This window comes from Puma concolor, chromosome D4 (assembly GCF_028749965.1).
Source record: "Puma concolor isolate L17-30 chromosome D4, mPumCon1.1.hap2, whole genome shotgun sequence".
NCBI classification, from domain to species: domain Eukaryota; kingdom Metazoa; phylum Chordata; class Mammalia; order Carnivora; family Felidae; genus Puma; species Puma concolor.
Genome location: NC_141679.1, coordinates 15204392 through 15276480, shown reverse-complemented (window position 1 = coordinate 15276480; position 72089 = coordinate 15204392). Strand labels below are relative to the sequence as shown.

At 38.9% G+C, this 72089-nt stretch overlaps 1 protein-coding gene across 1 annotated transcript; it reads left to right on the top strand.

Moving 5' to 3' along the window:
* Positions 1-11883: 11883 nt before the first annotated feature.
* ALDH1A1 (aldehyde dehydrogenase 1 family member A1) lies at positions 11884-71300 on the top strand. The gene is made up of 13 exons (XM_025931486.2): positions 11884-12018; positions 26032-26136; positions 34270-34410; positions 36600-36729; positions 38860-38921; positions 40690-40818; positions 42250-42363; positions 47038-47140; positions 48701-48885; positions 53462-53626; positions 58639-58796; positions 65623-65697; positions 70684-71300. The coding sequence occupies exons 1-13, from the start codon at positions 11953-11955 to the stop codon at positions 70754-70756; spliced, it is 1506 nt and encodes a 501-aa protein (XP_025787271.1). The 5' UTR covers positions 11884-11952; the 3' UTR covers positions 70757-71300.
* Positions 71301-72089: the final 789 nt, after the last annotated feature.

Below are 72089 nucleotides of genomic sequence, written 5' to 3'. Positions count from 1 at the left end.
AGTGTTATTTCTACACATGAGCCTTCAATGACATTGAGACTTTGGAGATTGGTGCTGTGTTTTGTGAAATATAACCTCAGTGGACTTATATGTGTTTTACCCAAGTAATTCTATTTGCACTGACAAATATTCTGAGGTTTCACTATTAGCCCAGAAGTACATTAGGCTTTTGTTTTGTTATCATTTCTGTGTAAAGATATAATACATCTGTGATTCTGTTGAATTCTTTAGTTAAATGATGATTTCAGACTCTTCATCTTATTTAAATCAACACAAGACAACACCAAAAAGAATACGATGGTTTTTAAAATAATCAAATGAAATTCCAGAAAGAAAAAACAAAACAAAACATAGTCACTGAAATGAAAAGCTTAACGGATGCCCTAAATAGCAGATTAAAAACAGCTGAATAGAGATTAAGTAAACTCGAGTATAGATTTGAGGAAAAGGTTTAATACACCACACAGAGAAAGCAAGATGTGGGAAACAGAAAACAGGTATTCAATAATACAGAAGTTAAAATCAGAAGATACAACATACGCGTAACAGGAAGAAAGACTGAGAAATCGCCAAAACTAACAAAGGCCATAAAACTCAGATTTAGGTATCAAAATAAACCCTAAAAAGGATAAAAATAAAGCATACATTTAGACATATCATAGTAAAAATGAGAATACCATGAAAAAAACAGTACTGATAAATGACTGACAGAAAAACAAAGCTGCCAACCTAGAATTATCATTTAACCTAACTTTCATTTTAAAAATTGAGAAAATTTTCTCAATAACTGACTCTGATAATGTCAGAACAAATAATTTGGACTGAACCCTCCACTGAAGAGCAATGAGAATCTCTGGACAAAATATTTATTTAAACAAGTGTCTTGTAACAAAAATTGCTAACCAGATAGTGAAATGCTCTCAGGCCAGATTCCAGGGCAGGATGGAAGTCCTGAAAAGGAAGCCCACTGTTTGGACAATCTTCACATTGGGGACATTTCCTCATTGCGATATATAACATCTGAGTAAGGCCGTGCTGCCCATTTGACAATCTGGTGGTGCTTAGCCCAGAGCATGCAGAGACGGGAAGGGTAGCCTTGATGAAACCCTTCTACTTTGATTCTAGAATACTAAGGCCCAGAGTTGTTTGGAGAGACCTAGAGATACCAGGAGTCTAGCAGTAGCAAATACACACATTCTTTGGGAGAAGATAACATCATTGTAGTTCTCTGATTATTTCTAGAAACAAATTTTTCAATCGAATGCTTCATGCCAAAGAGTGAGCAGAGCCAGAAGAGGGGAAGACAATATGAAAAAAAGCCATAAAGAACAAAGGACAAGATGTATTTCTCAGTGCAGAGGCTTAGGATATTGGGATTATCAGACATAGACTTCAAAAGATCTGGATTTAAAAGACAAAATTGAAAATTTCATGAGACCTGGAAACCAAAAAAAAAAAAGGATAATAAAGGAAGATGTCTTGAACTAAAAATGGCCATTATCAAAAGCTGCCTGGGTGAATTATTTAATAAAAATTGGACGCAGATTGGGGCACCTGGGTGGCTCAGTCGGTTAAATGTCTGACTCTTGATTTTGGCTCAAGGCGTGGTCACGTGGTTCATGAGCTTGAGCCCTACATCGGGCTCTGCCCTGAAAGCATGGAGCCTGCTTGGGATTCTCTGTCTCTGCCCCTCCTCTGCTTGTGTTCTACCCTCCTCTCTCTCAAAATAAATGAATGAACATTAAAAAATATTGGATATAGATAAAGGAAGAATTAGTAAATCCATCTGGATAGAAGAAATTTTCCATAATGAAGCCTGGACAGACAAAATAAGGAAAAATGGAGAAGAGAAGGTACATGAGTAAAGGATACAGTGATATGATCTATAAAATGTGGCTGGAGTCCCAGGAGAAGGGAGAAGTTTCAGTGGAATCCCAATTGAAATCCCAGAAGCCTTTTAGGGAAATTGACAGACTGATTGTAAGATTTATAAAGAAATAAATAGGATCAAAAAAAACACAAACAACTTTGCAAAAGAACAATGTTGGAGGGACAACACTGCCTGATTTTAAGACTCATGATAAAGTGATAGTTATTACAACAGTGTGGTACTGGTCTAAAGACAGAGAAAGAGATTAATGGAACGCAACAGAGAATCCATAAATAAACCTACATAGAGGTGGACAGTTGATTTTCTACGGAGGTACAAAGGTAACCTCATGGAAAAGAAATAGTTTTTTCAATAAATGGTGCAGGAACAATTGCCTAATTCATATGTAGTTGTTGATACTCTTTTCCTTTTTTTAAAAAAAATCATTATTTTATCTGCAAGCATGTCCCATTTTAATCAAAATATTTTTGTACCTTTTTTCTCTTCTATTGGTCAGTCTTGCAAAGGATTCCATCTTATTATTTTGTCCAAAATGTCAACCCTTTGGCTTTGTTGACTTTCTCTATTTTCTCTCTCTCTTTTTTTTCCCCCATTTAATTAATACCTGTCTTTACTTTTATTATCTCCTTCTTTCTACTTCCTTTAGGTACATACTGCTATGGATTTCTTAGCTATTTAAAATGAATATTCAATTTGAAAAATTCTTCTTTAACCTAAGTTTTCAGGAACAAAAATTTCCTTTGAAGTGTTTCTCTTTTTTGCTGGGCCTCGCAGATTTTAATACATGGCAATTTTATTATTGTACATTTCTAGATATACTGATATTTTCATTCCAGTGTAAGTCATCAAATGTAAATCCAATTTAGCTTTATCTCCTGCATGCAGGGATTTTTTAATATTAGCAAAATCCATAAATGTAACTGACAACATACAGAATTTAAAAAGAAAAAAGAAACATGAAAAGCTAAGGTGATATGAAAGAAAATAAGTTTACAACATTCAACATATTCATAATAAAGCAAAAGCTGTGACTAAAGTAAAAATAAAACAGAACCTTCTTTAAACTAACAGTGGGTTTTTACATATAAACAAACAAAACCCATTATAAAAATCTATCCAAATGAGAAAACACTAGCAAATGCCGGAGAATATAGATCCCCAGGGTCCTTTTTCCATTGAAGGCGGAAGCCTAAATTGATAGAGACGCTTTGGCATTATATCCCAAAGTGTAACACTCATGTTTCTTAAGAACCAGAAAATTTGATTTCAGATATATACAGTCAAGAGAAATATACACAAAAATATTTTTTATAGAAGCACTATTCACAATAGCAATCCCCAAAAACCCATTATCAAAAGACTGGATGAATAAACTATTATCAGAAAGGTATAATATCCAGCAGTCAAAATAAAGAACCTCCAGTGATATTCAATAATATGGATGACTCTTATTGGTATAATATTTAAGGAAAAAATAAGTTCATTTTTATAAAGTTGGAAATAACTTTGTGGAGCACCTAGAAACACAATGGAAGTCAGTCAAGAGAATAATGAATACAGGTTTCATAATTCTCCCATTTGGGTGAGAATGAGGGGACAGAGCAATCAGATGAAGGACCACAAGTATATGTGTAGGTTATCTTCCCAGTACTTTGTTTTGCATAATGGCTTGTTGGTACTTATTGTTATTATACATAACTAATTATAGAACCTTCCTCCCACCCAACCCCACCCTCAAAAAAAGAGGCCTCTGAAGTTCTAAAAATCCTTTCAGGGTCACTGCAAAAAAACAGAAGGCACACCTGGCTGGAGTTTTGAAGATGATTTAATGAAGGGACCCTTTACAGAACGTGGGCAGTCCACGAAGGGTACTGAAGACCTCAGCACCTGAAGATATAGACGTGGAAATGGTGTTCTCAGAGCCCAGTAAATAAGGGAGTTGTAGAAGCCAACGCTCCACAGGGAGGGACACTCAGCAGGGCCTCGGTCTTGGGAGGAAGATGCCGCCCTGCCAGAACATGCCAGAACGTGCCAGAATGTGCCAGAAAGCACCAGAGTGTCGCTCAGACAAAAAAGAAGCAAGGGAGGAAGCACTCGGGCTTTCCTCTCTTCCTACACGTCATTCTCTGGTCAGCACCTCCTCCCCCACCCCCACCCCTCATTTCTACTGGTTAAACTAAATCAGAAACCAGGGAGCAAGAGAGGTAAGATTTGAGGCAGTGAGGAAATGGAAGTGGAGTGGAAAAAAGTAAGATTGCCATGCACACAAACATGTAAATAAACATCTATCAGCAATCACATGGATATTGGGAGGGATGTAAATAAAGTGTTTCAAGTATTTGGATGAACCGAAGAAAAAAGTAAAAGCACCAATTAATTTTAGACTTTGATAAGTGACAAAATACCCTTAGTATCTCAAAGAGACATTAAAATAACAATAAAGACAATATGTAATCCCTAAGCTGATAGAGCGAATGAGGAATTAATTTTTAAATTAATTAAAATGAATGTACACTAAATGTAAAATTAAAATTAGTTTGGTTTAATTTAAAAAATTTTCAATGTTTATTTATTTTTGAGAGAGAGAGAGAGACAGAGTGCGAGCAGGTGAGATGCAGAAAGAAAGGGAGAGACAGAGAACCCGAAGCAGGCTCCAGGCTCCGAGCTGTCAGCACAGAGCCTGACGCGGGGCTCGAACTCCAGAACTGTGAGATCATGACCTGAGCCAAAGTCCGACACTCAACCCACTGAGCCACCCTGGCGCCCCTAATTTTAAGACTAACATCTTAAGTTAATTTAAAATAATTTTTAGAAACAAGGTAAGAAAAGAGAGAAAAAGAACATAGAGTAAGGAAGACCAAAGTATTTCATAAGATGGTAGAATTTTTAAACATAAATTTGTCTGTATATTGTATTACATATCAATAAAGGAAATGATCCAATTAAAAAAGAATGTTTATAAAATTGCACAGGTAAATAAAACCCAACTATGGGCCATTTAAAGAACCATATGCAAGACATAAAGGTACAGACTTTTTTTTTTTGCTTTATTTATTTATTTATTTATTTATTTTTAATTTTGTTTAAATCCAAGTTAGTTAACATGCAGTGTAATAATGGTTTCAGGAGTAGGATCCAGCAATTCAACACCTACACACAAAACCCACTGTTCATCCCAACAAGTGCCCTCCGCAAAGCCCATCACCCACTCACCCCATCCCCCCACCCCACACCCCTCCAGCAACCCTCAGTTTGTTCTCTGTGTTTACAAGCCTCATATGGCTTGCCTCCCTCTCTGTTTGTATCTTATTTTTCCTTCTCTTCCCCTAGGTTCCTCTGTTTTGTTTCTTAAAGTCCACATATGCATGAAATCATATGGTATTTGTCTTTCTCTGACTTATTTTGCCTAGCATGGTACACTCCAGTTCCATCCACGTTGTTGCAAATGGCAAGATTTCATTCTTTTTGATTGCCGAGTAACACTCCATTGCATATATAAACCACATCTTCTTTATCCATTTGTCAGTCGATGGACACTTGGGCTCTTGCCTTAATTTGGCTGCTGTTGGTAATGCTGCTATGAACACTGGGAATATGCAGAGATTAAGTAAGGAGATAGAAGATGACATATTATGCAAACCCTAACTGGAGGAAAAGCTACTATAGGGATAATCTCTCCAAGGAAACTCTAGGGCAAAATCATAAAGAGGAGCAGAGAGAGCTTATAATGATAAAAAAGTTCAATTTCCTAGGAAGACGTAGAGATGCTAACTTTATAAGCAGATAAAAATATAGCCTTACTAATGTGAACTGCAATGATTGAGGGATTGTTTATTGCCAGCCAACAGAGAAACGAAGAAATGCACTTCCAAATAAATCATGAGTCAGGGAAGAAATCACAATGGAAATTTGAAAGTATCTTTAATTGAGCAAAAATGAAAATACTATATTCAACTTGTAGTGTCACTAAAGACACTCATAGAGGGAAATATAGAACTTTAGAGGGAAGAAGGATGAAAATAAAATGATGTAAGTATCGAGAAGTTAGAAAAAAGGGACACCTGGGTGGCTCAGTCAGTTAAACGTCTGACTTCCGTTCAGGTCAAGGTCTCACAGTTCATGAGTTCGAGCCCCACATGGGGCTCTGTGCCTATAACTCAGAGCCTGGAGCCTGCTTCAGATTCTGGGTCTCCCTCTCTCTCTGCCCCTCCCCTGCTCATGCTCTCTCTCTCAAAAATAAAACATTAAACATTAAAAAAAGAAGAAGAAGTTAGAAAAGGGACAACAAAAACAAATGTCGAGAGAAGAGAATGAAAGAAAGTGAGGTTATGAACAGAAATTAGTCAAACAAGTGAACATACAGTAGAGAAAACCAACAGAGCCAAAAGTTCTTTGAAATACTACCAACATTGACAATCTCCCGACAAGAAGACAAGAATGTGAGCCTCTACGAGACTCTCAAAGAAGAAAACTATAGCAGAAGAAAGCACTAAGGTAAAAGAATGAGCAATGGCCAAAGAAATTTTTATATAATTAAGTAAAGCAAAATAGGAATTGATTGAATAGGGCAATAATTATATAATTATGATTCCTTTGGGGCAGTGGAACAAAAATTTGTAACAGGCATATAACATGTAGAACAGGAATAGAGAATCAATAGGTAAAATTTTCAGAGTCCTTAAATTTTGTGTGAGATGGTGATTAAATGTATACATATGCTTCTAAGTGTGTTAAAATTTTTAGGTTAACCAATAAAAATAGATGCCTGAAGTTTGGTGGTACCGTTTTTGCATGATCAGAAACAGGAAATTCAAGAAAGAGATTCGATTTTGGGAAATGATACCAGGTTCGGTTAGGGTTCTTAAAATATAAACGAAAGGACTAGGTTAACTTAATTGAGTGCAACATCCTGTTTATAACAGAGATAGGTCGGGTCTATGTCAGAGCGCAGCGGTTCTCAAACCTAAGCTTGACTCAGAATCACCTGAAGGGCTCATTAAAGTACAGACTGCTGGGCTCTGTGTCCAAAGATTCTGATTCAGTAGGTCTGAGATGAGGTCTGAGACTTTGCATTTTGTAGAAGTCTTCCGTGAGAAGTGGATGTTGCTGCAACTTCGGACCTTGACAAAGTGGAGCCAGAACTGCGTCAGTGGTTCTGATAGCTGACTACACTTCAGAACTACCACAGGACCTTTGCATGCATACTGATATCTGGGCTCAAACCACTCCCAGGGAATAGGAATCTCTGCCTTGTTTTGTTTTGCCTTGTTTTGTGTTGTTTTGAATTCCCTGGGTGATTTCAGTGGGCCAGCAGGCTAACACCACTCCTTGGGTCTTCTCCTTTAGGAAGTTAAAATCTAGGTCTTAATTTTTTAAACTAAAAGAAGAAACATTTCACATGTTTCTAGTTTTCTTGTTGTTATACACTGCATGGGTTCACATGAAACAAATATGTAGGCTCTTGAGTTTGGAAACCCAGGTATATGACTATGTGACATGCAGCTCAGGTGCCCAACAGGCAGCTGACATGTAAAGCCAGGAAAGTTCAGGAAAAAAGAAAAAAAGAATGCATGGCATTATAAGTTAGGCTATTGGTGATATCCTAATGTAGGGTGAGAGAAAAGGGGATAGAGATGGGAGGATATACAAGGTGGGCTTTGAGGTACTGATATTGCTCTGTTCTCTGACTTAAATAGTGATTTTGTTTTGTTCATTTTATGAGTATTTATTGAAACGTACGCTTATGATTTTTACAGTTTTCTATATATGTATGGTATGTTTGACTTTAAATGTTTTTTTTTAAAGTGTTGAAAAAGCTGGGGCGCTTGGGTGGCTGAGTTGGTTAAGCATCTGGCTCTTGATTTCGGCTCCGGTCATGATCTCATGGTTTGTGAGTTCAAGCCCCTCATTCGGCTCTACCTTGACAGTGTGGAGCCTTGCTTGGGATTCTGTCTCTCTCTCCCTGTCTCTGCCCCTCCCCAGCTCACAGGCATGCGTGTGCATGTATGTGCATGCTCTTTCTCTGTGTCTCAAAATAAATAAGCTTTTCTAATATATGTTGAAAAAGTAAAAAGCAAAACCACAGCATTGACACTCGTGTTTGTATTCACCCAGTTTAAGGCACAGTTTCCTCTGCTTACCAATAGTCACATCTCTGCTCCAAAACCTGATCATTCACATGAGCCCTAGTGTTTCAACTGCATGACTGAATTAAATGTAATTTAAATTGGAGATTAATCTGGAGGAAAAGGAGTGTTGCATTTATGAAAACTATGTGTAAAACTGAGTGTTATACAAACACCTAACCTTGTCAAGTTGTTCAGCATGTTCCTGTGTAATCTACGCACAAGACCATGGTAAAACAATATGGGAAATGTCATAAAAATCTCAAAGTAGTCTACATTCACATTGCCTCAAAAATGCCGTTAGTGTCTTTAATTTCTCTCTCCACTTGGAGGAAACAAGTGCACTGTGAAGGCCATGCAAGATTATTTCAAACTCTGGCAGCTGACCCAGTTCTAAGAAATGTCTTTGGCCCGTAAAATTTAGCAAACACCTATATAAGCTAAACTCAGGATCTGAGGGAGGCTTTAGCCTACTGTTTGTTTCGGTGACTTTACTAGTTGATCAGTGTCCTGATTGTGTCAGATAAGAGGGGCATCTGCCAAAACAAAGAGAGAACAATGGAAGGGTGTGTGAAGGGCAGGAGAAATCAGAGGTGAGGAGATATTGCTAATTGGAGAAGAACGGCGGAGGAACAGAAGTTAGCCCTCAAATACTGCCTTCCACCTCCATTTTTAACACCAGCACGCCAACCAAGCACAGATCCTGTCGCCACATACAAGACCCACTTTTTCCAAATTATTAAAGCCCCAATAGGCATAAGAAAAATGTCGTGTCTGCAGAAATTGCAGCGATCCAAAGCAGAGGGATATATCCATTTCTGGATTAACCAACCGGCAGACTCATCCAGCCATGCTTAGGGCAGCACTGAGGAGCCAGGGAGGGAGATGTCACCCAGCATAAAAATTTAGCTCCGACAAATCGACCCTGGATTTTGAGAGCAGAAAATGTAAAAAGAAGCTATTTTTTATTTGACCAAATAATTATGTTTGTTTCACAAATTTGAGTGGTTTCTATTTCAACTAGTCATGTGGGTGGGAGAAGGTAAGGTTCCATTATCTTTCCAGCAACTAAGTCTTGAATGGAGCTCTGGAGGGATTCCTTATAAAATAAGACAGTAGTTTCAGCAGTAGCTGGAGTCATAGTTTGTATGTTTCTTGGTATAATGACAGCTTTCTCAAAGGGCTGGAAGAAGTTATTAGATTCAAGAAAAGAATAAATTATGTTTCTCTTTCTGCCCCATCCCTCTGCCCCATCTGTGTGTGTGTGTGTGTGTGTGTGTGTGTGTGTGTGTGTGTGTGTAATTTAGCTTGTCCATACGAAGGTAAGGAAGATTAAACATCTTTTGTTTATTACTCCCAACTTCAAGTCCCATACATATAAAACTGCAACAGGGGTGCCTGGATGGCTCAATTGGTTGAGCGTTCAACTTCGACTCAGGTCATGATCTCACAGTTCCTGAGTTTGAGCCCCACATCGGGCTCTGTGCTGACAGCCTGGAAGCTGTTTCGGATTCTGTCAACCTCTCTCTGTCCCTCCCCTGCTTGCACTCTGCCTGTCTCTCTCAGAAATAAATGTTTAAAAAAGCAATAAAAATAAAATAAAAATGCACACCCCTGAGTTCAGTCTTAAAGTGGGTCTCCCCTGTGCTCTCACCAAAGCCGTGTGCGGTGTGTGAAGGAGGGAAGTGGTCTGATAAAGCCTTCCATCCGTGCAACCATTCCCAGGAATACACTATTCCACAAGGCAAGTTCTCGGGACAGGACGATGCTTCCTTCAAAAGTAGAGATCGCAGGCCCTGTGGTTTCTGGGCAGAAAAACAAAATTTGCTCTTCAAGTAAGATTAAAGTTGGAGAGTTCCTGATACTATAATCACGGTGCTTCACCCATGAAAAGATACTTGGTAAATATTTGTTGAAATTAAATGGGCAGGTGTGGTAACCTGTTTCCAAAGCTGTTCTTTTTACCTACCTTCAGTAATGTCTGCTGTGAAGGGAAATCTTCTTATGTAATTATTCAGTGAAATAAAATCAAGGGTGAGCATGGAACTAGTGAGCTGACACGACCCGTGTGTTGGACAGCAGGTGAACCAGTGTTTGCATCCACAGACCACTGCAAAGCTGGAAACAGAAAGACAGCAGCAAAACACAGCTGTCTGGGCATGGCTGGAGCACCGCTCTGCAAGTTATATAATAGCTGTTGTATAATTGTGCATTTAACTCAAAACACATTTTTAAAAGACAAAACCATTAGATTTTCCAAAAAGAGAGCAAGAGAAAGAGGCAGGGACAGAGACAAAGAGAAAAATAGTGAAATAACACAGAAGTTTCTATCTGGCCTTCAAGCACGTGGTGCGACAGGCATGGTCCTTGGAGATGGTGGTTTTAGAAATTGAGGGCTGGCCCATGAGCCCGATCTGGCCTGCCTCCTGTTTTTGTAAATAAAATTTTATTGGAAAACACCTATACCCATTAATGTATCTATTGTCTATAGTTTCTTGCATGTAGAGTCGAGTAAGTTACAACAGAAACCATCTGGGCCAGAGAAGCAGAAAACATTTTCTGTCTCTTTAAGAGAAAATGTTTGCTAACCCTATCTTAGATGAGTAAAAGGGCTAATAACTGTAAGTGTGTGTGACGGTGACTATTCACTTAGGGAACCCAACTGGGAAATGAAATTCTGGTCTTGCACTTGTTGGATCTGTGATCTTAAGCAAGCTACTTGCTCTCTCCCTATCTGTAAAATGGGGAACCAAGCAAGAATGGAAAGAGAAAGTAAGGCTCCTGTGCCTGATTTGGAGCAACTATTTAATAAGCCTACGTTTCCCTACCTAAATCCCATATTTGGGAGAGCTGGCAATTTTTCCTGGAAAAAGAAATTGTCATTCTCAACTCTCAATAATCAGAATTAAGAGTATCCGTGGTTTTCCATCGTGTTCCTATTGTAACTTTTGCTTGAGCTTCAATACAATAAAGTCTTGTGTTTAAAATGGGACGAGTGCAGTTAATTTTTTTTTTTAATGTTCCCAGACTGAAACATTCATTCTAAGAAATTGAACGACTTAGGGTCCTGTTTGAGTCCACTTTTTTGTACAACTGCCTGTATCAATCACTGATAAACACAGCCAACTTCCAAAACCAAGGGTTACTTTCATTTTAGATGGTTGTAACAGACGCTATTGCCATCTTGCTATACGGGTGACTGTGTGTGACAGTGTACTCGGAGATCTGTAAAAATCCTGCTGACCTTTCTGTTCTCCTATATAACAAAGATAACTCGGAGCTCCTGCAATCACAGTAGGTCTGCTTACCCAGCACCAAGAATACACTCGATTGGTAGGATCTTTTAAACCTGACTCGAGGTAGGGTCTGTATGGAGGGACTTTCTTCCCACTCTGCTTTTCTGGCGCATGGACTGATTGGCTGACAGCATTGTCCTGAGGCCACCTGGCCAGGGACCTCCCCTCACCAGCTTCTTCTGAGAACAAGTGCCCTCTGAGACGCTTTTTCAATCCTCAAATTCTCTGATTCCAAGTCTGTCAGAGAACGGAAAGTTTCACAGTAGCATAAAAAAGCATGAAAAGCCAAAAAAATAATAACTGGCCTCAGTGGCCAGAGCAGCTGCACCGCATATCCTTATCACAGGTTTCGGCTTTGTCAATTAATTCGTCTGCAAATAGTGCCCTGTCTCCAGATGTAGTTTCAATGCTGGAGCACTGGTTTCTTAAGGATTTAAGTTTAAAGTCAAGGGCTTCCTGCCCTAGGTGTTACAAATAAGTAGTGTCGTTTTCTTTTTGCTCCGAGTTTGTTCATCCAATCATATTCCAGTATGCAAATAAACCTTAGCCCGTGCAGATAAAAAGGAACAAATAAAGCCAAGGGCTCTATCAGAACCAAATCGCTGAGCCTGTCACCTGTGTTCCAGCTGCCGAACCAGAAATGTCGTCTTCAGGCACGCCAGACTTACCTGTACCACTCACCAATTTGACATATAAATATACTAAGGTTAGTACAATTTATATTTGCTGCTTTGCTTCAGGTTGCTAAAAACTACATGTGTGGAAAGCATAAAAGGTCAATGTAAGTAAACCTTGTGTAAAGAGCCCTTTGCAAATACAAAAATAAAAGGCTTGCAAAATGCAGGTTTGGGTTTGGTATCTTGATCAAATAATGACTTCTAGATCGTACCAGGCAACTTTTCCTAAATTTATTTCTTAAAATATTTCTAAGTGAAAGGAATTCTCTTCTGTGTGAAAGGTTCTTGCACCAGGGTTCAGTAGACTTTACTAAGCAGTTCTATGAACTTCAGTGTAACCCAGCATGCATGATAAGAGAGGCCAATACTTACTGGAGAAACTTACTGGAAAGAGCCAAACAAATAGGAAATGATCTTTTTTTTTTTTTTTTTTTTTTTTTTTTTTTTTAGGAAATGATCCTTTTTTTTTTTAAGGAGAAACCGCACGCTGAAGTAAATGGTTTTTCTATATGTTTAATGAGTGTCAAAATCAAAGGACCCACGACTGATAATTGGAGGAAAGCTCCTGTTTCAAAAACTCCAAATAGACTTGCATTATTTAGCATATCTAGGGAAAGAAAGCGTTCTTATTTCTTTCTTCGGCCAAGTTTGTTGCCATTGGAGCAGATGCATAATTGTTAACTGATAAATATTTAGAGAAACCAGAGCAGGAGCCAGACCTGGACTTAAAAATCCACAGCTAGGAAGAACGAGAAAATGGATCCTGTTTGAGTTGTTCAAAAGTATCTCTGAACTTTGCCTGTTTCACCCTGTTATATGCCTGCTTTCCTGTGAGAGTCTAGAACTCCCAAGCGAACAGATAAAACGGGCAAACCAATCTGAACAAAATCACTTAAAATTGGCTTTATAGTACACTACGCACAGCAAGCGAAGAGAGGCACCGTTCCAACTTAGGGAGAGCCATTTTGCTTTCTGAATTAGCCAATGAAAAATCAAGAGCAATATAACTTAATGATAAAGCAAAAGCCCCACTATTATTTATTTCTTCCCTTACTTGTAACCAGGGATGGTTTTGAAATCCTAAGGTCGGTTACATTTTCATTTTCATAAGCACAACAGTCAGTTGCTCAGCTGACTGATTCTTTTCCTTAGGAAAGTATCTGCCGAGATCAGATTGTGCCTTTAACATGGTGATCGGCAGCTAGAAAATGTGTTGAGGTGTTATTTTTTATGATGTTTTATTCAAAAGGAAAACATGTTTTGAATTTAATTTTATTCCAAATGCGAACATGGAAAAAGGGGGTGAGTCCATACCCTCTAACAATTTGCACTTGGGAAAGGTGTGCCCAAACGATGACAAGACTTCAGTCTTCCGAGCTTCCTTACTCCAAATTGGTCATTCACAAAACATCCAATCTAAAGCAGGCACATTAAGAAATGCATTTCATAAATGTCAAAATCATTGGCAATGACTAAAAATTATCTTACTACTATTATTACAGGGTCTTTTTTCCCCCTATGATATACTTGGGAAGATATTTTCATAGTTCCAGAATGTCACATTTTAAAAAAATGGTGGAGCGCCTGGGTGGCTCAGTCGGTTGGGCATCCAACTTCAGCTCAGGTCATGATCTCACAGTCTGTGAGTTCGAGCCCCACATCAGGCTCTGTGCTGGCAGCTCGGAGCCTGGAGCCTGCTTCAGACTCTGTGTCTCCTCTCTCTGCCCCTCCCCCTGCTCGTGCTCTGTCTCTCTCTCTCTCAAAAATAAATAAACATTTAAAAAAAATTAAAAAACTGCTTTGCAGAAGTTTGCGATCTTCTTTGTTATGTGTATCTTGAGGAAGCTCTAAAGTGAAATATTCTTTCCACTGCATTAAGCTTCATTTAGTAGCTGTGAACTGAGCATGTAAAAAAACAGTAGTGGATAAATGAAATGGACCTTAAAAATCTAGCATGCAAACACAGATCTGGCGATCCTTTAACACAGAGAGATGTTTTTTAAGATTGGAATCTCCTGTTCACTTCAAAGCCAGTAGAGGAGAACACCCCTCCAAGGAAAATGAGAGCCCTGAGTGTTCAAAAGAAGGTACAATTCAAAGAGCAGCCATTTGTTCTTGTTTTTAAGAACTTTTCTGGGTAGAAATACCCAATGCAAGGGAGTGAATTTTGATTGCTCACACATCTTCTCTATAAATCTGTTCTGCTCAGATAGCATTTTATTGTCTGATTTATTAGTTACAGCGTTTTTACACTTGGGAGGACACCAGTTATGTATGTAATTAAATCTAAATGGGTGAGCTTTTCAAATGCCTATGCATTCGCTTTTTACTGTGCCCCACTGAAGAATCGTATTGAATTTGCACTTGCAGGAGGAGTTGGAAAAATGATGGTTATTCACTAAGTTGCCTGATTGCAAAGCATGGAAGGAGACATTTTATAGTGTGTGTGGAATTACCTTCAATGGGCAGCCCTTAAACTCTGTTATCTGTCTCTTACTATGTTAATGTCTTTCTCTATTGTCACCAGAAATATCTCAATCACTGGGGCAAGGTGGAGAGGAGGGACAGACAGCTGGGTTGAGTAACAAAAAAGTGATCGCAGCTCCCCATTCTCAAGTTTGAGACTGCTTTTCACCCAAACCAAAGAAGTCAGTGTTGCATATCTTTTATGACTTATTCTCTAGTACAGTCTGATTATGTTTTTATTGTTGTTGGGGTGGGTAAAACAGAGGTCAGCATTAAGAAGTTGTTTTAAAAAGATACAAACATTTTTAGAATTTAAACCCTTAATAACATCATTGTGAATCCACATAAACTCGGATTCCATTCTTAACCTGATTTTTCCCCTTTGCAATTGTAAATGAATCCCATATCTACCAGCTCATCCGTTTTACTGAGGCTTTATTTAAATGAAGATCTTCTTCGACACTTATGTGATTGTTGGGCAAACTACATTGCTTCCCTCTGCCTCGGTTTCCTTCTGTGTAAAATGGTAATAATAAAGGTCCCAATTTCCTAAGGGGGATAAAAGCATTAAATGAGTTGAAAGCATATAAAGCGTTTGAAATAGTGCCTGGCACATGGGAAGTGATTGATTAACATTGGCTATCCCAGTCCTATTTATTTTTCTGCATTCTTTCCAATTTTCCAGAATCTTCTTTTACTCAGCCTTTCCAAGACCTCAGCCTTTCCAAGCCTTTCCAAGACCTATCACATTGGTGCGAAGTTCCCAGGGTTTATCCACTATTTCAGGGATCAAAACTTTTCTCTTACAGGATTCAGTACCTTTGTTTTCCATTCTCACTTTGCAACATTGTTGTTTTACCTTAAAAAAAAGAGAGAGAGGGAGAGAAAGACAGAGAGACAGAGAGAAATAGAAAATTCAAGAAGATAAGCTTTCTCGGATGGGATTCAAACCCCAAAATGTTTACCTTAACTCACTGAACAATAAGATGTTCATACCAGAAAATATGTTCATCTGCTAATGACATTTCATACACTTACAGACACAGGCACTTACACGCAGAAAATAGTTGTAGCTAAAATTAATTGTGTTTACTCTGTACTAATGACTGACTAAGTTATTTGCATTGATTCTATTTACTTCTTAGGATAACCCTAGGAGGAGGTTCTTTTTCTTGTTTTTTAGATGAGGAGACTGAGGACCAGAGTGGCCAAGAAACTTGCCTTAAATCATACAGCTAGAGGGGCGCCTGGGTGGGTCGGTCAGTTAAGCGTCCAACTCTTGATTTTCACTCAGGTCATGATTCACTCAGGTCCTGCGATGGAGCCTCATGTCGGGCTCTGCTGACAGAGAGGAGCCTGCTTGGGATTCTCTCTTTCTGTCTTTCTCTGCCCCTCCCCCGCTCATTCTCTCTCTCTCTCTCTCTCTCTCTCTCTCTCTCTCTTTCTTTCTTTCACAAAATAAATAAACATTAAAAAAAAAAAACATACAGCTGGAAAGTGACACAGCTAGACTTTGAATGGGACAAGCCCTCACACCAAGTGTCTTGTCTAAGATCCAGACCATTACTTGGGAACATGGAGTTGCTGGATTATTCTGCCCTTTATTCTGACTCTCATTTGTCCATTCCTGATTACTGGAGGGGACTTGACCATGAGCCTTTCCAGCTGCTGCTCAGCTGTTCCCAGGCCAACAGGAGGAAGTTGGCGGCCAACTGAGGAAAAAAAAAAAAGAAGGAGAACAATAGGGAAGCTTGGAAGCAAACAGACATTCTGCTTTGATTGAAAAGGTGGGGTTTGGGCTGGGAGAGGCTGTGATGCAGAGGATTTAGAAAGAGGTGTGCAATGTCCATGGGAACTATGTGTCTTCAACTCCTATGGAATCACTTTTGTTTGGAGTAAGAGATGACCTTCTTAGATTTCTGGTATCATCGCATAACACATCGGAGTTACAGATACTTTTTGGTAGAGAAGAGTTGTGAATCACTGCACACTAGGGGCCACGGGCCAGTATCTCCTCTTTAAATTCTTATGGCAAACAAATTCAGGCTGCGTGCATTTCCAGCTACCCCATTCTCTTCCCTCCTCCCATTTTCCCTTCCGTTTATTTAACAAGTCACTGAATTACCACTCTGTGCTTGGTCGGATGTATAAGGAGGCTAATAGGGTTCTTGCCTTAGGGAGCTTATGTTCTTGGAGGGTGTGGGGAAGAAAACAAGCCAGTCAGTGAATAGTTTCATCATAAATTTTGATAAATGCTAAAGAGGACAACTGACGGGAAGAGCTTGCTTTTGATGAGCTGTTCGGGAAGGTCTCTTTAAGAAAGGGACATTTAAGGTGAGCCTGATTGATGCAGAGCATAAAGTGTCCTTGGAGACCTGGGGGTGGGGGTGGGGGTAGGGGGTGGGGGGGAGAACAAGGAACCGGAGGTGAGGGCAGGTGCAAAGTCCTTTACAGGGAAGAGCCTGCTGTGTTCAAAGATCTATCAAAAAGCTAACAGGGCTATAGTAAAGGGAGGCAGAGAATAGAGCAGGTGAGGCTGGAGGAGGAGGCTGTGGCCAGACCTCCTGACGGATTTTGTAGGAGGGAGACCACGGAGGGCTGCTTCAAACAGAACGGGACTCAAGTTCAAGACAAAGCTGATTGTGCAGAGGCACTGCTTTCACTTGGGAAATGTTGCTAACTCCCTTCTGATTGAGGCAATATTCTGTTTGCTTTTGGCTTGCAAGCAGTTGAACAAATAGCTGGGTGGCTGCAAGGGACGGTGGCTTAACAAGATAAACGCGGCTTCGATTTCCAGCTCTTCTACTTATTTCATGCTATGACCTTGGCCAGGCTTCTAATCTCCTTGAGTTTCAGTTACCCTGTCTGTAAATTGGGAATAATAATAACTACCTTGGAAAGTGGCCGTGAGAATTAAGTGAGGGAATTTGTGGAAAACGCCTGGCACTTATTAGCTGCTTGGTCCAGGCTCTGTTTAACCCTCTCCTTTCCAAGATGACTCTTGCAATTCTCTAGGGATTCTATTCCTGATGGACATGGAATGAATTCTTGCAACGCCTGCCATAGTTTAAAAATGCTTACATCTACTGCTCTCATTTGAGGCTCCTAAGTAACCCGTGGGAGGGAGTTAGAACATGTTACTAGTGTCCCATTTTAAAGCTGAGGGAACCAGAGTGCAGACATCTTCAGTGATTTGTCAAGGTCACACAGCCCTCAGGAGGCACGGACGGAATGAACTGGATTTCGAAGCTTCTCATTTCAGATCTGATACTTTTCCACACGATACCATTTCCCCCTACATGCTAGCCGCGGTCCCACTCGCATCCTTCTGGATGGTCTCTAACAAGTGCTTTCAGACCCATTGCTTCATTTGTATTGTGCCTTCCTCACTCTGATTGAGAGAGTGGACATTTGGATGATGAAAGTAGAGGTATGATTTGGGCACTAGATCCCCAGACAGGTGGACCAACAAGAGAGAAGGCACTCTAGGGTAGTGCTTCTCGAATTTGACTATGCAGGTGATTCAGGGAGGATTCTTGCTGAAATGTAACTTCTGATTCTGCAGTGAGGTCTGAGATTATGCATTTCTTTTTTTTTTTAATTTATTTTTGAGAAAAAGAGAGACAGAGCACGAGTGGGGGAGGGTCTGAGACAGAGGCAGACACAGAATCCGAAGCAGGCTCCAGGCTCTACACTATCAAAATGGAGCCCGACGCGGGACTCAAACTCACAAACCGTGAGATGGTGACCTGAGCCAAAGTCAGATGCTTAACCAACCGAGCCCCCCAGACGCCCTTCAGATTCTGCATGTCTAACAGACTTCCTCGTTTTGCTGATGCCACTCAAAGTGTGGCCACTTGACGAACAGTAATGGCCTAATAGTTTTGGGTCAACCTCATAATTTTACCTGTAATGACCATCACCTAGTTGCTTAGGGACCTGACTTTCTCTTTCTCTCAGAAACTTACATGCAGCCAGCTCAGAATCACTGACCTTCCCCCTTCAGAAAGTGCCTGAGTCCAACAGGAGCCAGGTGGTGGCCACGAACCCATGGTGGAACCAACATTGATTTTGCTCCCGGGAGGTAACCATTCAGTACAAATGCAATGTTTTAGCTCATCTCTGAGGACTACTGTCTTGGCAAATCATTTCATTCTCTGGCACCTGCCTGCTTCAAGAAACCTAATCAGCAGCAATCCTAAAGTGAATAACGCATGCTCTAAGGGATAGTTTGAGCCCAGTTCCACGAGGAGTCTCGCTACTTCAAGTGTTCACGTGACTTCTTTAAACTGGACTTCACCTACTAGATTTGTCAATACCTTCTTGCCAGAATGAGAGGGCTGTGTGAGAAGACTCTTAGGGATTATGGGAAAAAGCTCCTTTGCAGAGGAACCCAAAGTTAAGGTCATGCCTCCGATGTGGCATGAGTAATCTGTGGGCTGATGTAATACAGATACATATCTGAAACCTCATGGGAAAACAGGCATTGATAAAGTGGTGATACCTTTCTCTCAAAGCAGCAGTCACCTGGCTTGTGGTGGTGTTACTGATGGTGGCAGTTTGGGTTTTCATGATGCTGGTATAATTATGGCCAAATCCCTCACCCATTTACCAGGTTTAAGTAGCAACATACAGCCATGTTCAAAAGAACACGGGCAATGGTTGCTTCATAACTCAAGCCACTGCTAAAATATCAGAGGAGCAGATATTTGTGTGAACCCTGATGCCATAAACCGATATATTTTGAGCACGTCTGTGTATCAAAATCTCCCCCACACAGACACTGTTTGCAAGGGATGTAAATTGTTGCTAATATTTGGTTTTCTGATCACATGCTGTAATATCTCTACCTGATGACTGTATTGTAATGCTGAAATCGTTAATGAAAATTTGTTTCCTGGGAATCTATCTGCGCAAATATCACAGATGTCAAAACTTTGCCTGAACAACTACCAACTTCCCCCTCCATCCGGGTCCTATCACGGGACTATTTCCGCTGCTCTCCGGATCCTTACTACGAAATTGAAACAAGGCAAACAACACATAACCAAACTGCGCTCTGTATCTGGCACTCTCTTTGGAAGGGAGAAGGCTCCCATGCAAGCAATTGTATTGTTGAACCTTAATATCGTGAAATATACAGAGAAAAAAAGGACGAACTTTCTGGTGCTTCTGCATCTTACCTCTTTGATACGGTGTATGCGTGATGTGCAGAGGTCATTGATGAGTACTTTTGTCACCTGTGGGACGTAGGGAAGTTGTGCTTCGAAACAGACATGCCTTCTCATCTTTTCCTTTCCTGAGTCGAAAAAGCTGAAGGGCTTTTTCAAACAAGAGTAAAAGAGTATACATTCGTGTTACTGAAGTCAGACTATAATATAAAGCAGAAACGAAAGGAAAATTTTCTTTCTCCTACAATTGTTTTGGTCACTCCCATTGTTTTCATTCCTCTGACTACAGTTAAATATTTTCTTCCCTTCTGTTATTTCCTCCTTAATTTCCTTTTAGATTTTTTTTTCTTTTTTTTTTTTTCTTTTTTTTTTTACTTTCAGTCTCAACATTTTGCTTTGCTGCCTCAGGGTTTGGGGTGAAAGGAGTTGCCGGAGATGTAGCTTTGATTCTTTTAAATGTTTAACACCTCCGCCTGACTTTTGTTCAGCCTCTCCTATTATTCGTGCCCCATCTTAATATCCCCCCTCCCCCTCCAAAGTCTTTGGTACTTTTGTAGGTGCTTAATGCTGAGAAGAGTTTGCACATTTACAGCATATACCCCTTCCTGTACATTTACCCATCACTCCACATGCTGTGACCCAGGTTCTCAGTTTTGGAAATGCACACAGGGGACATAAGACGGGGAATTCCGTTACCCTCCCTCACCCTTGGTGTATCGCAAAAGAAATTCTCTGTGCATTGAAAATGTGAGCTATTGGGGCGCCTGGGTGGCGCAGTCGGTTAAGCGTCCGACTTCAGCCAGGTCACGATCTCGCGGTCCGTGAGTTCGAGCCCCGCGTCAGGCTCTGGGCTGATGGCTCGGAGCCTGGAGCCTGTTTCTGATTCTGTGTCTCCCTCTCTCTCTGCCCCTCCCCCGTTCATGCTCTGTCTCTCTCTGTCCCAAAAATAAATAAACATTGAAAAAAAAAAAATTAAAAAAAAAAAAAAAAAAAAAAAGAAAATGTGAGCTATTAACATCCCTCTGCCACTGAGAAAGCGCTGGCTTCCCTTAGAGGATCTAAAGCCACTGCTGTAGCCCCAAAGAGGTGATGTGACCTTAGGGCACCTTGGATATCTATTGGAGGGAGTCAGGGCCTCTCTCCCCTTTAAGCCAACAGGTTCCAAAACGTTCTATCAACAGGAAAGGCTAATAGGTTTTATTTTGCCTATTAGTCAAATTCGGCTTGATCCAAGCCAGAAATATTTTGAGGAAAGGGCTTATTTATTTAGAATTGTAACTTTATGCCAAACACATTAAGACATAATTTTTACCCTGGAAAGCCCTTTTTTTTTTCCTCAAAATTATGATGTATTCTTGGGCACTAAACTGCATTCAGGAAACGGCCACTTCTTTTTAAAATCAAAGGTCACGAGGCATCCCTTAAAGGCTGACATATCTAAAATTTAAAAAGTAAAAATCAATTTTTAAGTTTCCTCCACATTCCCATTGATTGTTTCCCCAAATGAGAAGCACTTGATGTCTAACAGCATGCATAGGAGTCTCTAATTCCCAATCAATACTGTGAACTTTAAGCTGAGGTCTAGTTACATATATTATTCACAAGTATCCTGCGTCCCAAACTCATAATTAGCATGTAGTTAATACAACAGTTAAATAGAACCCAAGATTTTTTTCTTTTATACGATGATCCCTTTCCCCCCAAAACTTGCTGAAGGCAAACAGCAAATGGAAAATGAGGTGGTCACCATGATAGATCATTTCCACGGGCCTGAAATAGGTTTCATGATTATTATACCAAACATCCGTTAGCCTACACGGCTTCACATAACCATTTTATACAACAGAAAAGATGATTATTCACAAACATTTGGTCACACAGTTAGCTGGAAGGCAGATGTCAAATGTAAAACCCACAAAATTAAAGCAGAAAGAAAAAGGTCATTAAGGTAGTTCTTGCCCAAAAACTTTTCCACGGCTGAGGAGAAGAAAAGGAAGGGAGGGTACCTGGCCTTTACAGCCACCTTGGTCATCTCATTATGTATGCTGGGCTCTGTTTGCCGAAAGGCCCCTGTTTGGGGGAAAACGCATATATCTCGTAATCCGAAGACTGTATTGCTATCTCAGTATACTCTCCAGCCTTATGGACGCATGCCTGGAATGTTAAAAATTGTCTCCCAGCTAATCTGCTGGGACTCTGGCTGCTCTGCTTCAATCCATGTTGGGTACATTAACATCAGCATTCCTAAAACACCCATTTGATCCTGTCATGCCCTTATTACATCCGGAACAGAGTCCAACCTTCTCACTCTACAGACCAGATCAAGATTCGCTACAATCTGGCGTCCTTTTCATCATCGAAATTTATCTATGACTTGTTTCCACAAATTCTCTGCCTGTGTCCCGTGACCTCTTCCCTGTGTTACACGTGTCCAGAGGCTGGTTCCTTCCTTGGCTCTTGTTCCCCTTCTTTCCACCAATCCGATCCCATCCTTCAGGGATGCATTCTTCTGGTCCGTTTCCTACCCTTTCGTGAGTTCCACTTTGCAATTCACTGACTGAAGCACTGCTCTGGTCTTTACCCTACAACCTTCCATTTTTTACTGGCTGATCCTGATGTGAATACATGCTCTTCTTTGATTGCAAGCCCCTTGAAGGCAGGGGCTCACTCTCTCATGCTTTCCCATGGTACCTTCCAGGTGCCTCAGGTATTTACTCACTATTTGGAAGAACATAAGTAATTTAATAGCAGGATATGAAAGGCTAGTTGAGGAAAGAGGGGAAAAGAATGTTAAGTCCAATTGGACCAACTAGTGAAATCATCACGAGGAGATGATACTTTAAGTGAGACTTGAAGTATGAGTAGAAGAAAACAGTGAAACTTCAGCCTGAGGAACAGCATGAATAAATAAAGGAACAGCATGCAGCAGAAGGGCATGGTGTTTGAGACAGTAGAATGAAACTAAAATACAGGGTAAACTGAGGAAAAAAATAAAAAGTTGGAAAAGCATATTGGGGCTATTTATGGTTAGGAGAAGCATATCTGGAAAACCTAGAAGAACCACCTAAGTGTCCCAAGGAGTGGCCAAAATGTGAATTGGGTTGGTTTAGGAAGATTATGATGGGGGGGGGAGATTATATTCTAATGAAGCAGAGGTGGGGGGCAGGAAGAACAAGCCATCTTTTTATGATAGTATAAGACAAAGTGATACCAAAGGATGACTAGGAATTGTGTGTGTCATTAACAGGAGAGGGAAAATGTGTGTGTGTGTGTGTGTGTGTGTGTGTGCGCCTGTGAGAGAGAGAGAGAGAGAGAAGAAGAGAGAGAGAGAGAGAGAATGTGTAAGCAGCATAAAGCTAGGGATGACAGTGAGACGAATCTGGGACACATTGTTTAAGATGTTTCACAGCCATCTCTTGGGAAGAAAAATACAAGAAAGTAAGGACTAGGGATGCATAAAGGAAAATACTCTTTAAAAGTAATTACAAGATTCTCTAAAATGTGTTCATGAGGGCTAGAATGCTGATGCACTCATTGGGCAAGTCAGTAACTTTTTAATTCTTTTTTTAAATGTTTATTTATATTTGAGAGAGAGATAGCATGTGTGTGTGAGCAGGGGAGGGGCAGAGAGGGAGAGGGGACAGAGGATCCCAGGGGGGCTCTGCGCTGACAACAGAGAACCAGATGCAGGGCTTGAATCACGAGGGGCTCAAACTCACAAACCGGGAGATCATGACTTGAGACAAAGTCAGAGGCTTAACTGATTGAGCCACCCAGGTGCCCCAGGGCAAGTCAGTATTGAATTTTTCCTTCTTCGAGGTGAACTCAGATGACATCATGTTTTTCATGAAGGACATTATCTGCGTGCCATTACCCTTTCCCATACCTCCATGGCTCTGTCCTTGAATCTCTAGTCTCATCAGAACTGCTATGCACCCCCTCCCCCTTTATTTATTCATGCACATTTTTTCCCTGTCAATTCCAGGCTAGCACTACAGTTTTTCGAGCTCCTCTAAACACCTGGGCTGATGCTGTTTTGACATACAAATAATTGTGTTGGTGTGAATAGGCAGATAAGAAAGATCATCCTTCCCTTTGTTTTTTTTTTTTTTTTCCAGCAAATCACAAATATCATAGTGTGCTCATGTGCAGAATATTATTGGTCTTACCCATGTGTAGCTACTGGATTGTTGGTCTTTTGATTCAATTTTAAGTTATTTATTCAAGAATCTTTGATGGACCTTAAAAATCACCTGAAGGCTGAGATTGTATTGGACTGTGTGGATAAACCAGAAAACCAGACCAACATAGTTCTCGACCTTATCTTACAAAGCTTACAGCCTAGGAGAGAGGGGAGACATTTAAAAATGACTTTTCAAAAAAGTGACAAGTTTTACGATGGAAGTTTAGGAGACCAGGGAAACAGTTTTGAGATCAGGCTGTCTAAGTAATCTTGTCAATTACAGAATATAGAATTAATTGTACTTAAGCATTTAGGGATACATGATAATATACATTTTACTAATTTGACAGAATATTAAGCTATGATATAGACATGACTTCATAGAATAGCTAAGTTAGTGTAAATTCACAGGTTATTTGAAATATATACAATATGAGTAACTAAACTGAAAATGTATAATCTTGATAGCTGCCACTGGGGAATTTTTAATAGCCAACTGATTTGTATTTAGTATAGCAACAAAATTAAACCTCGGTTTGGGGGAGGGGGGCAGTGTTTCAATACTTTCTTCCTGTGGGTTGCACTGTTTTTTTTAAATTTTTTTTTTTCAACGTTTATTTATTTTTGGGACAGAGAGAGACAGAGCATGAACGGGGGAGGAGCAGAGAGAGAGGGAGACACAGAATCGGAAACAGGCTCCAGGCTCTGAGCCATCAGCCCAGAGCCCGATGCGGGGCTCGAACTCACGGACCGCGAGATCGTGACCTGGCTGAAGTCGGACGCTTAACCGACTGCGCCACCCAGGCGCCCCTGGGTTGCACTGTTAATAATTTATCTTTAAATATCAAGTAAGGGGCGGTGTCTGAACTAAGATATATGTTAAAAATATAGTGCGTATGTCACCCTTCATTTAAAACTGCATGTATCACAGTGATTCTGTGATTCACAATTAAGTACAATAATTCATGTTGTAATAATAAATCTAATGGAAGGTTGTAATACATAATGTTCAATAGCATGCTTTTGGTGACTTTTATGTTTCAAAACTAAATAAGAAAAAGGAGAATAAACAAGAAATAATGAAATGAGAGAAGGGACAAGAAATTCTAGCTTTTTCCAGAAACAAAACATAACTTTATTTACCACAAAAGGAGGACTTCTTAATTAGGCTTTGCAAAATATTTTTACTCTGTAAAATGACACATCAAGACGCTATTAGGCTCCATAATGAAGCAAAGGTTGAAACTCATACTTTTTAAATGACATACTAACATTTTTAAATATTACTATTCTTTCATACGCAGAACAAAATCCCATGTTTTCTAGACCCCTCTGTCTATTTAGATGCAAGTCTCTTCGATATCACTAAGAAATCTAGTGCCTGATTTTATCTGAGGGCAAATAAATGATTAGATAATCTCTTTAAAAGAATACAACCCTTATGCCTTGAAAAAGCCAGTGAAAACATGTCACTCACCAATTTTTTTTTCTATGCAAACTTCTTTTAAAACCTACCTTTAAAATAGTAAAATAAAGGATCAGAAAATAGTCACTTATGTTACCAAATCTCCAGCAGCCCAACATGAGAAACTTCAGAATCTGAAGTGAAGAATTGAGATGATTAATCGAAATTAAAGCCACCAAAGCCTCTGCCCTTACCTCAAACTCAGATACAAGCACTATTTCTAGATTTTTTTCTCTGGTCTGTATTTTCTAGGGTTCAAACGACCTCATACCTCAGTGTAATTTCAAAGTATTGCTTTGTTTAAAAAAATTTTTTTTAATGTTTTTATTTATTTTTGCGACAGAGAGAGACAGAACATGAGCAGGGGAGGGCCAGAGAGAGAGGGAGACACAGAATCGGAAGCAGGCTCCAGGCTCTGAGCTGTCAGCACAGAGCCCGATGCGGGGCTCAAACCCGCAGACTGTGAGATCATGACCTGAGCCGAAGTCGGACGCTCAACCAACAAGCCACCCAGGCGCCCCATTATTGCTTTGTTTTAATAAGTGTGTGTACACACACATGCACACGCGTGTGTGTCCGTGTGTATAAATGTTTTGAACGGCCCAAAATGCCTTGTAGGGTGGGGCAGGTGAGGTAGGTGAAGGAGGTAAGGTTTTAACATTGGCCTCACTTAGGCCTATTGAAATGCTGTAAGTCTGTAAAAGAACTTCTGAAATTTGCTGCATATTTAAACGCTCCTTTCTTTTCCTCTCTATAGATTTTCATAAACAACGAGTGGCATAATTCAGTGAGTGGCAAGAAATTTCCTGTCTTTAATCCTGCAACCGAAGAGAAACTCTGTGAAGTAGAAGAAGGAGATAAGGTGGGTTTCGCAGCACATAGGCCGGGTTTCTTTGTTGGTCAACATCCTGAGCTCCCAAACAGGCCACAACTTGTAACATGTCATGAAAATACCATTTCTGGGGCCCTGTGGGAAAATTTTCTTGGTACATAAAGGGCACCCAGTAGCCTTGTGATAATGATGAGCCTAGGTTTCTGGGTGTTGTGCTGGGTTTTTTTTACACTATTTCTCCTTGCTTGCTCTTCAATTTAAATAATATTGGGGCTTATTGTACAAACAGACTATATGTAAAGTGATTGGTCATAGACGGATAGAGTAGAGAAATCCCTTATTCTTATAAAATGGTTTTTTTTTGTTTTTTGTTTTTTTTTTTGGACCGCCTGGGTGCCTCAGTCGGTTAAGCGTCCGACTCTTGATTTTGGCTGAAGTCACGACCTCATGGTTTGTGGGTTTAAGCCCTGCATCGGGCTCTGTGCTGACAACGCGAAGCCTGTTTGGGATTCTGTCTTCTTCTCTCTCTGCCCCTCCCTCACTTGCTCTCTATCTCTCTCTCAAAATAAATACAAATAAACTTCAAAAAAAAAAGATTTAAAATTGTTCTTTTTTAAGTTGCAAAATGAAACTAAGCAAACAATGTAGGACGTTTGAAATGGTATATTGCCAAGTTAGTTGATTAAAAATCATGAAAGAGGGGCGCCTGGGTGGCGTCGTCGGTTAGGCGTCCGACTTCAGCCAGGTCACGATCTCGCAGTCCGTGAGTTCCAGCCCCGGGTCGGGCTCTGGGCTGATGGCTCAGAGCCTGGAGCCTGTTTCTGATTCTGTGTCTCCCTCTCTCTCTGCCCCTCCCCCGTTCATGCTCTGTCTCTCTCTGTCCCAAAAATAAATAAACGTTGAAAAAAAAAATTTAAAAAAAAAATCATTGAAAGAACATTGATTAGTACCTTTAAAAATTGAACTTTTAAATCCTGAAACTGAACCATTAAAGGTATTGTTGCTTTCTAGCTAATCACGCTAACAACAACAAAATCCAACTTTTATCATTTTTTTAAAAATTCTAAATATTAATTTAAGCCTCAAGCATCCCAGTGGGAAACCTATCATTTGCGACCACTTTCACAAATGATAATGAAATAGCAGAACGGACAAGTTGGCTAATTTACTTTAGGTGATGTTGCTAATAAATAACAAAATCAGTATTCAAATGCTGTCCTTCTGACCCCAGAGCCTGAGACTGGCAGGGCAACCTTACTTTGTGATTATTATAAAAGTAAGATAGGGTAATATTAAATAGCCTGGGGCATGAGGAGAGTAAAAGCCTTCAAAATTTTTATATGAATATATACCTTAAAATGTATATGTGTTTCTCAGTCTTTTTTTAAATTTTAATTTAATAATTTAATTTAATTTAATTTTATAGAAAGAGAGAAAGAGTGTGAGCGGCGAAGAGGCAGAGAAAGGGAGAGAGAATCCCAAAAAGGCTTTGCACTCAGCATGCAGACTGTTACGGGGCTCTATCCCAAGACCCTGGTATCATGACCTGAGCTGAAATGAAGAGTCAGATGCTCAACTGACTGAGCCACCCAGGCGCCCCTGTTTCTCAGTCGTTAGTAGTCCAAATGTTATCAAGCTTTAAATCTCTGTCTCGTAAGGTATCAAAAGGTAAATTATTTCGCTACGTAAAAAGACCACTGAAAGATGAAGTCAGGATAACAATCCAAAGTGCATACCATTTGTGGCACAATGTTCGGTTCGCTGGGTCAGTGCCATGTTCCTACCCAGCTCCCACTCTTTCATTACCTTCTACCCACTTGGTGACATCACCGAGGTGAGATTAAGCCTTGCAGATCTATTTTAAGATAGCCATAGACCTGAGAGGCTCGTTTGGGTTTAGAGAAGCGCCTGGATTCAGGTGGCAGTATTATCAGAAGACATAAGATCCGTGCCTCAAGGGGCAAGAATGCAGAGTTTAGCCAGAAGGGTCGACAGCTTGAGAAGTAGAAGCCTAATAGAAGGGAGACAAATGTCACCTGCTTTCAGATTTCACTTTGTGTATACACCAGAGTTTATCCGTACATAAATTCTTCACAGGCTTCTTACCAGCTCTGGGGAAACAAACGAACAAACAAACCACAACTCTCTTGGTTTTGGCTTTTTCTCAGGCCTCCCCCAAAACGTAGGAGTCCCACCTTCACCACACCCAGAATCAGCCTCCGTGACTGCCAAGGTCACGGTGCAGCCCTTGGAACCCAGTTCAGATCATTATCTGCAGCGAGACCACAGCTGTTCCATAGTTTATTTACCCTCTTTGAGTTTCTGTTGCTTTTTGGGTAAAATGGGGAGATAGGGAAAACTTGGGGGAGGTTAAATAAGAAAAGATGTAAAATGTTTTAACAGTGCCAGGCACGTAAAAAAGCCTCAGTCTTTTTAAAAAAAATTTTTTAATGTCTTTTTTTTTTTTGTTTGAGACAGAGAGAGACAGAGTGCGATGGGGGCGGGGCAGAGAAAGAGGGAGACACAGAATCGGAAGCAGGCTCCAGGCTCTGAGCTATTAGAACAGAGCCCGACATGGGGCTCGAACCCATGAACTCTGAGATCATGACCTGAGCGGACATCGGATGCTTAACTGACTGAGCCACCCAGGCACCCCCAAAAACCTCAGTCTTTATAGGGTTTTACACTTCTTTAAAACACCCCAAACTTCCCAGGTAGCATTGCCCTCTTCCTGTGTCATTAGAGGACATCATATGCACCTATATTATCACCCTTGTGTTGTATAGGTTTGGGTTCATTTGTCTGAGACGGCATGCTTCTTGTAGAGACCAACACTGCATCTCACCTTTATATTTTCAGGGTCTAACACTCTACAGGTAACGGATGAATGAGCTAATCTCCTCTGTCAAGCTCTGAGCTTCCATATACTCCACACACCTCATCTTAAAAATCTAATACTAAATTAACTGTTGACTAAGGCAGTGGCTCTCACAATTTTGCATGCAACAGAATTCCCTGGAAGGCTTGTTGAAACACAGATGGCCGGGCCCCACCCACCCCTAGAGTTTGTTTCCATAATTCTAGGGTGGGGCCTGAGAATTTGCATTTCTGACAGATTCTCAGGTGACTCTGATGTTGCCAGTTTGTTGGGTTGGAGGTGGAGGAATATACTTGGAGAACCACTGAACTAGGTATTAATAAGTTGTATCCCCTCTGTTAGCATTTAATGGAGGGCATGGACTTAATAAGTAAAATGTTAGAGTTGGAACCTGCTCTGTGATCATCACTCTGCACCTCTATGAAATGTGACAAGACCAAACTTGAGCAGAGACATACTGATGGTCCCTGGTCACATGCTCCAGGAGACCCGGAAGTCTGTGTCCTTTGGGCTATTCCTAGAAATAAGAGGAAAATGTGTTCTTCACATTCAACAAAGAGGAATGACGTTTTATCAGAGACTTCCAGAGATCTACGCAGCACTGCATTAAAGCACCATATTACATCAAGTGTCCTTCTGGTTGCTTGAGTAGCTCTGGAGACCCTGGGGTGGTGGGGAAAACAATAAAGGGCAAGGTAAGGTACATTTGAGCCCCCTGACAGCTGCCTCCTCTTTCTCTCCAGAGGTATAAATGCTACTCAGGAGTAAGACCGCAGAACTGGTTGCAGTTTGCAATTAACAACAGAACAAGTATTCCGGATGCTTTGGCTCTGGTGCCTTGGACATCTCTCTTTGCCACGGGCTTCCAACTTTAGTTTCATCAGTGAAACAAATCTGTGCCAGGAGTTCCAGCTGAATCTCCTCAGGCAGTCTGAGGACTTTTCTTGGCATCGTGGTGGCATTTACCTTCTTCCTAAACCGTAGTGAGGGAGAGCTGATGATCAAACCTGAAGCTTTAGAAACGTTGGTCATTTGTTTGCTGTGTGCTTTTTGGCAGTTTTACTCCTGCTCATAGCAGAGCAGCATTGTCTGTGCAAATGTAGATCAGGGACACTCATTAACATCCAGCAAAGCTTCAAATCAGGTCACAATGCTAATCGAGTTGCTGGATACTTGATCATTTGAGTTCAGTTGTTTATGATATAAACTGTTTGGCGTAAGCAACAGCTTGCTTAATATTTAGCACTCTTGTCATCGTGTTCTCTTTCAGGGGTAATCTACTAACGTTTCTTTCTAAGTAATTATTGCTGGTCTCACAGTTTTGCCGACAAATGTGTACTAACTTCTAACGTTGCTTAGTGAAAGGTACAAATCTAGTAAATTACACAGTCACCGTAAACCTAATATTCTGGAACTGACTCTTTAGATAATGAGCCAAGAGGTTTGGGGGATTTAATTTATGAGCAGAATGGAGCTAACAATGGGCTATATACCGCCTTTCAATGGTGTTATAAAGAAAGGAGGAGGGGCAAGAACAAATGGAACTTACAAAGCAAAGCACTGATGTGGGTGGGAACTGTTTTCTTTTCACTTCACTGGCTCTTTTAGGCTATATTGACTAATCCTGAAAACTGCTTTTAATACTAAGCATGACCTAACAAATAATTGGTGGGGATAAAAGTAAATGTCCATTAAAGTAAGTGCTTATGACAAGTGTAAAAGTAAAACTGGTCTGAGAACTATTTTCTCCAAATTGGAATGGATTTACTATGGAAATGCACATCCTGGGAGTGATAGAAAAGTTTGTCTTTCCTTAACCATGTTTAAGAGGACTTTCATATTTTATCTTCATTCAATCCGCTTTCATCCATTCAGCTTTAGTCCCTTACTTCAAAAAAAGGAACATTTTAAACACTCTAAGGCAAAAGCGTTGTTGATGGTGGCAAATCTGAACGTACCAAACTGTTTACTGGTTGATTAAAAAGCTAATGTCCTTGCAGATGCTATAGTCCCGGAATAAAGAGCCAAGAGATACTAGTCGTAAAACTTTTATTATGTTTGTAACAACAAGCTTCATGCCTAATACGGTTGGTTAATGTAAAGGCTCTGTTACATAATGGAATTGATTAAAGTACGATTTACGATGTGAATGTCAATATCAGCAAATTATTTATATCAGGAGCACTCTTCTATAAAATCAATGTAATATGATGAGTTTAAAAGATAGGTCATTAAATTATTAAATATTTATTAACTGCCTATTGTAGGCCCAGAATAGTAAGGAATAGCACAGCTTTTAATACAGATAGCAATAAATATTCATTGCAAAGATCACTATCAGGATATTCTTGCAAAGCTATGAAATTGGATTTTGGAGCCAGATGTGAGATCTAACTTTGGTTGCTAGGTTTCCTGCTGGATTTCATGTCCTGTAAAACAAGGTGCGTGGTACTTAACCGTGGTAGAAACTGCGGGGTTATGGAGGGTGTCACTTAGTGCGTAGAGCTTGGTAAACTCTTAACTAGTAGCTACTATCAAGCTGGATTAGCCTGGCAAGAGTTTAGGTAGATTCTGATCTTTGACCTGGGTCTTTTTTTTTTTTTTTTTAATGTTTATTTTTGAGAAAGAGAGAAACCGAGTGTGAGTGGGGGAAGGGCAGAGAGAGAGAGGAAGACCCAGAATTGGAAGCAGGCTCCAGGCTCTGAGCTGTCAGCACAGAGCCCGATGTGAGCCTCAAACTCATGAACTGTGAGATCATGACCTGAGCCGAAGTTGGGTCAGACGCTCAACCGACTGAGACACCCAGCTGCCCCTGAGCTGGGTCTTAAAGAACATGTAGAATTTTCAAAGTAAAGGAGTGTGCTGGTAGAACATTCTAGGGAAGGAGAATGGCAGGAGCAAAGATGAGAAGCAGTTGGGCTAGACAGAGGAGAAAAAAATGTAAACACAAGTTTGGGTAGGTGAGGTGGTGCCCCATAACGTTGGGTCTTGAAAATCAGGAAGAGGAGTCTGGCCTTAGGACCGTAGGGCAAGGGGAGACATTGCAAATATCTGAAAGGGAAAGGGATCACGTAAAATTGTTTGAGGAAGATTAGCCTGATAGCAGTAGAAAAGACAGTTTGGTGAGAGAAGATAATGGACATGGGAAGATTAGCAGCAGTATGAGATAATAAAGCCCTAAAATGATACAGGGTAGTGAAAACTGAAAGGAAAAAATTAAAATATACTAGAACTGAGAGTTGTTTTAAGGTTGTTTTGCCGCAAATATGACAGCACTTGCTACCACTTAGTGAACACTCAATGTAATGTCTGTCACATAGAAAATGTGTTTCCAGTGTTACCTTATTTAATTTTCAAAAGGACAGTCTCCCATCTTCGCTATTTTATCGTTAGCAACCTGATGCCGAGACTTACAGAATAGTGTTTGACATATTTTTGGATGGGTGGAAGGATGGATGGATGGAAGGAAGGATGGATATCCCAAAACTCACAGAGATAATAGATGAGGAAACAGAATTCAAACTTGAGTTGTTTTCTTCCAAAGCTATGTATTAACCACCATTACTCTATTTCTATGCCTGCGAGATAAAATAGAAGATAGGAGAAAAGGAGGATTATAACCCAAAGGACACAACCACAAAAAGGTCTTTATTTCAGGAATGTATTTTCCGTATGACAGAGTTAATTGTCTTGAAGTCATTTTTTCCCATATCCCTTCGGGAGGCCAGGACGCCTCTGATAAACCATATTTGGTTAAGGCCAATAGCAGAACACTGACAGAAGAATCCAAGAGAAAGCTGGGGCACACAGGTCTGTTTAAACACAGAGCAGCATATATTTTATAAGCTGTGGTATCCACAGATCCTGCTGGCAATTTCAGACTCTTGTGTTTTTGTTTTTTTTCCCCAAACACTGCTGTCTGAAAATAACTTGGAAAAGGTTAGAGCCCATGGCCTAAAACAACGTCCAAATATAAACGATCAGTGTGATTAGCTGAATACCCAAAATATGACTATATACATATTTAACCTCAAAGGCTAGGCAGTGAGATAAACAAGTGTGTGATGTATTACAGTGAAAGGATGTTTACTTGTGCTCGGTGAATATTATCACTGCATCACACCAGATTACACTTCTTTTAATTTTGAAAAAATTTTTATGTATTTTTAGAGAGAGAGAGAGCACAAGCAGGGGAGAGGGGAAGGGGGAGAGACAGAAAGAATCCCAAGCAGGCTCCAAGCCGCCAGCACAGGGCCCGACGCGGGGCTCGAACTCACGAATCATGAGATCATGACCTGAGCTGAAACCAGATGTAGACAGATCCTTCTCTATACCAGTTTCACTCTGCTATGCTTTTTTCTCTCTACACAAGAGGAATGAACACACGATTATGATTTTTACCCTTCAACAGCAAAACCCAGTTCCTATACACCTGCAGTAGGTTCCAGATGAAAGTGTATAGGCTATAAGGTCACCGGCCATCCAAGAAGATACACACCATTTTAGTAGATCTTGAGCTTTCCCTGGAACTCTTGGTAACGCAGTCACCAAAGCAGTATCACGTAGTGGTGAAGAGCAGTCTCTACAGTCAGAGGCGCTCCGTTTAAAATTCCCTTCTGCCACTTCCTGCCACTGACCTTGGGCAAACTTCCTCTCTCTCTTTGCTTCACTTTCTTCATCGGTAAAATGGGGAACATATTTGTCTCACAAAATTCTTAAGAATCAACTGAATTGGGGCACCTAGGGGGCTCAGTCCGTTAAGTATCCCACTTCAGCTCAGGTCATAGTCTCACGATTTGGGAGTTTGAGCCCAGCGTTGAGGCTCTTGTGCCGTCAGTGTGGAGCCCACTTCAGATCCTCTGTCCCCTTCTCCCTCTGCCCCTCCTCTGCTTGTGCTTTCCCTCTCTCTCTCTTTCTCTCTCTCTCTCAGAAATAAATAAACACTTAAGAAAAGAAACAAATAAGTTAATGTGTGTAAAGTAATTAGAACATGATTTGATATATGTATGGGAAGCCTTTCAGTGATAGCAATACTTAAGTATTATAATATTTCTATTCTAGGAAATCAAGCCTGAGTTCTGTGTGTGGAATTCATCATTCCAAAGATTAGGCAGCAGGTATATAATTCCAGTATACGATACTTGAGTTTGTACAATGTGCTAGACGTTGGGCTAATGAGGACACAGCATCCACTTATGAGGACCTTTAGTCTGTTCTATAGGGTTCCTGCCATTGGATTCGCTAATGCGTTTAGGCTACTGAATTGAATTCCCTTTGACTTACAGGAGGATATTGACAAAGCAGTGAAGGCCGCAAGACAGGCTTTTCAGATCGGCTCTCCATGGCGCACCATGAATGCTTCAGAGAGAGGGCGGCTAATATACAAGTTGGCTGACTTAATTGAAAGAGATCGTCTTCTCCTGGCAGTGAGTATTAATCCAACTGGGCAGGTAGCGAGATCTCTAGAAAGTACTCGTTGTTTGGATTGGCACTTCGGTTATGTTTTAGTCATCACTACATGCTCACTACAAACAAAACGAAAAGACCTCGACCAGCTCCAGTACAGAAAATCTTATCAGTGAGCTTATTCTCGAGTAGTAATCTGCACTCTAGTTCTAGACGATGTTAATTTCTACTCGTGTAGATTCTACAGTCTAAACCTTGGCAATCCAAGTTAAACCAACCTACGCGAATTTCTTTTCTCTATTCTAGAATTCCTTAGAGCCTTCAACGAGGTCACATGCAGTGAATAGCCTAGAATAGTACACTGGGTTTCTCCAACTTACTTGAACATGGGACGCTTTTTATGGAAAATCTCATACAATTTGTCAAAGGTGCCCAGAATATTTCTCTAAAATAAACCTATTTCTCTTTAATCTAGCCCACCAAGACACTTAATAAATAAATGGCTGCTTTTTCCCCTCCTGAAATGTATGCATCCACAATGGTCTCGATTAAATGATATTCTCTTTACAGTTGAAAAAGGTGAAGAAGAAGGAAAGAAATCCAATCGTGCATGGCTTATAATAATTATATTTTAATGTATACTGAGGAAAAAAAAACATTTTGGCAGTTAGATGAGTCAGTTAAGTAAAATGGGCGGGGTGTTTCCTTATTTTCTTCTTAGTTAGGTATTATAGTGAAGCCAATTGAACCCAAACCAATACCAACCAAGATCAAGTTTCAGAGCAAATTTTTATTACCTTTAGAATCTTTTACTGGCAGTAACAAAGAAGCCTCTATACTTATTTTTAAATCAACAGGAGCAATTATAGTTAATCAAAGAACTATTTATTATTTAAAGGTTCAGCGTAATTCAAAGTATGCAAAAGTGTGGACTTAGGAGTTACACACAATAGTATTACATTAACCAAAATGTCCTGGAGGAAGAAAGCAGAATTTGCCAAAACTTGACTTTTCTTATTTAGCTGCTCTGTGGAGTGTAGAGGGCTTGCTCCCTCTGTCTGATAAGCTCCTAAGGGGGAAAGAAAATCAGGACACGAAAATCACGTTCGATCTAAGTTTTGAGATGGCTCACAACATAATGCAGAGACAGAAGATTGTCTGATAAACGAGGAGCTGTTTTAACAGTTTGTCACCCGGACATTCCTGCCCTGGCCGGACATGAGGTCCCAAAGAGCTCTTAAGAGTTCCTGCTTAAGGGAAGGAGGAAAGGAAGACAGGTCATCTGATACCAATAGACGGTTAGAGCACTAGACCAGAAAATGTTGCGCTTTACAGCCTGACCACTCAAACAAGAATTATGATAACAGTGGCAAAACTGGGACTTTCACAATTAAAACTTCTACTGAAGAAAACTCATGAACTAAAAGATGCAGGGGTCACTGAAGTTTGTGTAACTTGATTGGCTATATCCAAACGGCATGCAAAAATTAAAAATCATTGAGGCACTGTTTTTTTTTAATTTTTTTAATGTTTTTTTTTTATTTTTGAGAGAGAGAGAGAGAGAGAGAGTAGGGGAGGGGCAGAGAGAGAGAGAGAGAGAGAGAGATGGAGACACAGAATCTGAAGCAGGCTCCAGGCTCCAAGCTGTCAACACAGAGCCCGACCCAGGACTCGAACCCACAAACGGCGAGATCATGACCCGAGCCGAAGTCGGACGCTCAACTGACTGAGCCACCCAGGCACCCTAATCATTGAGGCACTATTAATAGTCCCCGATATTTAACTGTCCCACAGCTGTATTTATGCACTAAGTGAAATTTTGTTGGAGCTCTGATCTAACGAAACTAGGTGTACTCACTCTCACCAACTTCGTGTCTATCAAATTGGAACCAATTCCTAGAAAGCTGGTCAGCTGGAGGACAGTCAGAATGAGATGGAAGAAAGGAACACTAGGGGTTAGTAACCAGAATCTCACTGCCCTTTCTATCTGGATCTTGGTATGTGACCTTAAGCAAGTCTAAGTAAGTCCTTTTAGCCCTTTTCTGTTTTACCCCCTTTGTTAGAAAGGGAAGGTGATATAAGATGGCTTACAGGATTTCTTTCTATTTCCAAAATTCTCTAACACATGATCATTGAAAATAATAACGCTGTATTTTTTAATCTAAAATGTTTGTGGAAGTTTATGTTTGAGGTTTGATTTCTTTTTCAGACAATGGAGTCAATGAATGGTGGAAAACTATTCTCCAATGCATATCAGATGGATTTAGGGGGTTGCATAACGACATTACGCTACTGTGCAGGGTGGGCTGACAAGATCCAGGGTCGCACGATACCCATCGGTAAGGAGCTTTGAGAAACCACCAGGGATGGGGGATAGGTGCGAGCAGATTACTGTAGAGCTGCATTATTCCAAATCCTCCTTTTTAAAGATGTCACCCAAAAAGGCAGTCTTATTTTCACCTCGAGTTTGAGATGATGCAGCTCTGAACTTCTGCTAAGATTTATCACATAGCTTTTTAACATTGTTTCTGCATAGTCACACAGAAAGTACCACTACAGATGTGTTAGACAATTTTAAAGCAAGAGCAGTCTTGTGCCCACAATCACTGAATTAGGGCAATTGTCTCTCTCAAGGCACAAACTTTTCAAAGCTGGCCTCAAATTATTTATTGTGTATTCCAGTCGTGGCATTTATACCCCTCCTATAATGTAATTATTTAAGTGTCTTTGCATGTTCCAGAGTGAGTCAGTTATGGTCATCTGTGCCTGGTCTAACTCAGTAGTTACAGCAGATTAATTAAACAAACCAATTCACATTGATTTATTTCAAGTAGCTTCAAAGCAAGATGAGACTGTGTTTACAGCCCAATTTAAGAATTTGTGAGTAGATGTGTATGTACGTGTTTTATTATTTCAGTAGAGGATGCACATAATGAGATATGAATATAAAGAAGCATCAGTTTGGAAAACATGATGGGTAGAATTTAATTCCTATAAATGCACTTACTGGCTGTAGAAGTACAACACCCTCTGGGCTGGCCCTCCTGGGTATTTTCAATCTCATGACAGCCTCCAGCAGGTTAAAAGTGATAGCCAGGAATTAAAAGGGGGGGGGGGCAGTGAGACCATGGTAAAAAACAAGAAATGTGGCTATGTTAGAAATTCTTGCTTTACCCTTTGACGAGGGAGAAACCATTTTAAGTACAAATAGACTTGATAAGGAGCTTTCTTGCTATGATAGCCAGGAAGTTTTTGTGAGAACTAGAATAGAACAGAACAAAATGTGCCATGTAACCTCAGAATGACCACATCAAACTTTGAGGTATATCAATCAATGAAATCCAGATTGCAAAGCAATGTCTTTTACTTCTGACACCTTTTTTAGCAATGTCTTTTACTTCTGGCATTTTTTTTTTCATGGATTAATAGAGTCTGCTTTTATTTTTTGGTAGGAAAAAAAAGCCTTTAGAATAAGCAGTAGGCTTGTAGGGAGATATATTTTTTTTTTAATTCTACTCTCTTCTAATTTTATTAGTTTTACTTCAAAAAAATTTTGCCATTACTGATAGAAGTTAGAACTGTCAGAAATAGCACTCTAACAGGTATTTTCTTAGTCATACACCTTTTATCTTTTTTCTTTTTCTTTTTTTTTTAAGTTTATTTATATATTTTGAGAAAGAGAAAAAGAGAGAGAGAGAGCACATGTGCACGTGCGTGTGCACGTGCATGAGTGGGGTTGGGGCAGAGAAAGAGGGAGAGAAACAGAGAATCCCAAGGAGGCTCTGCACTGTCTGCACAGAGCCCAGCACAGGGCTGGAACTCACAAACCATGATCATGACCTGAGCTGAAACCAAGAGTCTGATGCTCAACTGACAGGGGCACCTAGGTGCCCCCCTTTTACCTTTTTTCTTAAGAAAGTAAACTTTGAGAATGAGGATAATTTAGAAAATAGCCCTTCTACATGGGTGAGAGATAGAACTAAATATCTTTCAGATATTTTCTGCTTTCACATCTTTTTCTTGACCTATATCAGTTTTATGGTTCCTCTCATTTCAAATTACTATTTCAGAACACAATTTTTCATTGTGTAAGTGGTTGGAGATATGTTTTCTTGGTTTCCTAAATTTTTGGTTTTGTTTTTATTATTATTTTTTTCAATGTTTGTTTATTTGGAGAGAGATAGAGATAGAGTGTGATTTGGGGAGAGGCAGAGAGAGAAGGAGACACAGAATCCAAAGCAGGCTCCAGGCTCTGAATTGTCAGCACAGAGCCAGACGTGGGGCTCGAACTCATGAGCCATGAGATCATGACCTGAGCTGAAGTCAGATGCTTAACTGACTGAGCCACCCAGGCACCCTTGTTTTTGGTTTTAGTTATTGTGTATACCTTTCTGTAAGTATCAACCCAAACCACCATCCCATGTATGTCAAATATATTTGCCCATAAATGATTGTGTTTTATTTTCCAGATGGAAACTTTTTTACTTATACAAGACATGAGCCTATTGGTGTATGTGGCCAAATCATTCCTGTAAGTTGGTTTTCTATATCATTTTCCATTTTAAAACAGAAAAAAAAGAATTCTATTTCATTTGGTAAGGAAGCTTTATCCAACACAAATACGTTCTCAGAGATTTGCTAAATGTGGACCAAATGTAGTAACTGATGAGCTTAGGTCTCCCTGTGACTGAACTCTTTAGATACAAATGAGTTAGCCCAGAATCGTATCTATATTGTGGTGTATCTTTTGAGTGTTTCAGTACTTGAGTGTGTTTCAGCATTGACATTGACATTTACTGTATGGTTTGTTTTTAAAATGCTGTGTTATGTACTCTTTTTAAGACCCGTGTTTCACATGTAACCAAAGTGGTCATCACCAACTTCTCTGCTTCTATTCTTCACTTTTAATCTCCTCATTGAGACTTATCATGGAGAATAGTAGCAACCAGTGTTCATGTCCTAAATGCCTGTTTTCAATTAAAATGGAAGGACCTGTTGGACCACTGTATGGAATGTATCCTACCTTTAGTAGTATTTTTAAGCAGAATCATGAAGATTTTCTTTTAAACCCCCAAAAGAGGAGGCTACGTAACTGATTTCGCCAACATATTCAAAGAGGCCAAATAAAAAGTTGGCAGGGTATTCTGAAGTTTTTGATTATTTTTTAAAAACGTTTATTTATTTTGAGAGAGAGAAAGAGAGCAGGTGCGAGTAGGGAATGAGCAGAGAGAGAGGAAGAGAGAGAATCCCAAGCTGGTTCCAGGTTGTCAGCAAAGAGCCCAATACGAGTCTCCATCTCTGAATCATGAGATCATGACCTGAGCTGAAATCGGGGGTTGGTTGCTTAACTGATGGAACCACACAGCCACCCGTGAAGTTTTTAAATGAGGAAGTCACAATGAATTAGCTTCTGCTCCAATGAGACTGAAATGCATACATGCAATTTTTTGAATGAAATCGCTCATTACTTCACAAATCTTAATAAAATTAATAAAAACTATGAAATCCTGGGCACTAATAATGGCTAATATTTATTGCATGACTATGATGAATCAGTCTCTTAAGTCTTTGGCCTACTTTCTTGAAGAATCCTCAGGATGACCTTCCGAAGTAGAGAGGATTTTTATCAGTACTTACAGATGAAGAAATCATCCAAGGAGAGCATGTAACTTGTCTGAGTTCACTGGGCTAGTCAGTGACTGAGCTGAGATTTGAACCAAGTTCTTAGCCACCAGACGCTAAACTTTAATGTCTTTAGCGAGATATTTGTCTTAGAAATAAACACATACCCACATACCCCCATACCCACATACACACTCACATACATATAATTTTTATTATTGAAGTATAGCTGACATACAGTGTTATATTAGTTTCAGGTCACTGTTAAGTCTTACTATTGGGTGTGTAGTTACAATAAATGATCTATAAGGAAGGAGGAATAATCACACTTTTCAAACACGTACAGATAACTTCTAGTGTGTTTAATAGCAAGGTTTGATTTTTAAACCATGCAGTGATTTTTTTTCCCCTCCAGTAGATGAAGAACTCATAATAACAGCCCTTGATAAAATTGTATGGCTCTCTTCCACTCCCGTCCCACATCTAGCTTACTTGGAGCTTTTTAGCATTTATGAGTTTGCTTTTAGCAATTAACTGAATTCGAATACACCAGTTGACCGCACAAAACTACCACAATTATTATTTCACATCAATGGGTAGTGGATAATGTAGAAGTTAGATTGGCAAAGGTAGCTTTCAGTGATACAAAGAATCTATTGTTATATATTGCTTTCTAGTGGAATTTCCCGTTGGTCATGCTCATTTGGAAGATAGGGCCTGCCCTTAGCTGCGGAAATACAGTGGTTGTCAAACCTGCAGAGCAAACTCCTCTCACTGCTCTTCACGTGGCATCTTTAATACAAGAGGTGAGTTTCCCCCATCAAAATATGCACAAGAACTCGGGAGCCTTCATTTACAATAAGAAGACCTCACTTTGTGCTCCCCTAAACTACCTCCCAATGGCTCCTGGCCAGTGATGAAGACAAATTTAATATGGCTGCCAGTTGAGATTTTTTGCAATCAGCCCAAATGCACCTCTGCCCAAATGGAGATAAGATGCCAGATTCAAAGGCTTCATGTCAAACAGTCACCTTAGGATCACTTTTGTTTGTTTCTTTTTAAAAATTTTTTAATGTTCATTCATTTTTGGGAGACCGCGCCCCTTGTTTATTTGTTTCTTTGGCCTAACTCTCATGAATATGACTTCATGTTGAAACTGAAGTATCCTTCTTTTGGATATTGAAATGAAAATTGGTTTATAACCGGTACCGATGGCCTGGAGGTTCTGCGATTTAAAATTAAAAAAAAAAAAAAAAAAAAAAAACTAGTCCATTCGAAGGTTGGAGGCCTCTCTGCTCACTTGTAATATTGTGCCACATAATTTTTGAACACATCTACCCACAAGGGGACATGTTTATGTTCTGTTTTCTATTCTAGTTTCCTCTGCATTTGCCTTCTTGCTTAACAAGTGGCAAAAAAAAAATTTGCACGTGAAATTTATTTCCATCCACTGTCTGGATTGTGTTAATATCTTTTTTCTTGCAAACAATTTATTGCCCATTGTCCTTCATGTCTTTCCAGAACTTAGAAAACAAGCTTTAGTTACTAGACACTTAAATTTTAAAAACCTGAGTGTAAATCTTAAAACTATTCTTCACTTTAAAAAAAAGGCAAAGATATATCAAAATGGGGCACGTTGGTGCCTACAACGTGAAATGTGATGGTGCCCATCTCAGGTACACACTGTTTTCTACCTCATCATTTTTTTAACGAGGAATGAAATCAGTCTGTGCCACTTAATCATGCACGGGATGACGATTCTTATCTAATGTTTTACTGATTAAATATTGCCAGTAGGCTTTTGCCACCCAGTTGGTATGCCCTGCACAATCAATAGCTAGAAACTAAAAATGTAAGATCCTTTTAGATTTGCTGATAGGTTAATAAACGCATTGCTTTCCTTCTATGTGAGTAATTTACCAAGTTCTTTTACCCATACTATCTTTCTGAGTTACCGTTAGGAAACTTGAGACAGCCATCACTGGGGCAATGACCCATAAAAGTCAAACATGGTCTTACCCCGAGGAGAAATACTTCCCCAGCAATGCAACTCTTGAGGTTATTTTAAGTGGGCTGAGAAATGAAATAATAATAATAAAACCACATAAACGAATCTTTCCTGGTAGAGAAACTCATAAGCTCGGCATAAAGAGAAACTTTGATCCCATACACTCCTCTTTTTTGTCGTAGAATGAGATTCTCAGTTCTGTTGTAAATATTTTACTTTGTATCCTCAGGCAGGTTTCCCTCCAGGAGTAGTGAACATTGTGCCTGGTTATGGACCTACCGCAGGGGCGGCCATTTCTTCCCACATGGACATAGACAAAGTGGCCTTCACAGGATCTACAGAGGTAATCAGTTACTCGGGCCAGTAGTGAGGAATGTCTGTATCTCCAGGTGTCAGAAGCGTGTGTTTTATGTAACTGTTTTTAAGCCGACGTTTCTTTAAAACAAAAGTTCTTTTTAATGATTTGTTCCTTATTCAAGCCTTCAGACGTGTTTATAGAACATAAGCAGATGTAGTTGAGATGAAACGGAATACCTGTGACAAACTCGGACTACAGTGAACTGCTTTTAGAATGTTCATTCCTTTCCCTGATGAGAACTAGAGCCAATTGGATCCTGTCATGTGATTAGTATGGTTTATGATAGAAATTCTAAATAGAGCCACAGTGATTTGTATGAATGAATGTAATTTTACCCTGTAGATTATGAAAATTAAATTGCAGAATATCACCCTTAGCTCCTTATTTGGGGTTCTCTGTTTCTTGATCGTTCTGAAAGGGAGCCAGCAACTCAGCTTCCTGAATGTTACTGCTGGTTTAGCCTAACTGTTATGCCTTTTTGGCTCCAGTGCGACCTTCTGGAAGGCTAAAGAACAGGGTCTCAGCCATGGGCACTGCAAGAAGAGGCAGGAAGGAGAGAGAGAGAGAGCGCTTCCTGGAAAGTGGAGTTTGGGAGAATGGATTCCCACCTATTGAGATGATTTCCTATTACAAGCAAAAGACAGTGGTAAACTTGTACTGTACCAAGTAAAACACAATTTGAGTCCTCTTATTGGATTATGTGACATTGTTAGAAGATGAGTGCAAACCTTTTACTGGTATTCAGTAGAAAGTTTGAAGAATGAGAATGCTTTCCTATAAAGTAGCTGTTACAAATAAGATACACAGCAAGACGTGATAAGATACTATGATATGTGTCGACTGCTCTGAGGGCATTCACAGGAAGGAATAAGGAATGGTGATGTCTACGTAGGTGTTAGGACTTGCGCTGAATTTTGAAGAGGGGTTACTTTTTTAACTCCCTTGGAGATTGAGAAGCAAGAAGAACATTCTAGATAATGAGGAGAAGCTAATTGGATTATTTTATACTCCTACTTAGCCACTCCAGTATAAAGAAACACCTACATAGAGAATTAAAATGGTGGACGGGCGCCTGGGGGGGCTCAGTCGGTTAAGCATCTGACTTCGACTCAGGTCATGGTCTCGCGGTCTATGGGTTTGAGCCCCACGTCGGGCTCTGTGCTGACAGCTCGGAGCCTGGAGCCTGCTTCAGCTATTCTCTCTCTCTGCCCCTGCCCTGCTCACACTCTGTCTCTCTCTTTCTCAAAAATAAATAAAACATTAAAAATTTTTTTAAATGGTGGAAAATCAAAAGTTACTCTTCTTGATTTTTTTTAAAAATTAAATACTTATGTACTTTTTCTTACATTTCATAGGCATAGAATAGAAAAAGTTTACATTCTGCAAACCCCTAGTTGATGCGAGGGAAAGCAAATCCTGCATTCGGTGGGACAAAATAATTGGAAATGAGACATGGCAATAAGTTAGAAAGTGGGAAAGTCACAGATCAGAATCATAGCAGAGGAGATAAGGTCAGGAAGGTACAAACTCCTCAGCTGAGCATTCTAGACCTTCCCCCAAAGGACTCCATGCATATTTCCTCCTCTAGATCCCATGCCCACTCATTCTCTAGTTCATCTGGGCTGTTGCCTGACCCCTCTCTGGAACCACTGCCTATTTGCCTTGGCCCATCCCCAGGCCCCTGCAGCATTTTGGGGGAGTTTACCTGCCAAAAATAGAAAAATTTTGAGGTTAACAGACTAGGCAGGCAACATCTGGGCTCAAATTCTGACTCTATCCCTTTACGCAGTGTGTCTTCCAAAAGTTAAGTATCATTGCTAAACTTGCATTTCTAATTTGTGAATGGGAATAATAATGTCTACCTTAGTGTACAGAATAAAATTGACAGAGCTAATGAGTAGTAAACACCTTACTAGCGAGCACCCTATAGAGGACTCAGATGTATCGTTTCCTTCCTCCAGGCTTGTGCCCACTGGTGGCCACACCTACTATGATAAGGCTGCTGCCACATGTTACCTCTATGGCTCTCTCTGCAGTTTCGGGGGCATGCTGAATTTTTTAAATGCTGGTTTATTTGTTATTGAGAGAGAGAGACAGAGAGAGGCTGAGAGAGAGGGAGAGAGAGAATCCCAAGCAGGATCTGTGCTGTCAGTGCAGAGCCTGACACGAGGCTCCATCCCACAAACTGTGAACTCATGACCCAAGCCGAAATCAGGAGTCGGATGTTTAACCGACTGAGCCACCCAGGTGCCCCCATCCTGAATTTGAACCTCCCCTCCTGTGTCCCCATTAACCATGGTACATGATTATAATAGCTCGTGCTCTTTGCTTGATCATGGATCTCTCTCCTTTGCTGACCATCCTCAAAGACTATTTTATGCATTGTTATCTGCAGAAACCAGTACAGTAACTACTTCTGAATAAGCATTAAATAATCAAGTGTAACCAATATGATTTTAGAGGCCACGCAGAAAACTCGGTCTTCCTGGGCTCTCTTTTAGCTTCAGGTTTGTGTTTAGCAGATAGCAAGAAACTTGCCAAGGGCCGTGAAAGAGGCAAACAGGGGATTCCATCTTGCGTGGTCCTTATAGCAATGACACTCTTTCTAAAAATCCTTCTGGTAAAAGAAGAATGTTCATGCCTCATTCGATTCGTTTAAAACAGAATCCAACATACACTGTGCACGGTGAGATAAGCTCGGCTATTTTCACGAGCATCTGCTGTTTCTGCCCCACATGGCAATGCCACGTTATCATGCCACATATTGTTGACCATGGTCTTGAAGGTTCTTATCCTTCTCATTGCAGAGCTTTTTTAAGAAAAATGATAAACCTTTACTTTTTTCCAAGTAAAGAAACAAAATCACAAGGCAAAAATTGATGTTTCCTTCTTTTAGCGTTAGCTAGACCTTTGAGAAAACTCAAACAAACCTTTTGTTGGCCATCTAAACTTGTCCTAAGCAGATGTGTAACCTTCCTCTCTTACTCATACTTCTAGCCATTCTTCATTCTCATTCTTCTGACATATGTGGCTTTAAGAAAAATATCTCCAATCTTATTCCCTTCCCCAAGGCAAAACTTACCTACTTTAATCAAGTTTCCCCAGTAAATGTTTCTAAGTTAAACAATTAAGAAAAAAAAAAGATGCAGAAAGAATTAAATTCAAAGGAGGAAAAGAAAAGCATATTATATAGGAAATACAGAATTCTTAATCATCTTAAATGAAAATTGAATAAGAAGTATATTATGGAAAGAAAATGGTATATAAGAAAAATTTCAGACAGGATTTCCCTACTGCAAGCATGTTAGTTTCTCTTTATTCACCCATATTAAAGGGTTTGTGCACAACATCTTGAAATAAGATAAAAACATTGACAGATTAATTAATGCTTTACTCTGTAATGCACAGTAGCATTCGGCTCAGTAACCACGTAAAAATCAAACACACACTCAGCAAGCATCTACTTATCTTTTGTTCCATTGGGATAGAAACTTTTTATTTAACTCTGATGTGTCAAATAGGAAAAGAAACCCAGAAGCAAGATAAAGTGAATCATCTCTCAAAAAAGAAAAGCAAAGATCATTTAAGTACATTCGGACTTCAATAAAACTAATGAGGAGGAAATAGTTGTAAAGCAGGCCAGGTTTTAGAGATGGAAAAATAAAACAACTACAGAAAATAATCTTGATGGGATGTGATCCACAAAGAAAAAAAATGAAAACAATGTCTTTCTCTGAAGAGAGGCAGCAAGCATTAAAGAAGAAACCAGAACAGTAGGATTCCAGCTAGCTGAAGTAGCAGCAGAGAGCACAGATCCAATTTCTTTTTTCTAGCTCTACTGTTCAAAGGTGTGGAGGGAGAGGGGAAGGGAAGAATGCAGGGGGGAGACAGAGAGAGGAAGAGAGAGAGAGAGAGAGAGAGAGAGAGAGATACCTGTCAGTCAGTTCATAGTTAAACAAACCCCCACTGCAACAGATAGTGCTAACAAGAAATACGCAATGATAGGACTTTATCACTGCTACCAAGGAGGTGATACCTGTTTGGGAAATTGATATGGACACAAATAATACAATCCGAGGTAGACACTGAAGCAATCCTCATGAGCGTTGTATGGGGCAAAAGAGGAAGAAAAGGTCATGTCTACCCAGAGTCAACAGAGCAGGCTTCAAAGAAGTGTTCAGATATCAGCTGGACCCCAAGGAAGGGCAGGACTGGAGTCAACCCAGGTCACAAGGAGCACGTGATGAGAAACAGAGATGAGATTTGGGGGGTTAGTGAATATGACCGTTCGGACAGAGTTCTCTGGATTGCTGTAGAGGGATAGAATTAAAGTAGGTAAGTTTTGGCTGGACCGTGACATCTCAAGTCCATCAGTAGAAAGGGGAAGTTCTGATTAAAATGAAAACTACCTCCTGTCCAGTGGTGTTCATCAAGGTCAGCGGTGGATCTTTTCTCATGAGCGTTTTTCGGATTCATCACATGTGTGCTCGGTTGGAGGAGCCTTTGATATCTGAAGGTGCCAGTCTCGAAAAATGCCACTAATGTCTCTCCCTAATGAAACGTAACTATGGCACAAACATTGTCTAAATTTAGAATGCCAAATAAACCCACCTTCACGGGAGCAGACTAAGCCTCCTCCTTTGTAATGCTCCATTACAGGTTGGCAAAATGATCAAAGAAGCTGCCGGGAAAAGCAATCTGAAGAGGGTGACGCTGGAGCTTGGTGGAAAGAGCCCCTGCATTGTGTTTGCCGACGCCGACTGTGAGTGAAAGCCACTCTTAACTTTTCACCCCTCACCTTGGTGTCCCGTAATGCCGTATGGAGAACCTGAAGTTTATAAAAGGGTTTGCCCCTAACGTCAAAATGTAAGGCATTAATGAGAATCTAGAATTACTCGTGAAAGTCTCTCAAACTGTCCGAAAGTACAACACCTAGATAAGTCTAACACAGACACTCTTTCCTCGTGATTTGGAATAGTTTGCTATTTCCTCAGCTGAACTCCAGGCAAACTAACTGTTTTGCACTTAGGAGCCATGGTGTATTCTTAATTAAGTCTATGCCTTTAAATATTAGCATTGGGTTAGGCATGGTGAAATTGTACTGGGACCAGCTAGGGAGACAGTAAATTTCACATTTGTCCTTTCCCTTCGCTCTGGGTCATACACACATTAAATGAAATGGCCAGGGGAAAATGACGTCTATTATTCAAGGAATTTCTCCCTCTCTTTCTCTTCCTAGCAAGTGTAGTCAAATTTACATATATTCAATCTCCAATCATGATCTGACTCCACTATACAATATCCCAGGTTCATTCTCAGTATATTACCGAGTAAAATCCCATAGTTATTTTCTAAATGGATGTCAATTAGCAGAAATAGGTTGTCAAGCATTCATCTAGCTCTTTCTTTAGCAGTTGAGGTATATGGCAATGAACAAAAATGGCTGAATGTGGTCATAACTGAAGCTTTTCAGACCACACTACCTTATTATATACTCTACAAACGAGATTCCTGATTTTTACCAAACCTTTCTGTGAACTGTTTCCACTACAACGTAAGTAGGTGTGGTTAGTTCACAAAAGAAATACAACAGCACTCGACTGACATATGTTCAATTAAGTTTTCAGCATTTAAAAAATTAAAATGCAGAGAAAACTTTCTTCAGGTTGTTTAGGACTTAATAATGACGCAACCTTTTCCTCCCTTTCAAGACCCATTCTACCATCTCAAATACATAGGGAAGAAGAGCTTATAGGCATATATGAAATAATACAGTATATTTTAAATAAAGCTGGAGAATGTTTTTTCTGGACCAGGGTTGTAAGGCTTGGTGAATGATTCTGGATATTAATTTTTTTTCAGAAATAACACTTTTCTTATTGATCAGGGTGTCTAAAAATATTTTTAAGTTATTTAATGCAATTGATAGTTCATATTTTCTTTGTCATGTAGTTAAAACTTGGAGCCTGAAATATTCATAGTCACCTAACTAAGTATAAATGGAGATATTTATAAAAATCGTTTGCAGGGGGATTGGATCTTGTGACACTTTCTATATTCTTGGTAATACCTACATCAAAATTGTAATAATAACCACAATTCTTTTTAGATTCAATATTTTTTGCTATCATTTCCATATCACAGAGAGGATTAGAAAGGGTAATTTGTCACCTGGATGATAAGAGGTGGGATGTATTGAATTTATGTCTGATTCTGCAACTCATAAGTTTTCCACAGCACCATATTGCCTCTGACAGATATGTATAAAAATATGTAACCTTTAGAAAATAACTCTTCTTCAATGTGAGTGTCTTCTTTGCAGTGGATAATGCCATTGAATTTTCCCACCATGGATTATTCTACCACCAAGGCCAGTGTTGCATAGCTGCATCCAGACTCTTTGTGGAAGAATCAATTTATGATGAGTTTGTTCGAAGGAGTGTTGAACGGGCTAAAAAATACGTTCTTGGAAATCCTCTGACCCCAGGAGTCAGTCAAGGCCCTCAAGTGAGTATAAAATGGAAGGAATAGCTTTCACAGAGGACAAGAAAAAGTGCCCTCTTTAGGCTTACTTATTACTGAGTAAGATTATTTCCTTGCCACAGATCTTCCTAGGTGACAATACTGTATCAGTTTGGTATTTAACAAAAATAAATAAATAAATAAATAAATAAATAAATAAATAAATATAGCGCCCGATTTAAAGAAAGCATCCTTTCTTGTGTGTTGCCCACTCTTCATGTCTTGAAACAGTTTAGAAGCATGTTGAAAATGAAAGATGTGAGGAGAAACAACAAATGCTGTAGGTTTCTTGTTTTTCTCCACCTGCACACCTCTTGATTCCTGTATGTGGTCTCCGTCCACTTTGGAAGTTTGTATACAGTCCTATCATTTATATCTTCCTCTGAGTCAGTCCTTTTTCTCAGTTTACATCTCACAGATGTGGGCAGGAAGCATACCTCTAAACTCTCTCCAGTCTTCAGTTACTCTGATTGGCCTTCTAATGGTGGCCTGGGTGTCCTAGAAGGTCCTGAGTTCCTGGCTCTGTGACAAACTTCTCATTTTAGGTGGAGAACCCTAGTTCTCCAACAACCCTAAGCTTCCCAGTTTTTTCTGTCTTCTTAGACCCATTATCAACGTGAGAGTCTTGTTCTTGTCCAAAAGCTATCTTTGCCCTTTCCTTCCTTCCTGTTCATTGTCTGTTATGCAAGCTCCTGGATCTTTGGTTCTAAATTTACTCCAACCCTCTGGGACCTTGATGTAGAGCAGTGGTTCTCAGTTGGGAAAGGGGGTGTTTCTACTGGTATCTAGTAGAGGGTAGAGGCCAGAGATGCTATAAAACATCTTACAATGCAACAGGCGAGCCCCACAACTAAGAGTTATCTGCCATAAAATGCCAATAAGGCTGCTGTTTAGAAATCCTTCTCTAGAGTGTAGACATTAAGCTTAGAGTCTCTATTCTTTCACACTAAAAATTATACACTGTTCCATGCTGTTGATTTGAAGCAAACACTAATCTTAACTTACTAAACCAAAAATAAATGTGGTTTACCAAAATACTGAATTTACTGGGATAAGTACCTGGCAAAGCCAAAAGGAACAAGGAGGATATGATACCTGACCTCATGGAGTTTACAGTCTGGAAAGGTTAAAAGGATGTTTTGGGTTCTTCTGCTCATGCAAGATAGCCAAGTAGGAAAATCTTAGGATTTAGACAATGCCAGGTATTGAAACCTAAAAGCCCTAAAATAACTCAGCTGGCAAATGAAGTAATACATTGATTTATCTCAGTCACATGTGCTTTGTTTTTATCTTTGAGTTAATGAGTACATAGAAGTAATTGATGATTTTGCTCATATTAGGTAGGTTTTCAAATGGATGCCAAGACATATAATAAATTTGATTTTGATTTGGTCCCCAATTCTAAAAGCAGGATGGGATTCTAAGTTTTCAGTTTGATTATTTCTCTCTATAAATGACTACCTATCTATGTAAAAGTAAAGCATTTTTCCCATTTGATGTATTGATAGATAGATGATAGATAGATAGATCCAAAGAGGAACAGGGAAGGAAAAAAGGGGAAATGAAGAGAATAGAATATGTAAGATACTTAATATTAAACATTGTTGGGCAATACACTCTCCCATTGGGGGATCCGTGCAATTCAACCAGAGGCTCAAAAGTTGATCTAGAATACCTCATTCTTCCTAAGAGAAGGGAGTTAAAATAGACTTTAAGAAAATTCCTATTCATAGAATCTTAAGTAAACAGTGATCTAACTGCTTAATATGAGGCCTTAATCTCTATAAGCAAATAGATTTTCATCGCAAGTTTTACTGAGTAAATAGAATAAGTAGATTTTTGAGAAGACTGAAAAGGCCTTGAAACTTCTTCACCCTTAAAAATATCTGTTGTTATAAGACAAAACTTACAGAAAGAGACATTTGTGCACTAATGTATATGTATATACATTATATGTATATGTAAATACATATTACATATATACACACACATATATACGTATGTGTACATATATATGTGTGTGTATTATATATACATATATATAAATTTCTTAATGGGTAAAGTGATTTTCCAGTCTGATTTCACAGACCAAAATGTGCCTTTTTCAACACCTGGAAATATCTATGTTTTCATTTGAAAAAGAAGTAATGATACCAATATTAAATGTTGTAACATTATCAGCACAGTTGCATTTGTCTTAATGCGGAGAGATGGGCTTTGGAAATAGAGGTTGGATTTAAAATCTAACCTCCCTGAGGCTCTGTTTTCTCATCTGTAAAATGGAAGTAGTAACACCAATCTTGTGGGGTCATTGTGCAGTGAAATGCAATAATCTATATAAAGCATCTATCTAAGTGCCTGGTTCACAGTACATGCTCAAATGCCTGTTAAATAAATGAGAATTGCAGGCTCCCATTTACAACTGTGGTGACAATTATTATCACAGATCAATAACTCCATATATCTGCTCTCATTGCTTTTGTTGATCTATGGTTTCCAAATAAGTTGAAGGGTGTGTCCGTGTCATTTCCCCCTTTTTCTTCTTTCTCAGCCCACGAACCCTAAGGAGTGAAAGAATTTGCGCATTCAAACACATCAAAATGTATACTCTGAGGCTATTACAATGCCATGCCCTATTACATTTCAGACTAGCCCATGAGCAACGGCCCATCGCACAGTAGAGAGCCCCTGCTACATCCTAGCATTATTGAGAAGTTCCTGAGGGCCAAAAGGAGAGCCAAATTCAGATATGGCCAGTCTGAAACCTTCTGAGGAAGATTAGTATGTATGGTGAATCAAAATCAGCGAGACTCAACTGAGTATGTTCCTAAGTACAACTGAAAACTTCCCTCACTAGGCCTAGCTCTAATGCAACATGCCCAATCGTTCCTGTGCATTTGAATCACCAGAGGATCTCGTTAAAAAGGCCAATTCTGACGCAGTAGGTCTTGGGTGAGGCCTGAGAAATGCATTTTCGCCACCAAGTAATGCTAAAGTTGCTGGTTAGAGAACCACATTGTCGGTAGCCAGACAGTAAAAGATGAATTCCTATATTTTTAGAGGTTATTGACCATCGAAGTCTTCCAGTAGTCAAATCCTTTCAGCCTTTACCTCCCAGTGCATAAGCCAGACTAGCACGGTCACCAAGTATCCACTCTGGTCATAGGCAGGGAAAGGTTATGGCTTAGGGCCATAACAATCAAGATTGTTTTGAGGCCACAGTCAAGTGAATATTTTGGAATAGGCCAGGGAAGCTTTGCACGGAGACACAAGGATGCTTGGTTATTTGCTGACAAACCAGAATATTTTCACCAGGCAGAACTAACAGCACCACTTAGTCTGGCTGTAGAAGGTATTATGCAGCAATTTAAATATCAAACCAACATTTCTTATACCAACCCTACGACTTCCTTAATTTGCTGGAAATGAAAGAACATTTTCTTTGGAGACTATTCAATTAAATATCGTGCACTACGGAGGATTGAGCAACATCGTACCGAATATCGTGCCAGATTTTAGAAAACCGTTTCTGGTTCCAGGTAGCACGTAATCTAATTGGATATGGGAGCTGGTTTGTGTGGTCAGAGGTCTTTGAAACTTTTTCCTGGGATTTAGAAGATGGGGGAGATTGCAGGGTAAAAGATGATGAAGAGCAACACTTTTTAAGTAGTAAAAAAAGACGAGCTAGCAAGAGGGTCCCCCCCCCCACTTGACTCCTGGATCTTCAATCGTTTTCCTTTAAAAATTTATAATAATGCTTGTTTATTTTTGAGAGAGAGAGAAGGGGAGGGGCAGAGAGAGAGGAAGACACAGAATCCGAAGCAGGCTCCAGGCTCCGAGCTGTCAGCACAGATACGCGGGGCTCTAACTCACGAACCGTGAGATCATGACCTGAGCCGAAGTCATGACCTGAGCTGAAGTCGTGACCTGAGCTGAAATCGGATGCTTAACCGACTGAGCCAGGCAGGCGCCCTTAATCTTTTTCCTTTAAAACTAAACCTTAACCTGCTGAGAGGGACCTGAACTGAAGAGGATGACCAGACTGTGGTCAGCATGGATCTGGCCAGAGGAGATAGGAATGAGGAGAACCAAAGAGAGGTCTAGGGATCGGCAAAGTCCCAAAACATCTGCTTGCCAATTGCCATATTTAGTTAAACCCATTCCCAAAGTTCTTTTTTCCTTTCACTCTTTATTTCACTTTGGACTACAGTAGTCAAGTAAGTATGTTTGACTATGAACAGGCATTTTTCCAGGGTAAATACGTAAATAATGTAAATAAATAACACTTGTTTGCAGTGATCATGTGCTTTTCTTATGTAACTATAAAACAGATACTAAATACAAATATTTATCTTTAAGTGTGCTTTCCAGAAAAGTCAGGAGAATAAACACAGAATTAATCTGAGCCTCTGTCAGCTATTTTGATAGGATATTTGACTTCATAACAATTTTCGAGCATTTTGAAGCCCTCATTAACAGGCTGAGTGATGTATTACTTCCATAAACTTGCTTTCTTAATTCATTCACTTATTTTCCGCTCCGTATGATATTTTTCAAATAGATTGACAAGGAACAATATGAAAAAATACTTGACCTCATTGAGAGTGGGAAGAAAGAAGGGGCCAAACTGGAATGCGGTGGAGGCCCCTGGGGGAATAAAGGCTACTTCATCCAGCCCACAGTTTTCTCTAATGTTACAGACGAGATGCGCATCGCCAAAGAGGAGGTAAATGCTTTCATCCTGCTCTGTTCCCTTTGTTGCCAGGTTTTATCTACGTGTGTGGGTACAAAGTGTCCCTTTAAAATTCTCGGTTCTTTGAACATCGTTATTGGTTTGCATGTAACTTTCCATTTCTGCTACCGATAAACGTTTATTTGTGATCAAGACTCAAAATAGCAAGGGAGTCATGAGCCTGGCCAAGAGTTTCCAGCCAAGGGCAGATCAGGATGCTTAATAACTTCTAGGTGATTCTTCCACAGCCTGAGAGATGAAGAAAACTTCATCTTCATTGTTCCTTTTTCTCCTCTGGAAATAATATATTTGAAGATTATTGGATTGATTATTAATGATTATTATTACATGATATGAAGGATTTTTTAAATTTTTTTAACTTTATTTATTTAGAGAGAGAAAGAGTGAGAGAGTTTGGAGGGGCAGAAAGAGAGAATCTCAAGCAGGCTTTGCACTGCCACCACAGACCCAGACACGGGGTTTGAACTCACAAACCATGAGATCATGACCTGAGTCAAAAGTTGGACACTTAACCGACTGAGCCACCCAGGTGCCCCAGATAGGCAGGATTTTTTTTTTTTTTTTTTAATGAAGGCACTTAATTGTGATATGCACGGGGTGTTATAGGTAAGTGATGAACATTAAATTCTACTCCTGAAACTAATATACACTATACTTTAGCTAGAATTAAAAAAAAAAATACTTGAAACAAAATTAAGCCTCTTATTTTGAGGTAATTGTAGATTCAACTGCTGTTATGAGAAGTGATGCAGACGGGTCCCATGTGCTTTTTACCCTGTCTCCTTCAAATGGGAACATCTTGCACAACTATAGCATAACATTACAGCAGGTATGTTGACATGGAAACAGGCAAAACACCAAATGTCTCCTCACCACATAAATCCTTCATGTTTCCTTTCGAGTCAAATCCATGTGCCTCCTACACACACTATCCTTCAACCACTTATCTGTTCTCCATTTCTATTACTTTGTTGTTTGAAGAATTTTACATAAATAGATTCATTCTCCATGCAACCTTTCAGGATTGGCTTTTTTGGTTTTTTTCTCACTCCGCTTAACTTTCTACAGATTCAACTACGTCATTGCGTGTAAGGATAGTTTGTTCTTTTTTACTGCAGAGTAGTACTCTGTTGTATGGATGTACCACCATTTAACCATTCACCTACAGAAGAATGTGTGGATTGTTTTCCATTTGGGGCTACTATGAATAACGCTGCTATAAACATGGGTGTGCATGTTTTTGTAAGAACCTAAGTCTTCCTTTCTCTGGGATGAATGCCCAGGAGTACAATTACTGGGCCGTATGGTAGATGGAAGTTTTAAAGAAACTGGCAAACTGGTTTCCAGAGTGGCTGAACACTTTCACGTTCCCATTAGCAATGTATGAGTGACCCAGTTTCCCTGCACCCTCGCTCACATTAATGTTGCGACTGTTTTTGATTTTAGCTGTTTAGCACTATGTTGAATAAGAGTAGCAAGAGCGGACACCTTTGCTTTGATCTCTATCAAGGGGGAAAAGCATTCAGTCTTTGCCATTGAATGTGATGTTAGCTGTGAGATTTTCGTAAATGCCCTTAATCAGGTTTGGGAAGAGCCTTTCTTCTAATTTGTTGAGAGCGAAAGGAGAATGGTTTTGTCAAATGCTTTTTCTGTGTTAACTGAGATGATTATGCGGTATTTTCTTTCTTCATTCTACCAATGTGGTGTATTATATTAATTGATTTTTGAATAATGAACCAGCCGTACATCTCTGGAATGAATCTCACTTGGTAATGGTGCGTAATTCTTTGTATGTATTGCTGAATACTATTTGTTAATACTTTTTAAGAACCTTTGCTGTGGTTGATATTTGTCTTTAGTCTGAGGGATATTGGTCTATAGTTTTGTTTGTTTTAATAATAAGAACCATTTAGTGATTACTTATTATATGCCAGATATAGTGCTAAGTGACTTATCAGGACCAATATAAAACATAAATATGTTCCTATGAAATATATTAAATATAAATATTTTATTTATGTCATCAATACATATTTATATTTATGACATTTGTATTCATTTTTTATAAAGTTTAGTGTATATAAATATATTTTTATAAATAAATATAAAATATTTACTATAATATAAAATATTCTCATTTCATTCTCACATCAACCTCTTAAGAGGAGTATTATTATATTCTTTTCTTTAGTCTTTTCTTCCCGGAAAAAAATGCTCTCTTTTATTATTTTCACCTATTTAGAGTGGTAGTATTTTTCTAATAAAAACCTCAGGGCATTTATAAGGTGTAAATTCCTATGTTACATTTTTATGACTGGTTATTAAATAAAATTAAACATAATGTTTCAGTCCAAGAATTTTCCTAAGTAATGACATGGTAGTTGTTTTCAGCGTCTACACATTATACCTGTTTTATTACCCCTATGAATATAACATGTCAAACTTTTTTGAACCTTTTTGTATTGTTATGTGTTCTGGGTCTTGAGTTCGCCTTTGATCCACAGACTCAACTATGATTTGGGATTCTTGTCCTAAATAGTAAATGAAAAACCTAAGTTCTGGAGCAGAAAGGGGTAGGTCACATGACTAGCTAAAGGCAGCTTAGGAGTACAGCCAATTCTCATGACCCCCGTTCCCCGCTCTTTCTACTGTGACCTACTTTTGCTCATACCAACTTCAATATCCATCCAATTCCACTTAACCGGACATTGTAGAACCCCATGGAGCATGTGGGAAACTTTCTGCTAAAAGGTGATAGAACGTTAATGTTACAAGGAACATTATGAATGATTTAAGCCAAAAGTCAAATTTATAAATGAGGTAATTAAGATGCAAAGAGCTTAGGTGACTTCTTACTGTTACAGAATTGTAGATAGCTTCATCAAACTAGAAGGATCTCTTAAGCCCACCTCTCCAATCTCCACTATGTCCATCCGTTTGCTCCTGACTAATGGCCAGCCAGTGTCTCTTCAAACAAATCCATCAATGGGTAACTCATTATTTCTTAGGCTTTTCCATGTTTAGACAATGCTAAGCATTAGAAAGTTCTGCTTCTGGCGGCCTACGAATCCCTCCCCTTATGTTCTATCTATTGGCCTCATATCTGCACTCTGCCCTTTTCCACATAAAAGCCATCCGTATAATCGAAAACAATGTTCGTCCCCTCCGTTACTCCTTACCTTCCCTATGTTCTTGGCCCTGTTTTCAGCTCTTACACTTCGTAATTTTCCTAGACAAATATATTTCAGCTAAATATTTTGTGAGCACAAACCAAGTGACATCAAGAAGATATTATCCAGAGATATGATATGTAACTAGGAAAGGCTAATTTGCACTTGGGAATTATGAATAATCTACCTCATGGAGAGAGGGGTTTTAGCAAATCCAGAGATAGATTCATTGACCTTGGGCTACGAAGGTGTTACACGATATGCACTACAGCAGCAAGGCCCTGCCAACTCAAACACACTGAATCAGAATCTTTTCATTCAATGAACTTGTATTTCATGTTTGTTATACAATAGAGAATCTGGGAGAGTTATTTTCTCTACCTCCCAAAATGCTATCAAGGAAGAGGGGAAGTGCAGAATCAGATTTGCAAACGGTAAATAAATAGGAGAAATAAACCATAACAAAACAGATGCATTGGATAACCAAACAGTTTCTCCACATCAATTCAGCCCTCCACTGATTTTTTGCATTTATTTGCATATAATTTTTGCGTGTGTTGACAAATATTTGTCTTATTAGAGCTGCCGTTCTTGCATACCATGGGAAAGAACAAAGAAAAACACCATTCAATCCAGGACGCATTTATTGTGTCCCTATAATATACATAGTAGAGTAGCTTTGCTTGTTTCAAAGAAGACTTGAGCCACGTGCTGTACTCAATTAAAATTATGTAAGATATTAACATACTTATTACGGTCGCTGCTATATGTCTGGTTCCCAGGTTACGGTATTATAATTAGATTCACAGCCTTAGGATTTGCACTCAGCCTCTGTGGAATGGTAGCCCCCAACTCCCAATACTTAGGTCAGTGATGAACACTGATTTTTGCCTCCCCTGATTTCCATTTCCCAGAAAATTCTCATAACACTCCGAAGGACCCCTCTTCCTTTAGTTTTAATATATGCTTTATAGAAACATAATACAGGAGCTTAAGTTTTAAGAGAAAACTCAGTCGCTTTTCTCCCATCTGGGGAGGAGACAAAGAATAAGCTGACTTCGGGCTGAGCTAACTAGAGAATCCAGCAAACGTGAAAAAGTAGTTTAGGCTTGAATGAGCAAACTGTGATTTTTGTTTCCTATCCTGTGATTATGGTCATTGTTAATGAAACCATGTTTTGGTTAGTGGTTGAAGGTTTAAGCTCTTTCAGTAATAGACTATTTGGTTTGGTATATGTGAGTTGCATAAGATTTGGCCGAAGAGTAGGAGCTGAACAAAAATTCATGTTGTTTCACCTAATTTGACTGATTGTGAAAAGATCTACGTCCAATAGATTTCAGTTGACGGTACACTGATAGCTAAGACAAATAATTATAATTATCATCCATTGTTGCTTTACTCATTTATCCAGTAGAACAAGTATTGGTTTCTTGGGTTTACTGTTTAGGTAGTGATTTGGATGATGAAGAAAACAAGAGAGAGAATATAACACATTCCTAAAGGTAAAAGAAACTCAAAGTTAATAACTTTCTACACAATGGTAAGTCTTGGAAGTCTAATTCCAACACCAAGAAAATAAATATTGCCTTATTTATCTGTGCTCCATTTTGTTCCAAAGGGAATTTAACCCATGACCATTGCCTGTCCTAACCTGCCAACCCAGGACCTACCATTTTGATTCCTAAATTTTAAAATACAAAATAAAATCTTGATCTGGGATAGTTTGTAGGGGAATAAAACTACAATACCATGTAAAACATTTAGTTTTAACCTGCTACTCTGATTTATTTCATTCATTTTCTTTTTACGGTATAGATATTTGGACCAGTGCAGCAAATCATGAAATTTAAATCTTTAGATGAAGTGATCAAGAGAGCAAACAATACCATTTATGGCTTATCAGCAGGGATCTTTACCAAAGATGTGGATAAAGCCATAACAGTCTCCTCCGCTCTGCAGGCTGGGACAGTGTGGTAAGTCAAATCTACATCATCTTGCCTTTTCACTGGTAAGTGCGTTAACATGTTACTTTGAACATTTTTGTTTCTTTATTTACTTATTTATTTTTGAGGTATTCACATTATATTAGTTTCAGGCATACGACACAATAATTTGATATTTGTATCCACTGCAAAGTGATCACCACAATAACCTAGTTATCATCAGTCACTATACAAAATTAAATTTTTTGTGTGTGGTGAGAACTTTTAAGATTTACTGTCTTGGCAACTTTATCAAATATACAGTACAAAGTTATGAACCAGAGTTGCCATGTTGTATATCATATCCCCATGAATTATTTATTTTATGCCTGGAAGTTTGTACATCTTAACCCCCCTTCACATATATCTTCCACGCCCCAAACCCCTGCCCTTCTGGCAACCACCAGTATCTATAAGTCTTCTTTTGTTTGGATTTTTTAAAATACCAAATGTAAGTGAAATCTTACATTTGTTTTTTTCTCAGATTTATTTTACTTAGTATAATACCTTCAAGGTCCATCCGTGTTGTCACCAATGGCACGATCCCCTTTTTTATGGCTAAGTAGTACTCCATTTTGTATATGTATACATCTTTATCCAGTCACCTGTTGACAGGGACTTAGGTTGTTTCTATATCTTAGCTATTGCAAATAATGTTGCAATGAACATAGGGGCACATACATCTTTTCAAACTAGTATTTTTATTTTCTTTAGATAAATACCTGGAAGTAGAGTTGCTGGATCATATGGTAGCTCTATTTTCAATCTTTTGAGGAATCTCTATGCTGTTTGCCATAGTGGCTCCACCAATTCACATCCCCACCAAAAACGCAAGAGAGTTCCCTTTTCTTCACATCCTCACCAATACTGTTATCTCTTATCGTTTTTGAAACTAGTCATTCTAACAGGTGTGAGGCAATATCTCCAGTGGTTTTGATTTGCATTTCCCTGATAATTAGTGACGCTGAGCCTCTTTTCATGTGTCTGTTGTCCATCTACATACCTTCTTTGGAAAAATGTCTATTTAGATCATCTCCCCATTTTTTTTACTGGACTGTTTGGTTTTTGATTGTTTGTTGTATGAGTTCTTTATGTGTTTTGGATGTCAATCTCTTATTAGATAGATGATTTCAAAATCTTTCTCCCATTCAGTGGCCTGTCTTTCATTTTGTTTCCTTTCATTTGGTTTCCTTTGCGACGCTTGAGTCTTTTATGTTGCTGTAGTCCCCACTTGTTTACTTTCACTTTTGTTGACTTTGCTTGTAGAGTCAGATTCAAAAATTTATTGCCAAGACTGAAGTAGCTTACTGCTTATGTTTTTTTCTAATATTTTATGGTTTCAAGTCTTAATTTAAGTCTTTAATTTATTTTGAGTTATTTTTTGTGTATGGTGCCCAACAGTGGCCTAGAGCCAGTATTTTGCATGTATTTCTCAACAACACTGATTGAAGAGACTGTCGTTTTCCCATTGTCCGTTCTTGCCTCATTTGCGATAAATCAATTCAGTATACATGCATGGGCTTATTTGGGGGTTTTCTATTCTGTTCCATTGATCTGTGTGTCTGTTTTTATGCCAATACCATACTGTTTTAATTATTATTGCTTTGTAGTATAGTTTGAAATTGAAGAGACTAATGTCTCCAGATTTGTTTTTCTTTTGCAAGATTGCTTTGGCTTTTAAGGATCTTTTGTGGTTCCACACAAATTTTAGAATTGTTTGCTCTGTATCTATGAAAAATGTCATGGACATGTTGACAGGAATTGTATTAAATCTGTAGATCGCTTATGGGAGTATGGACATTTTAACAATAGTAATTCTTACAATTCATGAGCACAAAATATCTTTCCATTTATTTATGTCTTCTATTTCTTTCATCAGGGTTTTATAGTTTTCAGTACACAGGTCTTTTACTTCCTTACTTAAATTTCTTCCTAGGTATTTTTCTTTATCATACAATTATAAACTGTATTTTTTCTTAATTTCTCTTTTTTGATACTTCATTTTTAATGTATAGAAATGCAACTGATTTTTGTAGAGTCTTTTCATGAAGTCTATAAGGTTTTCGATGTATGAAATCATGTCATCTGCAAGTAATGACAGTTTTACTTCTTCCTTTCCTATTTGGATAGCTTTTCTTTCCTTTTCTTCCTAATCACTCTGGTAAGGGCTTCCAATATTATGTTGAAGAAAAGTGATAAGAGTGGATATCCTTGTCTTGTTCTTGATCTTAAAGGAAAAACTTTCAGCTTTTTACCATTGAGTATGATGTTAGCTGTGGGTTTGTCATATATGGCTTTTATCACATTGAGCTATATTCCCTCTATCCTCACTTTTTGAGAGTTTTTATCATTAATGGATGTTGAATTTTGTCAAAATTTTTATGCATCTATTGAGCTTATCATATGATTTTTACCCTTCATTTTGTTAATGTGGTGTTTCATGATGATTGATTGGCAGATATTGAACCATCCTTGCATCCCTGGAATAAATCCCACTTGATCATGGTGTATGATTCTTTTAATGCTAATGCAAATGTTGAATTTGGTTTGCTAATATTTTGTTGGAGATTTTACATCTATGTTCATCAGGGATATTGGCCTATAATTTTCTATTCTTTTTTTTTTTTTTTTTTTTTTTTGGTGGTGTCCTTGTCTGGTTTTGGTGTCAGGGTAGTGGAGGCCTAATAAAATAGTTTGTCTTTAGGTTTTTGAAAGAGTTTGAGAATGATAGATATTAAATCTTTGAAAGTATTGTAGAATTCACCAGTAAAGTTGTCTGGTCCTGAAATACGTTTATTGGGAATTTTTTAAAAACTGATTTAATTTCCTCATTAATAATTGGTCTATTCAGATTTTCTATTCTTCATGATTCAATCCTGAAAAACTCTGATTTATATTTTTTGGAATTTATGTATTTCTTCTAAGTAGTCCAATTTATTAGTGTATAATTCATGGTATTTTCTTACGATCTTTTTTATTTCTGTGGTACTGGATGTAACTTTTCTTCTTTCATTTCTGATTTTATTTTTTAAATCTCTCTCTTTTGCTCTTGGTGAGTCTAGGTAAAATTTATCAATTGGTTTATCTTTTTAAAGAACATGCTCTTGGGGCACCTGCATGGCTCAGTCGGTTAAGCATCTGACTCTTAATTTTGGCTCAGGTCAAGATCTCACAGTCCTGATTTCAAGCCCAACTTGGGGCTCTGCACTAAGGGTGGAACCTGTTTGGGATTCCACACCCCATCCTCCCTTGTCCCCTTCCCCACTCTCACACACAGGCTCTGTCTCTCTCTCTCAAAATAAATAAATAAACATTTTTTAAAAAATAACATGCTCTTAATTTTATAGATCTTTTCTACCATTTTTCCAGTCTCTATTTCATTTATTTCCACTATGATCTTTATTATTTCCTTCCTTCTACCAACTTTAGGCTTCATTTTTCCTTTTTTTTTTTTTTTTTGGTTTCTTTAAGTGTAAAGTTAGGTTATTTATGTATGCATCCATGGAAAAAGGTAAGTTCAGGATGCTCTTATACTACTGTTTTGAGTTGCCCCTAACTTGAATTTTTTCAGACTTTGATTTTTTTTCCTAGACTTACCTGTCCTATTAGACAAGCAGTTGCTGCCTTAAAAACCAAACCAAAAACAAACAAAACAATACAAAACAAAATAATAACAAAAATCAAATTTGTTTTAAATTTTTTTTTTTTAATTTTTAAAAACCTGCTATATTGGGAGAACTTCGGAAGGGCATTTTCTGTCTGGCCTCCTAAATAGCTCCCCTAAAATATTTCATTGTCTGGCTAATATAGTATAAGTGTTACTAATTTCTAGGTAGTTGGCACTATGCTATACACAAAGGAGATGAAAGTTCTGCTCATCAAGTTAATTAAATGCTACGACAATATTTATTCAATGTCCCTATGTCAGAAAACATTTCATTCTTATTTCAGTTTGTTTTTCTAAGATTATTAGGAATGTCTGAAGGTCTTAATTTGGGAGAACATAGTGAGTTTTGAGGAATGTGTCTATTCCTTTTTAACTGATTTATACCCACTTTGAGAGAGAAAGAGAGAGAGAGCCACACAAGTGGGAGAGGGGCAGAGAGAGAGAGAGAGAGAGAGAGAGAGAGAGAAACACAGAATCCAAAGCAGGCTCCAGGCTCTGAGCTGTCAGCACAGAGCCAGACGCAGGGCTCAAACCCATGGACCGTGAGATCATGACCTGAGCTGAAGTCGGATGCTTACCCAACTAAGCCACCCAGGCGCCCTGTGATTTATATTATATCTTTATTTATATCTCCGAATTTTATACTTTAAGCCTATGCCTCACAAACTGTTACACTTCTGTCCAGCCCCCAATCTCTGGACGGCTTTGTTGGTAATTCCCCCCTCCCCAAACCTCACTTTGTTCCCTCAGTCTTGTCAACATTCAAAGTTTATTTTCTTTCCTGATGATGTCACATCTACTCAGGTTAAACATCCACTGGACATTGAACGGTATTTATCTTTAAGAGATAGCCAAGCAGTCCTTGCCTCTCTCTGTAGCTCTGAAATCTTTTTTCCTAATCAAAGAGAGTCACCATTAATTAATACACTCTATGCTAGGCATTATTCTGCATTCCTTATGTTCATTATCTCATTTCACCTTACAATAACTGTGCAATTGTTAATCTGTGTAATTTGTGTAATTTGTCAATGAAAAAACTGAAGTTTAGTGAAGTTCAGTCATTGATCAAAGCTAACACAATAAATGGCAGCCGAGATGCAGACCTATTTCAAGACTCTAAAGTAGTGATTCTCAACCCAGCTGTACATTAGTCATCTGGGGAGCTTTAAAAATAATAAACTGATTCGGCATAGGGTGGTGCACATAAAATCCATCAGTTATATCAATCTCTGTGATTCAATATGGATTTTTATTTAAAGAGTATTTTTCAAAGCTCCCATGTGACTCTAGGACTGGGACTAGGACTGAGAAATTGCTCAAAAAGCCTGATTCTTTTTATAATGGGATGTTTTCTTTCAGAGGCTTAAAGTCAAGCAATAATCAGTCAGTATAGTGATTAAAGTGGGATTTTCCTACGATAAAATTATTTGTAGGATTCAGCATTCCTAATGCATGTATGTATATTATCTCCAGTCACTAAAACCTTACTCAGTACCAACCATTCTAAGAAGCATATTCGATGCATCATCTTACTTATACCTTGAAATAACCCAATTAAATATTGTCACTTCCCTTGTACAGAGAGAAAGCATATATTTAGAGAAGCCAGACACCTTTCCCAGTGCCAACTAGGTACTAAGGGGCAAAGCCAGGATTTGTGGGCTTGGAACCTCCCTTCTTTATAACAAGAAAGGACTGTGGAAGGAGAACCAATTGGCCAGGCTGATTGTTTTCTCCAACTGGATATTTCTTAGTTCTCCATTTACTTAAACTAAAATAGTTTCATTTCCAGTATAGGGTCAAAAGACTAAACTCATTTTCGGCACCTTTCAACAAAGACAAGTTTCAGGTTTTTGACTTCGGAATGCTATATGCCTGCTGGATCAAGAAGCTTAGGACATCATTCTGCCCAGTGGCATGGAAATCCCCAGTCAGGAATTCCTCTGCTATTAAAACAGAGGCATATTCTTACTGCTACTTATTCTAGAGCATAATTCAAGTTCTGGCATTGTCCCAGACATAGTTTCCACATGGTGTATTCAAGATAACTACTGAATCCCAGGGTTGCTGGGATTTTACCCATAATTTCAGAGTAGGGATCTTATTTTGCAGTTTAAAGGGCAATTAAACAAAACTGAGACAAGTTGTCTTTTGAAAGCATACATTTTTTTTAAGGAACTATGCTCCAGAAGGAGAGACTTGGATAAGAATCTGTAGTCCAGTGAGAATATGGAGCTCTGGGAATCGGGATTGTAAATGCTTTACTGAGGAAATTTGTGGATATTATTTCAGGATCAAATTAATAACCAAACTTCATGCGTAATACAATGTATTTAGAAGTCACATTGTTGTTTGCCTATTATAATAACATCAAAGGAGAGGAAATACTTTAAAAATATTGTTTCTCCTTTAAATAATATATTTTTCCTCTTATATATAATGAGAATCATATAGGTAATTAAATTTTGCTGTTGACTTTGGCCACCAGGAAATTTACATGAACAAATTGTTCATGTCCTGCAAGACTACATTCTAACCTTTCCTCCTTGTCTTGACTTTCTACTGTAACTTTTTTTTAATTCTAATTATTCATGTTTCTGTAACTATATTTGTTCATACAAACATCTTTAAACATTTTATGAAATACGGCAAGGAAAAGACAAATTAATAGTGAAATCCAACTCCTGCCAAGGCCTGTTGTATGAAAGCAATTAATGAAAAAAGGAAACTGAGGAATGTGATACATGTTACAATTGCAAAAGATAACTGATTCTAGCCTGTTACGTACACAGTCCTCAAGAGAATTATAAAGGTTATGAATATAGGCAGTAAAGAATATCCACCCACCAAACTCCATTCTCTGGCAAACCATATCCTTTCTCCTATGCTACATTGGCTATCCTATTATCATTCAAAATGGCTCTCTACATACAGAGCTGTACCATTCTATTTCTTTCTAGGCAGTACTTATCCATATACTTATACTTCTGCATTCTAATTTATAGTACTGCTTTTTTGTTAAATAACAATGAGTATGTAACATTGAAATTAACAAGGTTGTTAAAGAGCTTTCTGAATTTCTAAAATTCCAAATTTAGGAGTTATTTCATAGGTTATGTATGATCTACATATACTTCTTTTTTTCCTCAGGGTGAATTGCTATAGCGTGGTATCTGCCCAGTGCCCCTTTGGTGGTTTCAAGATGTCTGGAAATGGAAGAGAACTGTAAGAACCACTTTCTATTAAGACAAATGTTTACCTTGATAAAAATGGTTGTCACTCAATGGAATTAATCCATAGTTGCTATTTGAATTAAAACCTACCTCTGTTCTTCCCTGGAAATTCCTACTGTCAAATAGCTTTTAAAAGCTGGATTTAGCCCATGAGTGCAAAAAAGTGATGGCATAGGGGAAATATAACATATTAAGCTCCTACTATTCATAAGGGACCATGCTAAGCACTTTACCTTAGTTATTGAAATAATGCCAACTTTTACGATTTCTTCCTGTATATAAGAATGTAATCCATCTGGGAAACATTTCCACAAAGGAGGCAGAAAGTACAAATTGGTGACTGTAAGAAGTGTGATTATAAGAACACTCCAGTCATTTAAATATGCCTCTTAACCAAGTAAATCATGTGACTTTATCTCAAAAAGCTTTTCAGCGTAAGAAGAGTGATTCTCACGTGTTGAAATATTTTTGATGTGGAATCTAAAATTTTAAATTACCTCAACTAATTATCTTTTTGTACTAAAATATAAGCTGAAAGGGAAATTTAACTAAGGAAAACATGTTTTATAGTCATGACTATGCTCAGAATATATATACAAAATCATTTACAAGCCTTTAGTTGCTTTAGAAACCTGGGTGTATAGACTTTTTATAATGTGCATATACACGTGTATACACAGAAAGGGGTGACAAAATGTTTGATTGATTTTATTCAAACAATTCTAACCATTTTATTTCTTAAACACTTCTTGTATTTATCAACACATTTTAAAAATCATGCGGCAAAAAGACACATCATATACAAACCCTATGGAATCAAACATAGTTAAAGCTGTTCATTCTGTAAATAGCAAGAGCAAATGAGTCTCAGTTTCTAAAGGTCATGAATGCATTAGGTAGCCATCTACTTTGTCATTTGAATAAATCAGCGAGGGGCGCCTGGGGGGGGCGCAGTCGGTTAAGCGTCCGACTTCAGCCAGGTCACGATCTCGCGGTCCATGAGTTCGAGCCCTGCGTCAGTCTCTGGGCTGATGGCTCAGAGCCTGGAGCCTGTTTCCGATTCTGTGTCTCCCTCTCTCTCTGCCCCTCCCCCGTTCATGCTCTGTCTCTCTCTATCCCAAAAATAAATAAACGTTGAAAAAAAATTAAAAAGAAAAATGAATAAATCAGCGAAATTGAAATGACGCAATCTCCTTGGAGAACCAATAAAAAAGAAGGATGATAAAATGATCCATCCTTCTCCTCAATACACATTTGTTAAGTACTTGCCCAGGAGCCCCAGAAACATGATACCACATCCCATCCTCCACATAATTGTGGTGGCAGGAGGAATATGTCAAAAGAAAAGTAGTGCAAAATAACCTATACACAACATGAAGTAAATAGTCATAAACTGTGAGTTCATAAGTCATGAGGTAGAAAAGTAGATAAAATGCAGAGCACACAGCACTGAAGGACAGAAAACCTGGGCACCACCAGAATATAACATCCGTGGCATGACTCTTATCTTCCACAATTTTCATCCATCAGGTAAAATCAGCAATTGTGGGTGGGGATAGGAGTGGGAGAATGATGTAGAAGGTCTACGAGCTCCTTTCCATACTTAAGATTCTATAGTATTAACCCCTGTGATAACTCAGTGGATAAGAACTTACTGACCCTACAGAAAATACAGGACTCGATCTAGGGCAGGAAACAAATGTAGGATGTCAGTAAGCAGAGAAGAGAGCATTCTTGAACACAACGTTACATGTGACATGTGGAGGGGTTTGTGAATTTGGATGGCTGGCGAGGATTTGTGGAGTTGGGGAGTATGATACCAGAGTTAAATAGAATACAGATTAAGAAGTCTTGGCTTACATTTCATTAGTAGAGCAGTGAAAAGCCATGGCTATCTGTAGAATGGTGTTGGGGAGGTGGAATGACAAAGGATCAACATATAAAGGGAGCATGGCCCGGTAGAGGAAGCTTAATTGGACACTAAGCGACCTGCACTTGTATCCCAACTCCACCTTTTGCTGGCCATGCAGCCTGTTTCACGTTGTCCAACATTTCCTCTTATTCAAAACGGCGATGTTAGCAAGCCTCTTGAGATAGTCGTTTGAGAGTGAAATGACACACCCTGTGCCTGTTCGCCAGCATTCTGTCACAAGGTGAGGACTCGGCAAATGGTTCCTTCCTTCCCTGGTTTCTTTTCTTTACAGTATTCATTATTAGAGAGTCCCTTGGCAGAACTACTTTGTACAAAAAGCTGTAACAAAGGTTAGATTATTTTGAAGGGCGGAGTTCATGGCTGGCCCAGCTACCTAAGACATTTCCCTAGGAATATTGAAGATAAAACGATCAAAGGGGACAAAATGACTAAGAAGGACCAAATAGGTCAATTTTGTTGATTATAGTTTGGTCCAACTTTATGGTTGAGGCATATGGAAATCAAATAAGGGAGGGCATGGAATGTAAGAATTAAACTTCAGTAATTTCTTAAAATTCTGGGAAATGAATACGGATAATTCCTTTTCACATCTGTATAAATATACAGAAAAGAGTCAGTCTGTAATTTTTTCCTTCAAAAATTCCAGGTGAGGATGTTGTTAATTTCTACTTGAAACCAAATTTGGTGAACTTAACAAACAAGTCATTTGCTACAAGATGTTGAAAGAGGATTACTGAAGCAATAACCTCACACGACATCTAAGGGCTCAGTTACAATTTATCCTCAAAGATAGGAAGGTATAACTGATCAGTTGGGAACAAATTCCTTAGAGAGCCAGAAATAGCGGTACACAGACCTCAGTGTGGTGGTAATACAAAGCGCCCAAACCAGGGTTTGGGTCTCAGATTCTGGTGCTGGCCCTGGAATGAGTCAAATGGTAGAAATTCCTTCCTGTGTGTAGTTGTACTAATTTTCACTTCAGTTCACATAAGTCACTTGAGACTTTACTAGTATATCATTGCAACCTCCATTGGTTCTCAGCACCTCACAAGCTCTTTCTTTCCTCCTGTCCCTTGGAAGAAAGGGGAGCATGCAATTGCTGTGAACTACTGAACTTACAAACCAAGCTCGCGGGAATATTTTTTGTTTGATTATGTTCACCAAGTCAGTCTAACAAACATTACCTCTGTGCTTACTTAAGTAGTGCCAGGCTCAGTTCTGGGTACAGAGTGGAAAAAAAAAAAAAAAAAAAAAAAAAAAAAAAAAAAAAAAAAAAACAGATGTAGCTTATTTACTAGTACCTTATTACTACAGTGTGGACCTTGGGTGAGAAGCAAGGTTATCATGTGTAAGTTTGTTGGAAATACTACTACTGAAACAGAATCAGCATTTTAATAAGGTCCCAGGTGATTGGTACATTGAGGAATTTAGCACAAAACTAGTAGCTCATAGACTGGCAAGATAATGAGAAATGCAAACAGATATAAAAACATAATTTTTAGATATTAAGACAGGAATGTCTATGCATTGGAATACTCCGGAGTGGGACTTAGTTCAACCTGCGTATGACAATAATGACACTTAGTACTCTCCTGGGAGTTTCAAGTGTCCCTGTAACAAAATACAATGGAAAGCCTATTGGCAGAAATCATGGGTTAATTTATCTAACTTTGTGAGATAAAATACTTACTAAAATATTATCCCTTAATGGGTTTCAGACAACTGAGGCTAAGCCCTTTAATTACTTTGAAGAACATGTTCATTGAAGCTTTTAGAAGGTATTTTCAGAAGCTTAATTGCCCAGGAAAATAATCAGTGTAAGAAGATTAGGTTACCCAAGAGAAAAAGATGTCTTCTACATACCTGTCTACCTCACCAGAAGGGAGGGGTAGAAAAGGATCAAGATCATTTCCTTCTGCAAGCCTGCATGGGCCTGAGTGTTATAATTTTAAGAGTGTTCCTATGTACATGCGATGTAGTCCTATCATCAAAATAATCCAGAGAATAAGGAAGCTCAATGCTTTTCATTATTTCTTCAACAGAGGGTAAATCACAGTTTCCAAAATGGGTAGGAACTCTCAATGAACCCAGTAATAGGATACCAGGGTCCTAATTGATTAACTCAGGTTAATTCTTGGTCATTTGGTTTGGATTTAAGAGTTATAGAAGCAAATGGCAGTGGTTGTCTGAATAGAAAAACCCCAAACCCACAAGCAGCCCAAAGGTCTGAAATTGGGCCAATGAACCCTGTCTTCTCTCCCTTCAAAACAAAACAGAAAGAAAGAAGAAAGAAAGAAAGAAAGAAAGAAAGAAAGAAAGAAAGAAAGAAGGAAGGGAGGGAGAGAGGGAGGGAGGGAGGGAGGAAGGAAGGAAGGAAGGAAGGAAGGAAGGAAGGAAGGAAGAAAAACTGCAGCAATAAAAGTCAGGATTTGTTTTGTTTTCCCAAAAGTCAAGAGATACTGTTAATACTACTGCTAGAAAATATTTTGTGTCAAACTGTATCAGGGCACTTTAGAATGAAAATAGAAGTCTGGCCATTTTTTTGGACCCTCATCACTTCCAGGCCAATCACACACAGTAAAAACACTAAGCTAAGCTGTACTTGAATTTACAGTTTTACTCCACTACTCAAGTGATTGTATATTACTACTTCTCCTCTTGTACTAATATGTCTTGTTTATTTGAACCTAAACTAGAAATGATACAATTCTTCTTGGACTGAACCGTCTTTTTTCGTGTGGTGACTATTTGTTTATAGTCAAATAGAACAATGTCAAAACTGGACAATTTCTGTGCAAATCAACAGAATGTACATGGTCATTTAAAATACAAAAAAAAAAGAATTGAAAATTTGCCCCACAAGGGGATTTATGTGAGACCAGATATCTTATGGGTGGCTGGCTGGCTACTATTTGAAATGCTTCTGTACACAGAAAATATTTTCCATTGTCCCTAACCAGATAGGCAAGAACAAATTTGTACCAAATCATGGACTAGTACAATTGTACTGCTGTGCTAAATTCTGTGGGTTTTCCCCCTGTCTAGGGGAGAATATGGTCTCCACGAATACACAGAGGTCAAGACGGTCACAATGAAAATTTCTCAGAAGAACTCATAAAGAAACTACAAGAGTGGAGCAAAGAATCCTCAGTGGATAAGCATCTCCTCCAGTCGCTAATATATCGTAGTGGGTTTTAAATATAAAACTGTTCTTTTCTTGATTTTGTTTTAAAACATAAGCTAATCATATTAGCATTAAGATTATACATAGAACGCTTGACATGTAGCTTATTCTGAAAGAATCCTTTTTCTTCTGATATGTGACCCCCAAGTCCTATTGGTAATAAAAAGGATGGATTGGAGGCAAGATCTCTCTAAGCTCTGTGATAGTTACGTGCTTCTCTTTGTAGCTACTTGTCCGGAATAATCATGTTATAGAAGAGGACCAGTTGCCATGTAGCTTCTTTCTCTAAGGACCCCTTAAAGTCCTCAACACACCCTTGAACTGCAGAGTAGATGTGTTCTGTTCCCAATAGTTTTGACGTCACTGGAGTTTGTTGAAATGTTTCCTAGAATGTCATGTCTGCTTGTCAAATGAAGTCCTGCTTGAAATACTTAGCTGTAATCTAGACGTAAAGCTTAATAAAAACAACCTTGCATGATTTTTGTCAAGTTTGGATTTTTTAAGTAGAAGTTTTGGTTATGGGGATTTACTACTCTCCCTGTCATTCAAAAGCAATGTTAAATTGGGCACAAATATGTATTTAAGAAGAAAAGTCAAAACCACTCATTCTCAAATAGGTAAAGAGATTTTCTTTTCCAGAGGAATTCTTGAAATCAATAGTAAACATTTAAAGTAAGTGGCGTCTGTCTTTCAGCAAGTATTTATTCAGTTTGTAGATAGTTCTGTGCACTACATTAGGTATTATTGAAAAAAAAAAAACAGGTGAATAGTGGATGTTCCATTACCTCAAAATGCTTTGATTTAATGGGGAACAAAAACGCCATACACCAAAAAAAATTTTTTAGTGATGGGGCATAGCAAGGGAATGAGAATTGAAGAAAACTGAAGAGCGTGATAATAATGTACCAATGGGGTAGAGATGACCTTTAACTGAGGGAATTGGGAAGAACCTCATGGAAGAAATTTAACAGGATATGAACCTGAACAATGAGCAGATTTGCGGTGAATAAAGAGGAAAGAGGCTCCATATCATACTTTCTCTCAGGGCATATTCCATTGGAAAAAATGGAAAAATTCTATATCATATTTTCCTCTCCTGGAGTTTCTAATTGCACGTTGCTGTTTTCTAGGTTCTGAGAAGTTCTAGCACCTGCTCAGTTTTGTTTGATATGTCTTTTCTTCTAAGTTTATTTAACCGTAGACCTTCCCTTTCTCCGTCAGTTAATACTGATTAACATTAAGGAATCCACATTGCCGGACACTGTTC

What these genes read in the sequence shown, in the direction of transcription:
- ALDH1A1 (XM_025931486.2), top strand. Translation starts at nt 11,953, where the DNA reads ATGTCGTCTTCAGGCACGCCAGACTTACCTGTACCACTCACCAATTTG. An exon ending in AAGTAGAAGAAGGAGATAAG is followed by an intron (nt 26,137 to 34,269) that starts GTGGGTTTCGCA and finishes TTTGACTTACAG; the next exon opens with GAGGATATTGACAAAGCAGT. An exon ending in TGCGCATCGCCAAAGAGGAG is followed by an intron (nt 53,627 to 58,638) that starts GTAAATGCTTTC and finishes TTTACGGTATAG; the next exon opens with ATATTTGGACCAGTGCAGCA.